Genomic DNA, 72,089 nt, shown 5'->3' with positions numbered 1-72,089 from the left:
CCTAGACAGCATATTCAAAAGCAGAGACATTACTTTGCCAACAAAAGTCCGTCTAGTCAAGGCTACGGTTTTTCCAGTGGTCATGTATAGATGGGAGAGTTGGGCTGTGAAGAAGGCTGAGTGCCGAAGAATTGATGCTTTTGAACTGTAGTGTTGGAGAAGACTCTTGAGAGTCCCTTGGACTGCAAGGAGAGCCAACCAGTCCATTCTGAAGATCAACCCTGGGATTTCTTTGGCAGGAATGATGCTAAAGCTGAAGCTCCAGTAGTTTGGCCACCTCATGCGAAGAGCTGACTCATTGGAAAAGACTCTGATGCTGGGAGGGATTGGGGGCAGGAGGAGAAGGGGACAACAGAGGATGAGATGGCTGGATGACATCACTGACTCGATGCACGTGAGTTTGAGTGAACTCTGGGAGTTGGTGATGGACAGGGAGGCCTGGCGTGCTGCGATACATAGGGTCACAAAGAGTCGGACACGACTGAGCTACTGAACTGAACTGAGGACTAGGTGACTTCCCTGGTGGCTCAGATGGTAAAGCATCTGCCTGCAATACAGGACACCCAGGTTCGATCCCTGGTTTGGGAAGATCTCCTGGAGAGGGAAATGGCAACCCACTCCAGTATTCCTTCCTGGAGAATCCCAGGGACGGAGGAGCCTGGTAGGCTACAGTCTATGGGGTCGCAGAGTTGGGCACGACTGAGCGACTTCACTTCACTTCACTTCAGGACTAGGTGAAGCGGGGCTTCCACTGTGGCTCAGCTGTAAAGAATCCACCTGCAATATAGAAGACACAAGTTCGATCCCTGGGTTGGGAAGATTCGCTGGAGGAAGAACTGGAACCCACTCCAGTGTTCTTGCCTGGAGAATCCCATGGACAGAGGAGCCAGGCAGGCTACAATCCATGGGGTCACAAAGAGCTGGACACGACTGAGCGATGAAACCACCACCACCACCAGGACTTGAGGGAGGGGTGGCTAATGGGTTGGGGGAGGACAGGACACAAGGAGGGAGGGGTGCCTGGGGAGGCAGCACAGGGCTGAAATTTAAGAGTTACTGCATGTGCAGCAGCCAAGCCTCTCAAGGAGGGGGGAAGAAAGAGGCCCCTCCGCCCGCTGTTGGAGCAGAGAGCAGATGTGGAGGATTTAATGGCTTACGAGCTGGGAGCAGCTGCCAGGTGACTTGGCTGAGTTATGGGTCCAGGCTGCTCCTTCCCCGGCCTGGCCCAGTCCTGCCAGGGAGCCAGTTTTGGAGGAGGATGTGAGCCCCTCCGGGCCTTGAAATGCAGTGGGAAAGGAGGTCAGCAGAAACTGCTGAAGGGCGGGGATGGGGCATGGGGAGCCCAGCCCTGGGCTGGTGTCAGTCCCCTGAGATTCCTGGTTCTGACCATTCACTCTGTGAGGCTGGGCAAGACTTTCCCCTTTCTGGCCTCATCCACGAACTGACCAGAGGGACTCTGCCATCATTCCCAGCACTGACCTTCCCCAAAACTCTCAAGGTGAAGCTGGAGGAAGCTGTGGGACTTCCGTCGTGGTACTTGCAGGAACAGGCAAGGGCCAGGCTCAGCAGAGAGGATGGTGAAATAGTCACTGTTGCCATCATGCATAGTTATAATTGCTAGGGTTTACTGACCACTTCCTGTGTGCCTGGCGCTGTGCCGAGGGCAGAACAGGTTTTACTTTATTTATTCTTTTCACTCTACAAGGTACTTAATGTCATATCCCTATTTTACAGATGAGAATACTGAGGCTTGGTTGGGGAGAGGCTACATGGCAGAACTCTGACTCAGACTTGACGTTGCTGGATTTTAGAGCTGAGCTCTTGGCGCCCATGGCAGTTCTTCCACGGGTCTTGCACGGTGGTTAAGAGCCCAAACTGGAGACAGTCAGCCGGGGCTCAGATTCTGGCCCTAGCACTTCCCGAAGGAACCCTGTAGATTTCAAGCAGAACTGGGAAAATGTAAATAATTGGTGCTTGATATTATTCAGTTGGTTCCAGGGAATGAAGCTGTTGCATTTGTGGCTCCCAAGCTATCCTCATCCTTGGACAGGACAATATCCAAGTGTTCACTGTATCCCCAGGGGTGGCCAGAGGCGATCCGATGGGCAGAGGAGAGGGTGGGGGGTCATTTGCCCGGCAGCTTGTGAGTCGTGAGCGGGAGGGCTGGGACCAGCGGGCCCAGGTGTGTGGAGGATGCACATGGGGTGACCGCAGGAGCACAGGAGACCTGCGCTTCTTTGTGCCCCTAAATCAGGCCCTTGCCCCGAGGGTGTCCAGGCCTGTGCTTGTTTGCTGGAGGCACATCCCGGCTTCCTGGAGGGGAGCTGTTGTGGCCCAAGAATGAGTCGATCTGGGGGCTCTGTGGTCTGCGGTTCACTAATACGAAAATAGATCTGTTTCCCAGCCCTTTTATTCCACACACAAAGGGATCACCGGCTGCTCTGGCTTTCTCTTTCCAACAACAATGATGCTATCAATACCCTCCCGGGGACATCTTTATTTGAAGGCTGGGAGGTATGAATTTTATCATTGCAGATAATCCTACCGCTTTACAAAATATTCTAAACAAAGTGAGCCACTCCAGCTGTCTGCTAAGGCTGGTTTTCTAGAATCCGATGGGCTTTTATTTGATGAGTCCTCCTCCTACCCAGCCGCCCCCCCAGCTCTTCTTCACGGGTCTGAATGGCATTTGCCAATGGAGAAAGCCTTTCTGGAAAGTTGTGAAACTTGATTTCAGCCCAGAAATGAGCCCTGTGTGGAAACGATGGTCTTTTTGAATGGCTCTTCTAGGACACAGCCTCGATTTCCGTGTGCTGGAATTTGTGACAAGTAATATCACTTGCCCTGATTGAGTTATAAAATCTGAGGCTCAGAAGGGCCAGACAAATCACCTGGAAACTAAATTCTTGTCTAACCTTGCATTTTACAGGTGGGAAAACTGAGGCCCAGAGGGGAAAAAAAAATGTGGCTTATCTGAAGTCACAAAGCTAGTGGGTGGCAGAGAAAGGTCTGTGCTCAGGCACCTTCCTCTCCAACCCCAGTGTCTCCCAGGCTTGTGACATGTTCTACTGATGGTGCCCAAAGTGGTTCCTGGTGGCATCAAATGACATTAAATCATATTGATTTATTTAGAGAGAAAATTATTCCCTTTCAGCTTTACTTTTACTCTTGATGGTAGCGGGGAGAAAAGCTTAGTTTGGTATCTTCGGCACTTCTGTGACAATATTTCTCTCTCTTCATCACAATTACAGAGCAGACCGCTGTTTGAGACTTGGTAATGATATCTGGTTTGTATTTAATAACATTGTTTTGTTTTCATCACGTTTATTTGTAATGTTACCACCTAATATGCCTCATTTCCCACTGAGGGTTTTTTTTTTTTTTTTGAATGACTGTTTTCAAACAACTGTATTTTTCATAAATTAAAAAATAATGTTGTTTAAGCTTTTTAAAGTGAATTCATGTAAGTAATTAACAATGTAGGAGGTCTGTGGTTGTGACAAAGCTCCTAAAGGCAGCAGTGTGAAAGCCTGAAGTTTGGAAACTATTGATAACTATCGCTTTGTACCTGGTACTTCCTATAAATGGCTTCAGGGCTAAAGTCCATTGGAAAGAATTTCAGAAAAGGGTGCTGAACTTGAACTCATTTCTCTTGCCTGCTTAGGTCTCAGCCTTACTGAAGTGTTCTATTGGACTTTCCCCCCACCCCTTGCTCCTGACCGTTTACCTCTAGTAGAAGCAGGATCTTGCCCACATAAATGGAGGCTTGTTGATTACAGTGCTGGCCTGAGGGTCCTAGCTCAGCCCCTCCCCTCACTACATCCAAGCCATTGCCTTCAGAAAGCTCAGAAAGCTCAGGCTGAATGACTAATCTATGCACCTTTTACATTTTTGTTTCCTTGTTTTTTAACTGCCAGGTTGTCACGGGTGTTCCAGGGTCAGGTTGCTGTTGTTCAGTCGCTCAGGCGTGTCTGACTCTTTGTAACCCAGTGGACTGCAGCGAGCCAGGCTTCGGCATCCTTCACCATCTCCTGGAGCTTGCTCAAACCCATGTCCATTGAGTCGGTGATGCCATCCAAACGTCTCATCCTCTGTCATCCCCTTCTCCTCCCACCCTCAATCTTTCCCAGCATCAGGATCTTTTCCAATGAGTTGGCTCTTCCCATCAGGTGGCCAAAGTATTGGCTCTTCAGCTTCAGCATCCGTGCTTCCAGTGAATATTCAGGGTTGATTTCCTTTAGAATTGACTGGTTTGATCTCCTTGCTGTGCAAGGGACTCTCAAGAAACAGGTTGGAAGCATTCAAATCCTCTTTCTACTCCTTTTTAGCTATGTGCCCTTGGGCAGGTTTCTTAGTTTCCCTGGGCCTTGGTGTCTATATTTCTAAATAAAGGATGAAGAGGTGAAGCTAAGACCAGGAGTGTTGTGGGCATCTCAGACTCATCCAGGAGATTCAAGTGTCCCCAGGGCACCTGATGAGCTAATCAGCCAGGTGGTGGAGAACCCTGGAAAGCTGGCTGGTTATTCACACAGTGGCTTATTTTGTCACCGCTGCTGTGAACTTCCCTGAGGGTAAGGTCCCCACAGTAGGTCACAACACTGTGAGTGTCGGGTGAAAGAATTAACTGAGTTGGGTGGGTTCAGACTGGATTGTATGGGAACAAGAGATTCTAATCATCTATCCATTCAGAATTTTCCTTTTCAGCATCTGGCAAGGCTTTCTGTGCACCAGGGCCAGCTCCAGTGACAGCTCTACCTGGAAAGGCTCTTGGATCCACTACTTACTCTGTGTGATCTTGAAGAAGTTACTGAATGCCTCTGTGTTTCAGCTTCCTCATTTATTAAAAAAAAAAGGGGGTCTAATAATGGGACTCACATGGTAGAGGGGCTGTGAGGAAAATACAGTGTGGAAAATTCCTTAGGAAAGTGTGAGCACAAAGGGTAAGTCAGTACACTCTGTGCCAGCCACTGTGACCCTGGGCTGGTGCTGGGACGGAGTAGAGTCAAAAGGATGTGGTCCTGCCCTCACGGCAATGACAGTCGAGTAGGGGAAACAGACAGAAAGCAAGTACACAAAAGCATGCAGTTAGAGCCTGTGGCAAGAGCAGTGCAGGAACCAGACAGGGTGCTGAGAGACGAGGATGCTGAGGGCTATCATTATACTCTTCGGTGTTGGCATCAAGTCAGACCTGCCTGGGAAGACTGTCTGAATGAGACCTGAAGGGTGAGACTGAACCAGCTACAAAAAGGACCGAGCAGTGATTCCGACCAAGTGAGCAGCCTATGAGGAGACCCTGGGCTGAGAGCCAGGGCAAGGGTGGTGTGCACAAGCTGGAGAGTACTAGGGCCTCTCTCCCTGGAGTGTGCAGGAAAGAACATTTTCTAAGGCCACACAAGATGCTCCTTTTTATCTGGGATTGACGCCATCACATCGACTCAGAAGCACCATAACTGCACCTCTTTGGGAAGGACGCATTCATTCTGGGCTGTTGTGACCTATCATTGTTCACCTGCTGTGAGGCTGCAGAGAAGCTTTCTCCATCAGGCAACACTCATAATCCTGCCATTTTGCTAAAGACAAAAAGCAGGCCTGGGATGTTCCTGGTGATCCAGTGGCTAAGACTCTGAGCTCCCAGTGCAGGGGGCCCCAAGTTTAATCGCTGGTCAGGAAACTAGATCCCACATGCCTATTGACTTAAAAAAGTAGTCAACAGCCTGAAAGTTGAACATTATATTTTATTTGGTGGGAATTTTTAGGATTTCAAGTCTGGGAGACAGCCTCTCAAATGATCTGAGAGAACTGCTCCAAAGGGGCAGGGGGTGGAGCCAGGTTATATAAAAGTTTGCAACAAGGGGCAAGTAGCCTGAGCATCAAAAGATTATTGCTAACATAGGAAAATCAGGTATCTCAAGAAATTTAGCACTTTTCTATGCTAAATAGCACTTTTTCTATGTTTGGGAAGATACTAGAGTCTGGGTTTACCGAAATCATTCCTCTCCTATGCATCTCAGCTATCTGGAGCCAGCATCCTATGATTTGATTTTTCATTTCCTTAGTTCCTCATTCACCATAGGGAGGGGCAGCAGACAGAACTGTGATTGTCCTTTCTGGGTGTCGCCCAGGCTCAGAAATTCACATTTGGAGGGCTGGAATAACTGATGGCTGTGACATCTTTGTCTATTGATATGGCAGGAAATGCTCCATTTCACATGCCTCAGCCAAAGATCTCCCAGGTCAAAACAGAGATTGAAGATCCCCATGTGCCTCAACTAAGACCTGGCACATCCTAATGAATAAATACGTATTAAAAAAAAAGAAGAAGAAGAAGCAGGCCCCATGGAGAGAGATGAAGTTACATGAAAAGAGCTGGTCCCCAGGGAGACCAAGGTTCTGGGGACCACACAGATGGCCAGGGACAGAGTAAAGGGACAAAACAGAAGATTAAATAGTTAAACCCTCTAGGAGATCGTCAGTAAAGAAAGACGCATGAGAGACCCCTTAAGTTAATGATCACTCCAGAAAGCAAGTTTGCTTAACCACAAAACCAAGCAGGCTTGCTTAGCAACAAAACATGCCACAGAAGCATGAGACAGGCCCCCAAACAATAAAATAATGGGGGACTAAAATCCACATCCTGCCCAGGGAGCTCGGTAGGTTAATGATTCCTAGGACATGCTCTTTTGCACACACTAAAACAAAAATATGAGGAAAACATGATTAGCATGCTGAAATCTGATATGATTTATTATATTTTAGTATATGTTACTACCTTTTTTTGCTCATATACATATAGATAGATGGATGATGAATAGATAGATACAGAGATAGATATATGCTTTATTACAGGCAGATGACTGCACCACTTCAACCCTAACAGCTTGGTGGAAGCTTGCTTGGCTTCTAGTTTGGGTTTGAGCACCACCCTGAAATTCTTGTGGATCGAGGCCAGCTGAAGCTATACCTCCACTTGTGTATGAAGTAATACTCAGGACTCATCCAGAATATGTACTTTACTGGTGTTTTCTTGGTCAGCCCTTATCACACTAAGTATTACAATAGCTCATGTTAAAAATGGGGCAACTGAGGCATAGGAAGTTTGAGTAACCTGACAGGGGTCCAACAGGCTGTCAGTGGCAGGGTCAGAAGACACATTCTGATGGGTTGGTGGGAAGTAAGCAGGAGTCAGCATCATCAGCTTTCAAGTCCAACTGGTCTGGAATCTACATGCTTGTGGGCAGCCTACCACTGTTAATCGTTAACTTCTCCCAGCCAGGAAGGGTTTCAGTATCTGAAAAACAGCTCAAAGATATTGTTGTGCATACTCATTGATGGACGGGGAAACAGGACCTTGACACAAGCTGCTCTTTTTTTTTTTTTTTTGGTAGTTTTTAAAATAAATAATTGGAGGCTAATTGCTTTTATAATGTTGTGTTGGTTTTGTTCTACAAAATTTGTATCAGTCATAACTATATATATTTGTCCCCTCCCTCTTGAGCCTTGCTCCCACCCACCCAACATAGCAGCTTCCCATTAGTTATCTGTTTTACACGTAAAAATGTATATGTAAATGTCAATGCTACTTTCTCAATTCATCCAGTCAAAACTACAATGAGATATCACCTCACACCAATCAGAATGTGGGTGTCATCAAAAAATCTACAGACAACAAAATGCTGGAGAGGGTGTGGAGAAAAGGGAACCCTCTTGCACTGTTGGTAGGAATGTAAATTGATACAGCCACTGTGGAAGACTAAACTGGGCTGGAATGGGCAAATTTAATTCAGATAAACATTATATCTACTAATGTGTGAAAGAATCTCTTAGAAGGAATGGAATAGCCCTCACAGTCAACAAAACAGTCCAGAATGCAGTACTTGGTTGAAATCTCAAAAATGACAAAATGATATCTGTTCGGTTCCAAGGCAAACTATTCAATATCACAGGAATCCAAGTCTATGCCCCAATCACTAAGGCTGAAGAAGCTGAAGTTGAAAGGTTCTATGATGGTCTATAAGACCTTCTAGAACTATCACACACACACAGAAAAAGATATCCTTTTCATCATAGGGGACTGGAATGCAAAAGTGAGAAGTCAAGAGATACCTGGAGTAACAGGCAAATTCGTCTTTGGAGTACAAAATGAAGCAGGGAAAAGGCTAACAGAGTTTTGTTAAGAGAACACATTGGTCATTGCAAACACCCACTTCGAACAACACAAGGCATGACTCTACAAATGGACATCACAGGATCGTCAATACTGAAATCAGATTCTTCACAGCCAAAGATGGAGAAGCTCTATATAGTCAGCAAAAACAAGACCGGGAGCTGACTGTGACTCAGATCATGAACTCCTTCTTGCAAAATTCAGACTTAAACTGAAGAAAGTAGGGGAAACCACTAGATCTTTCAGTTCAGTTCAGTTGCTCAGTCATGTCCAACTCTTTGTGATCCCATGAACCGCAGCACGCCGGCCTCCCTGTCCATCAGGTCCCGGAGTCCACCAAAACCCATGTCCATTGAGTCAGTGATGCCATCCAACCATCTCATCCTCTGTCGTCCCTTTTTCCTCCTGCTTTCAATCTTTCCAAGCATCAGGGTCTCTTCAAATGAGTCAGCTTTTAGCATCAGGTAGCCAAAGTATTGGAGTTCCAGCTTCAAAATCAGTCCTACCAATGAACACCCAGGACTGATCTCCTTTAGGATGGACTGGTTGGATCTCCTTGCAGTCTAAGGGACTCTCAAGAGTCTTCTCCAACACCACAGTTCAAAAGCATCAATTCTTCGGCGCTCAGCTTTCTTCACAGTCCAACTCCTCTCACATTCATACATGACCACTGGAAAAACCATAGCCTTGACTAGATGGACCTTTACTGACAAAGTAATGTCTCTGCTTTTTAATATTCTGTCTAGGTTGGTCATAACTTTCCTTCCGAGGAGTAAGCGTCTTTTAATTTCATGGCTGCAATCACCATCTGCAGTGATTTGGAGCCCAGAAAAATAAAGTCTGACACTGTTTCCACTGTTTCCCCATCTATTTGCCATGAAGTGATGGGACTGGATGCCATGATCTTAGTTTCCTGAATGTTGAGGTTTAAGCCAACTTAAGCTCAGCGCCTGTGACAGACGGCGCAGAAGTGTGGCCAAGAGGAGCTACCCCGTGTCCAAGGTAAGGAGCGGCCACTGTGCTTTGCTGGAGCAGCTGTGAAGAGATACCCCACGTCCAAGGTAAGAGAAACCCAAGTAAGATGGTAGGCACTGACAGAGGGTATCAGAGAGCAGACAGACTGAAACCACAATCACAGACAACTGGCCAATCTGATCACATGGACCACAGCCTTGTCTAACTCAATGAAACTAAGCCATGCAATGTGGGGCCACCCAAGACAGACGGGTCATGGTGGAGAGGTCTGACAGAATGTGGTCCACTGGAGAAGGAAATGGCAAACCACTTCAGTATTCTTGCCTTGAGAACCCCATGAACAGCATGAAATCAAACCGCTTACAATTATACAATGGAGATGACAAATAGATTCAAGGGAATAGATGTGATAGATAGAGTCCCTGAAGAACTATGGAAAGAGATTTGTGACATTGTACAGGAGGCAGTGATCAGGATCATTGCCAAGAAAAAGAATTGCAAAAAGGCAAAATGGTTGTCTGAGGAGGCCTTACAAATAGGAATTCCCTTGTGGCTCAGCTGATAAAGAATCCACCTGCAATGTGGGAGACCTGAATTTGATCCCTGGGTTGGGAAAATCCCCTGGAGAAGGGAAAGGCTACCCACTCCAGTATTCTGGCCTGAAGAACTCCATGGACTGTGTAGCCCATGGGGTTGCAAAGAATCAGAAATGACTGAATGACTTTCACTTCACTACAAATAGCTGAGAAAAGAGAAGTTAAAGGCAAAGGAGAAAAGGAAATATATTCCCATTTGAATGCAGTGTTCCAAAGAATAGCAAGGAGAGATAAGAAAGCCTTCCTCAGTGATCAATGCAAAGACATAGAGGAAAACAATACAATGGGAAAGATCAGAGATCTCTTCAAGAATATTAGAGATACCAACAAAATATTTCATGCAAAGATGGGCACATTAAGGACAGAAATGGTATGGACCTAACAGAAGCAGAAGATATTAAGAAGAGGTGGCAAAAAAAAAAAAACACAAAAGATCTATACAAAAAAGGTCTTTATGACTCAGATAATCATGATAGCAAGATCACTCACCTACAGCCAGACATCCTAGAATGTGAAGTCAAGTGGGCCTTAGGAAGCATCACTATGAACAAAGCTAGTGGAGGTGATAGAACTTCAGTTGAGCTATTTCAAATCCTAAAAGATGATGCTGTGAAAGTGCTGCACTCAATATGCCAGCAAATTTGGAAGACTCAACAGTGACAACAGAACTGGAAAAGGTCAGTTATCAATCCAATCCCGAAGAAAGGCAATGCCGAACTGCCGCACAACTGCACTCAATTCACACGCTAGCAAAGAAATGCTAATAATTCTCCAAGCCAGGCTTCAACAGTACATGAACCAAGAACTTCCAGATCTTCAAGCTGGATTTAGAAAAGGCAGAGGAACCAGAGATCAAATTGCCAACATCTGCTGGATCATCAAAAAAGCAAGTGAATTCCAGAAAAGCATCTATTTCTGCTTTATTGAATATGTCAAAGCCTTTGACTGTGTGGATCACAAGAAACTGGAAAATTCTGAAAGAGATGGGAATACCAGACTACCTTACCTGCCTCCTGAGAAACATGTATCCAGATCAAGAAGCAACAGTTAGAACCAGACATGGAACAACAGACTGGTTCCAAATTGGGAAAGGAGTACATCAAGGTTGTATATTGTCACACTGCTTATTCAACTTATATGCAGATGCAAAATGCTGGGCTGGATGCATCACAACCTGGAATCAAGATTGCTAGGATACATATCAATAACCTCAGATATGCAGATGACACCACCCTTATGGCAGAAAGCAAAGAGGAACTAAAGAGCCTCTTGATGAAAGTGAAAGAGGAGAGTGAAAAAGCTAGCTTAAAACTCAACATTCAAAAAACTAACATCTTGACATCCAGTCCCATCACTTCATGGAAAATAGATGGGGAAATAATGGAAACAGTGACAGACTTTTTGGGGGGGGGGCGGGCTCCAAAATCACCACAGATGGTGACTGCAGCCATGAAATTAAAAGATGCTTGCTTCTTAGAAGAAAAGCTATGACCAACCTAGACAGCATATTAAAAAGCAGAGATATTACTTTGCCAGCAAAAGTCTGTGTAATCAAAGCTATGGTTTCCCCTGTAGTCAGGTATGGACATAAGAGTTGGACCATAAAGAAAACTGAGCGCTGAAGAATTAATGCTATTGAACTGTGGTGTTGGAGAAGACTCTTGAGAGTCCTGGGACTGCAAGGAGAGCCAACCAGTCAATCTTAAAGGAAATCAATTGTGACTATTCATTGGAAGGACTGATGCTGAGGCTGAAGCTCCAAATCTTTGGCCACCTGGTATGAAGAGCTGACTCATTGGAAAAGACCCTGATGCTGAAAAAGATTGAAGGCAGGAAGAGAAGGGGACAGAGGATGACATGGTTGGATGGCATCACTGGCTCAATGGATATGAATTTGAGCAAGCTCCGGGAGTTGGTGATAGACAGGGAAGCCTGGTGTACTGCAGTCCATGGGGTCGCAAGGAGTCACATTCTTTAAAAAAAAAAAAAAAAACTAGGAATAAAACTACCATATGACCCAGCAATCCCACTACTGGTCATATGTCCTGAGAAAATCACAATTCTAAAATACGCATGGACCACCATGTTCGTTGCACCACTATTTGCAATAGCTAGAACATGGAAGCAACCTAGATGTCCATTGACATATGAATGGATAAAGAAGTTGTGATATAAACACACAATGGATTGTTACTCAGCAGTAAAAAGAAACAAATTTGAGTCAGTTGTAGTGAGGTGGATGAACCAAGGCTGCTGTTGACTTATTTCTCCCTGATCTTGCATCCCCTCTCTTTCTTGTTAGCAGCTGTTTAAATCTGCCCATTTCAACTCAAGGAAGGTCATGGAGGCTAGGGGGAAGGCTCTTTCCTATAATTAAGGAAGTAGGGAACACAGAAAGTCTTTGTGCCCAGAAGCCCAACTGGGCCCTGCAGAAAATTGTCTGGGGCAGGATAAAGCAGGAAAGTGTCTAGAGGAAGTGATGCCAAAAGAGACAGCTGAGGGAGTGGGACCTGTGTATCCACAGCAGAGGGGAGCTGGCAGGGGAGCTGGCTTGGAAGCTGTCAAGGGCAGATGAGAGGCCCCCTGTCTTTTCCTGGCCTTGTGAAAAGCCAGGAGGATTCTGATCAGAGTTCCACAGTAATGTGCTATTATAAAAAAAAGAATAAATAGTTGAATCTCTGTGAAGTGTCTGGTCATATATTTAACTTTCAATATGTTCTCACTGAAATCTTTTAGGAATTCAGCTTGCCTTCTCTGTATGTGAACCTTAGTACTGTACTTGGCTACTCAATCCTCATCTGCCCAGTGTCCACTGAAACTGTCCTTGGTGGACCCCACCTGGTGGAACCTGCTCAAGAGAAACCTGAGAGGTGCAGTTTCCCCTGACTGCCAAGCCTTTCAGTACCATGGACAGCGCCTCTCTTTGGCGGCTGGTAATTCCATCTCAGATTTTGATGGCAATGATGCTTGCCTATCTCCACAACTTTGTCAACTGTTAAATTGTGCAGAACCCGCAGGCCAGATATGTAGAGGTTCACTCTCCTTCTCCAGTGCTTTCTATGGAAATGCTGCAGGGCATGCCAGGAGCCTTCCTAGAGGTGGTTTGGAGGGAGATGACTTGTCCTCCCATTTGACAAATTATCTCAAATAAAACAGCTGGGCTGACTGACCAGATGCATAGGGAAAGAGCTTGGGAGCTGCCTCTAAGGTTTACAAAGAAATCTCTCAATGCACTCCTTGGCGTTAAAGTGCTGATGCCTCTGTCAGTGGTCAGGTTTCAATGTTGTTGTCCAGTTGCTAAGTCGTGTCCAACTCTGCAACCCCACAGACTGCAGCATGCTAGGCTTCCCTGTCCTTTACTGTCTGACAAGGGTTCATGTTCAAATTCATGTTCATTGAGTCAGTGATGCCATCCAATCATCTTATCCTCCATTGTCCCCTTCTCCTCCTGCCCTCAGTCTTTCCCAGCATCAAGGTCTTTTCTGCTGAGTTGTCTCTTTGCATCAGATGGCCAAAGTATTGGAGCTTCAGCTTCAGCATCTGCCCTTCCAATGAATATTCAGGGTTGATTTCCTTTAGGATTGACTGGTTTGATCTCCTTGCTAATTTCAATAAGCTAATATTTTTTGAGATTCTGATTTTCAGCTTTTTAATTTTCCTACCACTTTCTAGTGCAACCCCAACTCTCACCATCAGAAATTTTGGTGAACGTTGAGTGTTTCTGCATTTCTGATTGCTGGAAAAGAACCAACCCAGACTTTAGTTTATATTTGGTTGAATTTTCCAACACCAATTCCTTCTCCTGGGATGGTTGGGTATGGGAACACCTGATACTCGGAGGAGAGAAAATCAACCTACCTTTTAGATGGTTCTGTCTCATATTTTGGGTGCCTGGGACCACATCTGAGGACATATACATGTTTCACACAATCTCAAATGTTTGTCAAATAAAATAATTTATTCAACAAATATTTATTGAACACCTAATACGTGTCAAGAACTTTTCTGACCACTAAAGTGGTATATATTCTAGTGAGACATACAGGCCATAATCAAACTTTAAAACAATGAAGGGACTTCCCTAGTGGTCCAGTGTGTCCAAGACTTCACTCTCCCAATGCAGGCAGTCAAGGTTCAGTCCCTGGTTGGGGAACTAGATTCCACACGCCTCAACTAAATATCCTACAGGCTGCAAGGAAGACAGAAGATCCCACATGCTGCAACTAAGACTGAGTACACCCATACAAATAAACAAAGATTTTTTAAAAATTGAATTGATAAGATTACTTCTGAAAGTAAAAGTTGCTATGAAGAAAATGAAACAAGACAAAGTATGTGAAAGCTTCTACTAAACAGTCTGACTCACAGTAAATGCCCAGCTTGGGATGAATGAAATGAAACTTTTCAGTTCAAATGTGCATCCTTGTGGCACATGGGAAAGAGAGTGGAATTTGAAATTAAATGGCTTGAATTGGACTCTAGCTCTCTCACTTAGCTCCTATGTGCCTTTCATCAAGTTAATTAACTCCTCTGTGCCAGGTTCAAGGCTGCGACTAGGGTGTGGCAAGAGAGACAGGTAAGAAGCAAAGTTTAAGGAGGAACATGCTATCAGAGTCCTGCAAGTATAGATGGTCACTTGCACAACGCTGAGCGCAGCACTTCCTTAAACTTTGCATCCTGGGTGCCCCTCTTGCCTCACTCCTGTCCTGGCCTTGTCTCCATGTTTAATGCGGGGGAAGTAATTACACCTACTTCCTATAGTTGTTATGCAGAGGTCCCCAACCTCTGAGATCTAATGCCTGATGATCTGAGGTGAGGTTTATGTAATAATAATATAAATGAAATGCACAATGAAATTAATGTGCTTGAATCCTCTCAAAACCTTCCCCCCACCCCTGGTCCATGGAAAAATTGTCTTCCACAAAACTGGTCTTTGGTGCCAAAAAGGTTGGGACTGTTTTTATAAGAATCAACTGAGATATGAGAAGGCAAATGAGACTGTCTTGCAAACTGGCAGCTCCAGTGACTATGAGAGGAAGGGGACTGCCAGGATCAGGATGTGCCCAAGTAGCAGTTGGGACTCAAATCCAGCCACCTTGTCCCATTTCCCACTGCTGGGACCTAGGGAAAAGTGGGAGGACTTCCATTTGCTGTTTATTCTCATGAGCCCCAAGATGTGTGCTCACCATTGGACTATGTGCTGAGTAAGTTTCAACATCATGGACAGAGCAAAGCCCAGTGACCACCTCTGGAGGAGAGCATGCAGCCGAAACAGAAGGGCTAGCCAACTCAGCACCTCTCATTAGGACCAGGTTTTCAGCCTTCCTCCAAGCAGATCAAGCAAACCACAGAGGGTCGGCCTCCAGGAAGCCAGACCCCTCCCTCCCTAGACTGGGCAGTGAAATCTCCCACGAAGCCACCGTGCCATATATGGTCCAGTGTGGGGTTCCTAATGAAAAATGGCTGGACTATTAGCTCTTTGCAAATTAAGGGTCCTTTCATTTATTACTGTGCTCTGCCAAGGATGAGCATTAATTTTTTTCTCAAAGCAAATTCACTGGAAACAGACAGTTTAGAATTTATGCTTGTAATGATGGCTACATGGGCCATTAAGACCACCTCTAAGTGAGCTTAATTTGTAGCAGATAAATGTATATGTCTACATATTTTTCAACATAGTTTATGGTGCATCTTGCACAGCTGCGCCCAACTGATTAAATCCTCACAAAATTTAAATAGGAAACCCATTACGTAGACAGTATTATAGCCATTCATCATGGAGGCAGTTTCAGGTTAACTCTTTAAGTGCCAAGCTGGGAGGAGGGCCAGGAATTGGGGGGCTTCTTTGGTTGAGAATTCAGGGTCTTCTTGTTCTCCTGACCTCTGTTGCTTCTGCCTTCCTAAATTCTGGGGAAGTTTCTATCCTGCTGGGTAGACTAAAGGTGAAGTTTATAGCATGGAAGAAGAGACCCTAAGCTCACCTAGGCAGTTGGACCCTTGCTATCTGGTTGTAATAGTCTTCCCTGCCCCATGGATAGATAACATGATGATCACACAGACTTGGACAGAGCATCCAGGCCATAGCAGTCCCACCTTGGTTATCTGTACCAGCCACTGAACCTGCTCAAATCTCAGCTGGTAATACAAAAGCAGCAACGGATAGTAGGGATGCATTAATGACCAGAGCATGAGCTCTGGCCTCAGGTGAACATGGGGTTAAGTTCCAGCTGTGCTGCTGCTGGCAGTGTGCCACTCCCGGGCACCTTATTAGAGAGCTGAGTTGTGCCAAGTGCTTAGCACAGTGCCTGGGACATCATCAATGTTCAATGAACAGAACTTTGTTATTATTGTTGTTACTGTTTGTAGTAAAGACTGTCATCGCCCCCAGTGGCAGCCTCCTTGGTACCCACTATTCCAATACACACCACCTGCAGGCACCTGAAGCTTTTTACCTGAAGAAATTTACACAACAAGTAAATGGTCACTTAGCTCCTTTGTGCCTTTTGTCAAGTTACTTAACTTCTCTGTGCAAAGTCCAAGGCTGGGACTAAGGTGTGGCAAGAGAGACACCTAAGAAGCAAAGTTCCTTCCAAGGCTTGGTAGGAACCCAAGCTTCTCTAAATTCAGGCTCCTTCCATGACTGCATTTTCAGTTTTGAAAGCAGTCATATAGGAAGAATCCTTTTAAAACAATAAATATGTGCCAGAACATTTTCATTAAGATTCTTTAGGTTCTTGCTCTAAATGTATTTTCAGGATGAGGGTTGGTTGGGTGGATCGTTTATAAGAATATAAATGATCAACACTAAATAAAGATACCAGTGTTTCTTGAGCCCTTTCAAGTTGCTTAGATCTGAGTTCAAGTCTGTCCCTAATACTACCTGTGTGCTCTTGGACAGATTCCTTAATGTCTCTGAACCTCAGTTTCCTTCTCTGTAAGATGGACACAGTAGTATGCATATTCCTATAAATATTGTGATGGTAAGATGAAATGACCCATATGAAGCCTACAGGCTTTGGCATTGGGGATAAAAAGATGCAAGGACCACTGATGCTGACTTTCTGGCAGCTTGGAATAGACAACAGACTTGAATACAGGGAAGCTTGGATGCCATCAGATGCCTTCAACAATTGAAATATATTCCCATTGTTACAAAAGAGGGTAACGTACCTCTGTGTCTATGAGACTTGATTGTTGGAGAAGGCTTCACATAGGTTGTAATGTCAGAGCCAAGCTGCTTCAGAGGTGGGGAAGAAATGAAGTTTCCAGGCTAACAGAAAAAAAGGAGGGCATCCTGGGACTGGAAGTAACAGGTGCATAGCTGGGCAGAACTGGGAATCTTTTAGAGCCTTTGGTCTTGCTAAAGCATCTTGCAGGAAGAAAGGAGCATGGAGGTGGGGAGATAGGCAGCCTTGGGACCTTGAAGCTTCTTTCTTGCTGCCATTTGAAGCAGAGACTTTATCCTGAAGTTAACAGGGAGCCTTTGGAAAGTTTTAATCAGGAGTGTGATGGGACCGAATTTGCATTTTAGAAGGATCTCCTTTGCCGCCACGCGGAGAATAGCTTGAAAGGGAGTAGGAATGGTGGCAGGGGGAGCAGTTAGGGAACAATGGCAGGTGTCTCGTTAGCAGCACAGATGAGGGGCTAGGACAGGGGAATGGGAGTGAGAGACTCTTCAAAAGCAGAATCATCAGATTTGGTGATGGATTAAAGGTGGGGGTGAGAGAGGTGGCTAGGAGGATGCCGAATCTGCAGCTTGGTGCCAGACAAGGTAAGAGGGGGACCGGGCCAGCTGTGCGGGCAGGGCATGACAACAGAGCCAGTTGGGAGCATGTTTTGTTTTAGGTGCCTTCGGGGTAAATTTGAATTTCTATGTATTGATCTCACTTCTAGCAAGGATCTCTTGGCCCCAAACATACCTCCCAGAAGAAGAGAAATTGATGGATGGGTAATTTGCTCTAAAACCCCAGCTGATGACTGTTGGCACCCAGCAAATCTCCTTCCTGGAAACTGCCTTTCAATACAGTGGGCACTCTGACTGGCTGTTTATTAACTCTGGGGTCACAAGGAAGCAGCATGCTTCAAAATGTGACCAATTAAGAAATAAGCTTAGATACGGGCCTGTCTCTCTCTCTCTGTGTTTGAAAGGAATCAAGTGAAATGTTCTAAGTGTTCAATTTCACCTGTCAGAGTTACAGTTGTCATTGACAGATGCCCAGTTCTCAGGATCTGTAGTTTATTAGCACATCACCCCTCTTCTATAGAACTGTGTGATTCTCTCTCTGGACACAAGTCAGGGGGGAAAAAGGGAAGCTTTCCTTTCCCTCTCTGATGTTATATATATTTTTTCTATCTTGGATAAATGGGCCCTAGGAGCAGACTCAAGGGAAAGCGCACTAATATTTAGGTACACTGTATGTGCCAAGCATTGTGCTAATAGCTTTATTATAGTTAGGGATGATGAGAGCAACAGTAATTACCATCTTTTGTGCTTATTCTTGGCAACCCGCTCCAGTACTCTTGCCTGGAAAATCCCATGGACGGAGGAGCCTGGTAGGCTGCAGTCTACGGGGTCGCACAGAGTCGGACATGACTGAAGTGACTTAGCAGCAGCAGCAGTGCTTATTCTTGGTCAGCACTGTGCATTATCTCATTCAATACTTTCAATAACTCTTCCAAGCAGATCCTATGATTATTCCCATTTTACAGATGAGAAAACTGAGGTGGGACTGGTTAATAAACAAGTTCAGTAAGTGGCAGAGATGGGATTCAAACCTAGGACCTCTTGACACTGAAGCCATGTCTTGCTGGCTGCACCATGACCATGAGCTCTCTACAAACGTTTGGCTGCCAGAGACCCATGGGTGCCATTGCCCTCACTAGGTACTGACTGAGTGGCTGGAGGGCAGGATCTATCATGCTGCAGCAAACTGCCCAGCCTCATTAAACATGTCTGCTGGGCTGCTGTGACCCAGGCTCTCTCTGCCATTTCTCTACCTCCTACCTAAACTGCTGTTTATCTTTCCCCTTTATTCACCTTAGCCCAGTTTCACCTCCTGTCAGAAGGACTCCTGATTAATTTCTTTGCCTGGGGTCAATAAGGAGTATAAGTAACTCTATGTTGATAATAAGAAGAAACACAAGCTGGAATCAAGATTGCTGGGAGAAATATCAATAACCTCAGATATGGAGATGACACCACCCTTATGGCAGAAAGTGAAGAGGAACTAAAAAGCCTCTTGATGAAAGTGAAAGTGGAGAGTGAAAAAGTTGGCCTAAAGCTCAACATTCAGAAGATGAAGATCATGGCATCCGGTCCCATCACTTCATGGCAAATAGATGGGGAAACAGTGGAAACAGTGTCAGACTTTATTTTTTGGGGCTCCAAAATCACTGCAGATGGTGACTGCAGCCATGAAATTAAAAGACGCTTACTCCTTGGAAGAAAAGTTATGACCAACCCAGACAGCATATTAAAAGCAGAGACGTTACTTTGCTGACTAAGGTTCGTCTAGTCAAGGCTATGGTTTTTCCTGTGGTCATGTATGGATGTAAGAGTTGGACTGTGAAGAAAGCTGAGTGCCAAAGAATTGATGCTTTTGAACTGTGGTGTTGGAGAAGACTCTTGAGAGTCCCTTGGACTGCAAGGAGATCCAACCAGTCCATTCTGAAGGAGATCAGCCCTGGGATTTCTTTGGAAGGAATGATGCTAAAGCTGAAACTCCAATACTTTGGCCACCTCATGCAAAGAGTTGACTCATTGGAAAAGACTCTGATGCTGGGAGGGATTGGGGGCAGGAGGAGAAGGGGATGACAGAGGATGAGATGGCTGGATGGCATCACTGACTCGATGAATGTGAGTTTGAGTGAACTCTGGGAGTTGGTGATGGACAGGGAGGCCTGGCATGCTGCAATTCATTGGGTCACAAAGAGTCGGACACGACTGAGAGACTGAGCTGACTGAACTGACTGACTACCCCTCACAAACGCACCATAGGCAGCAGTTTTTGAAGAGGTTCTCCATTCATCGCCTTTTTTGACCCACATGACCACATGGAAGAACAGAAAGAGAGAGAGGGCAAGCTGGACAGAAGGAGAGAGGAAAGAGTTTATCACCAACTTGTGTGGTTGTCAGGGCTGGAAGGAAACTCAGGGCTCTCCTGGGGTTTATGGATGGGCTCTAGAAGATTTATGAACCTCTAAAACCAAATGTCCATTATTTATGCCTTTACATTTATGTTCTTCTCAGGAAAAGACCCCACTGCTGCATTAGATTCTCAAAGGGGCCCAGAGCTCTCCCAAAGCCTTTGAATCATTGATCTAATCCAACTGTAGGCACGCCCTAAAGCCCACGAGTGAGGCACAGTGAGGACCTAGGGTCCTGCTCTCAGGTCAAGGCTCCACGTGCCTCACAGATTCAGCCCTGCCTAGGCAGTGTCAGGGGGGGACAGCGGGACCCTTGATGAGGGCAGCTTGACTGAGGCCACCAAGGCAGCAGGAGATGAGAACCTCAGGGCAGGGGACCTAGAGCCCATTAGAATCTGCTTGTTGTGTGAGGCAGATGCTAATTGCACCACCAGGGAGTCATTGAGTGACTGCCGGGGCCACAGTGATGAGCTCACTGCAAAAACTCTGGAGCTGCAGGTGACTTTGGGAAAGAAGGGCAAGAGGGCCTGGCCTGGCTCTGGGACTGGGTTGCCAAGCAAAGGCCAGAGCAGCTTTTCTGTCATTTGTTTATCGTGTGTTTGTGTGTGTGTGTGTGTGTGTGTGTGTGTGTGTGTGTGTGTGTATTTGGGGAAAGAGAGAGGAGGCGGGTGAGTAGGAAGCATTCATTAAAGACCGCACATACACACACATGTGCACACACACTCACACACATATTCACACCGGAATTTTAATGTTAAGGAATTGAGCTTCTTTCTAAGAAGAGCCTTCTACCTGCCTCCCACCGGAAGAGTCAAGTGTGAGGGAAACCGGTTTTGGTTCCTGCAGAAAGGAGCTTCTAGGAGGCCTTGGGAGCGTTTCAAACCCCTTGGGCATTATGGTGATGACCATACAGTAAAAATAACCTTTAAATGCAGACAACCGATTCCCAATGTTCTTGCTCATATATTTTCCCACTTGAAGTCTCAACTCGTGGGGGATGGTACATGTTTAATATTTATACCACAGCCGGATACCTGATTTGTTTGCCATTTTAGTGTGATTTTTATGATTGTAAACGTGGCAACTAAAAATTAACATGGCTGCAGATTTGAGAAATTGTATTTGTGTGTAGAACACAAAGGTGTTAAAGATTTGTAACTGGCTATTATTTGGACCTCATGAAAAAGATTGTGTGTATATATTCAGAAAATTAACACACAAAAGAGTGTGGTATGTTCGTGTTTTAATGTTCACATGGCCAAAATTTTAAACAGTGAAAAAGAATGTCAAATCAAAAGTGGACAACTGTTCTCTAGCTTCCTAAGAAAGACTCATTCTCCAGAGGTTTGAGTAGCCTCACTTCATAGTCCCAGAGAGGGTAAGCAGTTACCTTAGAATCACCCCACTGGACCAAGGCACTAAAACCCCATTCCTGACCATAGGTGCAGCCTGTGGGTGCATTCACAGATTTTTGGGTTAAGTATGAACCAACTGAAACAGTGTGGTCTGGACTCACCCCCAACAAAATACAGATAAAATTCTGTGTGTGCTTGTATGCTTGCACTTTACTGAAGAAATGGCTCACATTACTTTTAAAACCAGATATTTAAGGTAAACCTTAAGCAACCAAGGCTGACAACCATAGCATTAGATGTAGTGACTTAGGAAATACAATAGTTGTCACTGTTACAGTTGTCATTCTAAAGAAGGAATTTAATGAGAAATTTTAAGCTGTTTATTATTTTAATTTTGGAGGATATTTTGATGCTTCTAGATAACTCTGGACAAGTAGTTCTTAAGTGTGATTCCTGGACCCACAGTATTAGCATCTCTTGGGAAGTCCTTAGAAATGCAAATTCTTAGGCCTAACTCCAGAACGACAGGGTGGGAAACTGCACGGGAAACCCAGTCATCTATGGTCTAATAGGCCCTCCAGGAGAATCTGGTCTTTACTAATGTTTGAAGGCTACTGTTCTAGGTCATCAGTTTTGGAAAAATCTGGTTTTCTAGTTTGAAATGATTCATCAATATTTCTAAAAAAAACCACCTAGGTATAGGATTCAGTTTGAAAAGTAAGATTTTGCATAGGATCCAACAAACCAGTGCAGGTGGCTTAAATTTGAGGTCAGTGCTCAAGCTGACTATGTTCCAGCCCTGCTTCCTTTCCAATCCCTCCTGCAATCGCCAGCTTCCCACGTGGCTCAGTGGTAAAAGAATCTGCCTGCGATGGATGTGAATTCCATCCCTGGGTTGGGAAGATTCCCCTGGAGAAGGAATTGGCAACTCACTCCAGTATTCTTGCCTGGAAAACCCTATGGGCAGAGGAGCCTGGTGGACTACAGTCCATAGGGTCGCAAAGAGTCAGACACAGCTTAGCACTCACACACTGCAGTTACAAATTACCTCTGAAACAAGTGCCCCCACCCCTCCACCCCATCAGAGCCTTGCTAGGATGTCAGCTAAAGGTGCTCTCAGAAAGCTGCAGAATATAGCCCAGGCATTCTACCAGAGCTGGAGCAGGAGAGCTCAGCAGGAACAAATGCCCTTAAACCACCTCCTAGACAGCCCTGCCTGGCTATGTTGAGTGCTGCTAGGTTATGAGCTGGTAGAGGATCTGGCAACAGGCTGAGAAGACCTCCCTCTTGCTGCATGGCTGTCATCAGCAGAGCCTTCCATGTCAATCAGGCTTCTTGCCCAGAGTCTCCTCCTCTCATGAATCTTCTCCAGCCCCATCAAGTTCTCCTCTCATTCACTCTTGTCTTCCAAACCTTCTTTGGAGAATCAGTTCAGAGTTTATCTCCTCCAGGAAGCCTTCACAGACTTCTCCAGCCCATCTCCCTTCTCTAAGTGCTTGTTCACATCACCAGTATGTCATGATTCGGGACTTCATTGCTTTCTTTTAATTGTGGATCTGGGTTCATCAGTTTCCATTGGTTGCTTTAGTTCATTCACTCATGCCAACTCAGCCATTCAATCAAACACATTTTGATTGTCTTCAGACTCTGTGCTCAAGACTAGGAATAATTCAGAACCAGCTCCATCTTCCCAGGATCTCCTAGATCAATAAAAATAACAGCAGCTACTACAATACCACAACCTCGCTACGTGCATTAAAGCGTTACCTATCTGTTCACATTCTGAAACTGTCTTATTTCCTCATTTGCTTACCTCTTTATTACCATCTCCTCCACCAGAATCCACCTGCAATGCAGGAGATGCCAGTTCAATTCCTCGGTTGGGAGGATCCACTGGAGAAGGGATAGGCTACACACTCCAGTGTTCTTGGGCTTCCCTTGTGGCTCAGCTGATAAAAAATCTGCCTACAATGCGAGAGACCTGGGTTTGATTCCTGGGTTGGGAAGATCCCCTGGAAAAGGGAAAGGCTACCCACTCCAGTGTTCTGGCCTGGAGAATTCCATGGACTGTATAGTCCATGGGGTCTCAAAGAGTTGGACATGACTGAGTGACTTTCACTTTCACCGCTAGAAATGAGGCTAACATTGGAGTAGAATTGCTTGGTCACAGAGTAGGTGTAGAGGTAATTTTATAAGAAACTACCCAAGAGTTTTCCAAAGATCTGTGACATTTTGCACACCCACCAGCAAAATATGACAGTTTCCATTGCTTCACATTATTTTCAACGTTTTGTGATGACAGGTTTTTAATGTTATAAAATAGTGAGTATGGGGTAGAATCTTATTAGAATCATAATTTGAATTTCCCTGATGACAAATGGTGTTGAACATCCTTTCATGAGCTTATTGGTCATTCTCAGGGTGTTATATTTAACTATTGAGTTCTAGGGAAAAGAACACATTTATAATACAAGTCCTTTGTCAGAAATACAAATAACTTCTCCTAGTATGTGCTTTGCTTTTTCTTTCTCTTTATGATGTCTGTAGGTAAACAGACATTTTAAATTTTGATAAGGCCCAATTTGCCAATTTTTTTAAAATCATTTGTGCTTTTAAGGCCCTCTCTGAGAAATCTTTGCCTACCTCAAGGCCTCGAAGATCTTCTCATATGTTTTCTTCTGGAAGCTTAGAGCTTTAGAGGTTGTACATTTACATTTATGCCTTTGATCAAGTATAAATTAAATTTTTGTATGGTATGAGGCATGGTTGAAGTTAAAATTTTCCCATATAGTTATCAACTTGTACCAATACCATTTGTTCAAGTCTTTCTTTTTCCTCATTGATTATTTTGATAAGTTTATGAAAAATCAGTTAACTGTAGACATGTGGTTCCATCTCTAAACTCTCAATTCTATTTCGTTGTTCCCTACTCTAGTCTACTACCAATATCGTATTGTTTCTTCCTGCAGCTTTTTAGCAATTCTTTAAATCAGGTAGTGTCAGTCCTCCAATTTTTCCTTTTTCTTATTTTAGTACTTAAGACCTTTGCATTGCACAATAATCACATTAGATTTGGTTTTCTATTTGTTTCTGTTTCCCTTCAGTTTGAAGACTTACATATAAATAAAATCTACAGTATATAGTCTTCATGTAAAACTTTTCATTCTTTTTTTTTTTCACATAGCTTAAGCTTTTTGAGAGTCATCCACACTTTTGTATGTATCAAGAGTTTGTTCATTTTTCTTGCTGTGTAGTTTTCTGCTGTGGGAGACATCACTGTATTTTCAGCCATTCTACAACAGTAAAATGGACCCCTGGGCTGTTTTCCTGTTTTTGGATATCATGAATAAAGCTGCTTTGAATTTCCTTATGCAAGTTTTTCAGTGTGTGTGTATGCGTGTGTGTGTGTATGCACGTCTCTGTGCACACTTTCTTGAGGGTAAATAACCAGAAATAGAATTGTTTGGTCATAGTGTTTGCTTAAATTTGTAAGAAGCTTCCAGCACACTTTTTAAACTGGCTGTGCATTTTATGTTCCCACCAGCAATGTCTGAGAGTCCTGATCGTGCTGCATCTTCTCCAGCACTGAATGCTGGCAACCTTTATTGTATGTATGTTTACATGTTCTGGTTTTAATTTTCATTTCCCTAATGACCAACAATCTTGAATATTTTCTGTGCTAATTAGCCAGCTATGTATCTCCTTTTGTGAAATGTCTGTTCAAATATTTTGCTTATTTAAAAAATTTTGGGTTTAAAAAATAACTGTTATACACATTCTTTTTATATTTTGGATACCAGTCCTTTGTGATATATTTTACTTGTTGGTTATTTCTTTTAAGAATGACATGCCAATTCCAAACTCTGTAAATGTTCCTCCTGACCCAGGTAACTGTAAGTTCATTCTCTAAGTCTGTCTGTTTTGCAAATAAGTTCATTTATATTATTTATTTTTAGATTCCCTATAGAAGCAAAATCATGTGATATTTGTCTTTCTCTGTCTGACTTATTTCACTCAGTATGATAATCTCTAGGCTCATCCATGTTGCTGTAAAGGGCATTATTTCATTCTTTTTAATGGCTGAGTAATAAATGTCTATCAACAGAGAAATGGATAAAGAAGATGTGGTACATATATATAATGTGAAACGCATTTATGAGAACTTTTTTCCCCAGATCTGTGGCTTACCTATTCAATTATTTAATGGTGTGTTTTGAAGACAAAATGTTTTAATTTTGATTACATCCACCTTATCATCTTTTTCTTTTCTAATTATTGTCCTCTGCTGTTGTAAACCACAAAATCTTGGCTTACTCTAAGTGTTTTATTGATAAATCTTCTTTCAGATGTTAGATTTTGCATTTAAATATGGTTCATCTCAAGTTAATTGTTATATATGATATAGGGTCCTTTTTCCCTCATATTGCTAATCCAGTTGTTTCAATACCATTTGCTGACAAGACTTTCTTTCCCATTGAGTAATCTTGACACATTTATCTCAAGGTGGTTGGCTGTATAGGTAGTGCCTGTTCATTTTGAAAAGCATTCATTTTAGTCTCTGTTCTTCATACTGAGTAATTATAATTTCTATTGATCTATCTTCATGTTCCATGACCCTTTCTTCTGTAGTTGTCAATCTGTTGTTAACCCCATCTGGGGAATTTTTTAAGACAAATACTGTAACTCTCAGTTTTATCATTTCTATCTGACGATTTTTCATAGTTTCCATTTCTCTGCTGAAATTCATTTCCTTGCTCTTTTATCCATTTGTTCTTTTGAGTGTTTGGATATATTTATAATAATGGTTTGGAGTCCTTTTTTTAATTTCAATACCTCTACCATTTAAGAGTCTGTTTCTATTGATTACCAATTTTCTCTTTCCCAGTTTTGTTGATATATAATTTATATATTACACTGTATAAGTTTAAGGTGTACAACATACTGATCTATGTATATATTGAAAAATGACTACCACAAGTTTATTTAATATCCATCGCCTCTCAGAGTTAACAAATTCTTTTTTACTTTTGATGAGAACTTTTGAGGTCTACTCTCAACTTTCAATTATACAGTATAGTATTGTTAACTATTTGCCTACCAGTTTCTTGATTATGGGTCACAATTTTCCTGCTTCACTTGCCTAGTAATATATTTTTTTAATTTTAATTTTTACTTTATTTTACTTTACAGTACTGTATTGGTTTTGCCATACATTGACATGAATCCACCACGGGTGTACATGAGTTCCCAAACATGAACCCCCCTCCCACCTCCCACCCCATATCATCTCTCTGGATCATCCCCATGCACCAGCCCCAATCATCCCGAATCCTGCATCAAACATAGACTGGCAATTCCTTTCTTACATGATAGTATACATGTTTCAGTGCCATTCTCCCAAATCATCCCACCCTCTCCCTCAGAGTCCAAAAGTCCACTCTACACATCTGTGTCTCTTTTGCTGTCTTGCATACAGGGTCATCATTGCCATCTTTCTAAATTCCAAATATATGTGTTAGTATACTGTATTGGTGTTTTTCTTTCTGGCTTACTTCACTCTGTATAATAGGCTCCAGTTTCATCCATCTCATTAGAACTGATTCAAATGTATTCTTTTTAATGGCTGAGTAATACTCCATTGTGTATATGTACCACAGCTTTCTTATCCATTCATCTGCTGATGGACATCTAGGTTGCTTCCATGTTCTGGCAATTATAAACAGTGCTGCAATGAACATTGGGGTACATGTGTCTCTTTCAGTTCTGGTTTCCTCGGTGTGTATGTCCAGCAGTGGGATTGCTGGGTCATAAGGCAGTTCTATTTCCAGTTTTTTAAGGAATCTCCACACTGTTCTCCATAGTGGCTGTACTAGTTTGCATTCCCACCAACAGTGTAAGGCGGTTCCCTTTTCTCCACACCCTCTCCAGCATTTCTTGCTTGTAGACTTTTGGATCATAGCCATTCTGACTGGTGTGAAATGGTACCTCGTTGTGGTTTTGATTTGCATTTCTCTAATAATGAGTGATGTTGAGCATCTTTTCATGTGTTTGTTAGCCACCTGTATGTCTTCTTTGGAGAAATCTCTATTTAGTTCTTTGGCCCATTTTTTGATTGGGTCATTTATTTTTCTGGAATTGAGCTGCATAAGTTGCTTGTATATTTTTGAGATTAGTTGTTTGTCAGTTGCTTTATTTGCTATTATTTTCTCCCATTCCGAAGCCTGTCTTTTCACCTTGCTTGTAGTTTCCTTTGTTATGCAGAAGCTTTTAATTTTAATTAGATCCCATTTGTTTATTTTTGCTTTTATTTCCAGAATTCTGGGAGGTGGATCATAGAGGATCCTGCTATGATTTATGTTGGAGAGGGTTTTGCCTATGTTCTCCTCTAGGAGTTTTATAGTTTCTGGTCTTAAGTTTAGATCTTTAATCCATTTTGAGTTTGTTTTTGTGTGTGGTGTTAGAAAGTGATCTAGTTTCATTCTTTTACAAGTGGTTGACCAGTTGTCCCAGCATCACTTGTTAAAGAGATTGTCTTTACTCCACTGTATATTCTTTCCTCTTTTGCCAAAGATAAGGTGTCCATATGTGTGTGGATTTATCTCTGGGCTTTCTATTTTGTTCCATCGATCTATATTTCTGTCTTTGTGCCAGTACCATACTGTCCTGATGACTGTGGCTTTGTAGTAGAGCCTGAAGTCAGGCAGGTTGATTCCTCTAGTTCCATTCTTCTTTCTCAAGATTGCTTTGGCTATTCAAGGTTTTTTGTATTTCCATACAAATCTTGAGATTATTTGTTCTAGTTTGTGAAAAATACAGCTGGTAGCTTGATAGGGATTTCATTGAATCTGTAGATTGCTTTGGGTAGTATACTCATTTTCACTATATTGATTCTTCCAATCCATGAACATATTTCTCCAACTATTAGTGTCCTCTTTGATTTCTTTCATCAGTGTTTTACAGTTTTCTATATATAGGTCTTTAGTTTCTTTAGGTAGATATACTCCTAGGTATCTTATTCTTTTCGTTGCAATGGTGAATGGAATTGTTTCCTTAATTTCTTTTTCGACTTTCTCATCATTAGTGTATAGGAATGCAAGGGATTTCTGTGTGTTGATTTTATATCCTACAACTTTACTATATTCATGGATTACCTCTAATAATTTTCTGGTGGAGTCTTTAGGGTTTTCTGTGTAGAGGATCATGTCGTCTGCAAACAGTGAAAGTTTTATTTTATTTTATGCTGGATATGTGGATAATACCTCTTAGGGAAGTTGGATTATACTGTTTTCTTTTAAAAACTTGAGTTATTAGGGCTTTCTATGTAGAGGATCATGTCATCTGCAAACAGTGAGAGTTTTACTTTTTCTTTTCCAATTTGGATTCCTTTTATTTCTTTTTCTGCTCTGATTGCTGTGGCCAAAACTCCCAAAACTATGTTGAATAGTAGTAGTGAGAGTGGGCACCCTTGTCTGGTTCCTGACTTTAGGGGAAATGCTTTCAATTTTTCACCATTGACGATAATGTTTGCTGTGGGTTTGTCATATATAGCTTTTATTATGTTGAGGTATGTTCCTTCTATTCCTGCTTTCTGGAGAGTTTTTATCATAAATGGATGATGAATTTTGTCAAAGGCTCTCTCTGCATCTATTGAGATAATCATATGGTTTTTATTTTTTTATTTGTTAATGTGGTGTATTACATTGATTGATTTGCAGATATTGAAGAATCCTTGCATCCCTGGGATAAAGCCCACTTGGTCATGATGTATGATCTTTTTAATGTGTTGTTCAATTCTGATTGCTAGAATTTTGTTAAAGATTTTTGCATTTGTTAAAGATTTTGCACTATGTTCATCAGTGATATTGGCCTGTAGTTTTCTTTTTTTGTGGCATCTTTGTCAGGTTTTGGTATTAGGGTGATGGTGGCCTCATAGAATGAGTTTGGAAGTTTACCTTCCTTTGCAATTTTCTGGAAGAGTTTGAGTAGGATAGTGTTAGTTCTTTTCTAAATTTTTGGTAGAATTCAGCTGTGAAGCTGTCTGGACCTGGGCTTTTGTTTGCTGGAAGATTTCTGATTACAGTTTCAATTTCCGTGCTTGTGATGGGTCTGTTAAGATTTTCTATTTCTTCCTGGTTCAGTTTTGGAATATTGTACTTTTCTAAGAATATGTCCATTTCTTCCAGGTTGTCCATTTTATTGGCATATAATTGCTGACAGTAGTCTCTTACGATCTTTTGTATTTCTGTGTTGTCTGTTGTGATCTCTCCATTTTCATTTCTAATTTTATTGATTTGATTTTTCTCCCTTTGTTTCTTGATGAGTCTGGCTAATGGTTTGTCAATTTTATTTATCCTCTCAAAGAACCAGCTTTTGACTTTGTTGATTTTTGCTATGGTCTCTTTTCTTTCTTTTGCATTTATCTCTGCCCTAATTTTTAAGATTTATTTCCCTCTACTAAACCTGGGGTTCTCCAATTCTTCCTTTTCTAGTTGCTTTAGATGTAGAGTTAGGTTATTTATTTGATTTTTTTCTTATTTCTTGAGGTATGCCTGTATTGCTATGAACCTTCTCATTAGCACTGCTTTTACAGTGTCCCCACAGCTTTTGGGTTGTTGTGTTTTCATTTTCATTCATTTTTATGTATTTTTTGATTTCTTCTGTGATTTGTTGGTTATTCAGCAGCGTGTTGTTCAGCCTCCATATGTTGGAATTTTTAATAGTTTTTCTCCTGTAGTTGAGATCTAATCTCACTGCATTGTGGTCAGAAAAGGTGCTTGGAATGATTTTAATTTTCTTGAATTTATCAAGGCTAGATTTATGGCCCAGAATAAAATACTTAGGCATATATCTACCTAAGGAAACAAAAGACCTATATATAAAAAAACTATAAAACACTGGTGAAAGAAATCAAAGAAGACACCAATAGGTGGAGAAATATACTGTGTTCATGAATCGGAAGAATTAATGTAGTGAAAATGAGTAAACTACCCAAAGCAATGTACAGATTCAATGCAATCCCTATCAAGCTACCAACAGTATTTTTCACAGAGCTAGAACAAATAATTTCAAGATTTGTATGGAAATACAAAAAACCTCAAATAGTGAAAGCAATCTTGAGAAAGAAGAATGGAACTAGAGGAATCAACCTGCCTGACTTCAGGCTCTACTACAAAGCCACAGTCATCAGGACAGTATGGTACTGGCACAAAGACAGAAATATAGATCGATGGAACAAAATAGAAAGCCCAGAGATAAATCCACACACATATGGACACCTTATCTTTGGCAAAAGAGGAAAGAATATACAGTGGAGTAAAGACAATCTCTTTAACAAGTGATGCTGGGACAACTGGTCAACCACTTGTAAAAGAATGAAACTAGATCACTTTCTAACACCACACACAAAAACAAACTCAAAATGGATTAAAGATCTAAACTTAAGACCAGAAACTATAAAACTCCTAGAGGAGAACATAGGCAAAACCCTCTCCAACATAAATCATAGCAGGATCCTCTATGATCCACCTCCCAGAATTCTGGAAATAAAAGCAAAAATAAACAAATGGGATCTAATTAAAATTAAAAGCTTCTGCACAACAAAGGAAACTATAAGCAAGGTGAAAAGACAGGCTTCGGAATGGGAGAAAATAATAGCAAATAAAGCAACTGACAAACAACTAATCTCAAAAATATACAAGCAACTTATGCAGCTCAATTCCAGAAAAATAAACGACCCAATCAAAAAGTGGGCCAAAGAACTAAATAGAGATTTCTCCAAAGAAGACATACAGGTGGCTAACAAACACATGAAAAGATGCTCAACATCACTCATTATTAGAGAAATGCAAATCAAAACCACAACGAGGTACCATTTCACACCAGTCAGAATGGCTATGATCCAAAAGTCTACAAGCAAGAAATGCTGGAGAGGGTGTGGAGAAAAGGGAACCGCCTTACACTGTTGGTGGGAATGCAAACTAGTACAGCCACTATGGAGAACAGTGTGGAGATTCCTTAAAAAACTGGAAATAGAACTGCCATACAACCCAGCAATCCCACCGCTGGGCACACACACCAAGGAAACCAGAATGGAAAGACCACACATGTACCCCAATGTTCATCGCAGCACTGTTTATAATTGCCAGAACATGGAAGCAACCTAGATGTCCATCAGCAGATGAATGGATAAGAAAGCTGTGGTACATATACACAATGGAGTATTACTCAGCCATTAAAAAGAATACATTTGAATCAGTTCTAATGAGGTGGATGAAACTGGAGCCGATTATACAGAGTGAAGTAAGCCAGAAAGAAAAACACCAATACAGTATACTAACACATATATTTGGAATTTAGAAAGATGGTAATGGTAACCCTGCATGCGAGACAGCAAAAGAGACACAGATGTGTAGAACAGTCTTTTGGACTCTGTGGGAGAGAGAGAGGGTGGGGCTATTTGGGAGAATGGCGTTGAAACATGTATATTATCATATGTGAAATGAATTGCCAGTCCAGGTTCAATGCATGATACAGAATGCTTGGGGCTGGTGCACTGGGACGACCCAGAGGGATGGTACAGGGAGGGAGGCGGGAGGGGGATTCAGGATGGGGAACACGTGTATATCTGTGGCGGATTCATGTCGATGTATGGCAAAACCAATACAATATTGTAAAGTAATTAGCCTCCGATTAAAATAAATAAATTTATATTTTAAAAAAAAAACAAAATAAAAAATTAAAAACTTGAGTATTGAAGACATTTAAATTACTGGCGAATCCTCTTGATCTTCTTTGGCTTTGTCTTATTTTTTGTTAGGACCACTCTATTTCAACTTCATCATTAGTCGTGAGATGGTGCCCTGACTCTAGGGCAGTGTTTCTCAACTGAGGTGCATTTTTTCCCCAAGGACATTTTGCAATGTCTAGCGACATTCTGAGTTGTCACAAGTAGTGTGGATATTATTGGCATCTAATAGGTAGAGGCCAGGATTAGTGTTAAGCATCCTACAGTGCACAGTATAGTTCCCCACAATGAAGGGTTATCTGTTCCAAATGTTGGCACAGTAGTGCCAAGGTTGAGAAACCCTGCTCTAAGGTGTGATCCTTACCCTAGTATATGCCCTTTCTGCAGTCTTAACTGAGATACACACTAGAGCTTCTAGACTTTAGCAAAACTGGAGCAGAACTGGAGCTCCCAATCCAGCAGAGCCTCTGGCATTTCCATCTAGCTCTCAGACTCTTAGCAGTTGCTCTCTAACAGGCCTCATCAACTCTTGCTCTGGACTTTGCAAGCCACATTTCAACCAGCATGCCGCAAGACATGCCCACATTGACTTCTGGCGTCTTTCCTCTCCACAGTTCTCCTCCCTTAGTGTCTGCTCCTCAAATCCCAGCCAGTTCAGCAGCCCAAACTCCAAACTCTGCTCAGCTCAATCAGATCACTTGGATCTCTTTAGGTGTCCCCTCTCTCTGATTCATTTTGGAAAGAACCACTGGTCAGAAAGTCAGAACAAACACAGTTCTCTTCTTGAATATTTCATTTCTCTTGTGAATCACAATTCTGCACTTTTGTCTGCTGCCAGGAAAGAGTTGCCTCTCTTATTTTATTCATTTCTATTCTGATGATGGTGAGAATGCTAGTAAGGAATTTTTACAAACACAGCTTCCCTGAGCCTTATACTGGGTGATTGTGACTCATTGGTCCAGGCTGAGACCTGTAAATTTCTATTTTAAAAATCCTAGGAAGATGCTGATTCAACACTTAGCTTAGGACTTATTACTCTAAGCCTCACAGGGGCCATACTAGGACAGGAAAGACATTTTTCCTCTCTCTAGGATCTCATAGCCTTCCACTTGGCTGAAAGGATTACATTATAGATTTGCTACTTTAAATGTTGCAGGGGAGTGGTCTTTCCACAAGCAATACACTGTGTACACAGCAGCCACATAACCTGAGAGGAGACTTTATCTATAGTTGAGGCATCCTCAGCCCTTCATTCCTCTGGCCCTTCCCTTTCAGGAGCAGATTCCAAGTGCTACATGCTATTTGTTCTGTGTCTGGGGACCTGGAAGTCTTTGAGGTTCTTCTCCAGATGTGGTTCCTGCAGCTATCAACACTACCCCAAGGGCTCTGGGGACCCAGATCTGAGATAGAGCAGATACTCTAGATTTACTGTTTGCTTGCTTCACAGTTAATGGTAATTTATGAGTTTTAATCATTATGCCACACAGGGGAAATACGACTGGGATTCATTTCAATAAGGAAATCCATCTATTTTTATACCTTGGCCCTTATCTCTGTAGCTTCCTCTCCAAATGATCTGTTCCAGAAGCCTCATTAAATGTTTAGAGAGGAGAAGTTCTCAGACAACCTTTTCTCTTTACCTCAGAGAGGTACCCCTAAGAGCTGAGCTCCAAACTATCCATAAATTCCAACCATAGTGGCTTTCTGTAGCCCTGTATGCCAGAGAACTTTGCAGGATTAATTTGGATTAATGCACTCAATACCAATGCATTACATGAGGACAGTTCAGGATTTTATAAACATATTTTAATCACTATTCATGTTCAGTCCTTGTTTTCTTCACTCATTCATCAATCTATTAATTTACTTTTATGTTAAGCCATGTGCACAACCACAAAACAAATATTCATCCTCACTGTATGCTAGGCACTGTGCCTGACTCCAAGAACCTGGAGACTGACAAGCATTCATTTATCCACTCATTTATGCCATAAATGTTTATTGAGCATCTACTATGTGCCAGGTAGCTTGCTTGGCATCAGGGACTCAAATGATAAAGAAGGTTATTGTCTTCATAGTTCATTTTGTAAATTGGAGAGGATGAAAATAAGATAATAAGAAAATAAGATCATATTAAATATACCGAGTGCTATGAAGGAAGTAAGACAAGTCAAAGGAAAAGGGTAATAAAGGAAGACTTCTCTGTGGAGGTTACAGTTGAGTTGAGACCTAGATGACAAGAACCAGCTGTGTGAAGAATTAGATGTAGAATGTTTCAGGAAAAGGAAATTTCAGATGCAAAGCCCCAGATAAGTACAGTGCAGCTAAAACACTATGGATGTGGGAGAATAACGGCAGGAGATGAAGTTGGGGAGGTTGGCCAGGGTTAGATCACATGGGGCCTTGTACATTTGAGAAGAGTTTTGAACTTTCCAAACAGGAAATTTATCTTTTCTCCCATGTGTTTGTATGTATGTAGTTTTATCATGATGAACTTATGGGTATTTATTTTATACCAAGAGATATAATCCAGTATTACTTTATTTTGTTGCTAAAGTTTGGCCTTTGGGAGCTCTTTCAGTTGGCTTCTAAGTCTGTTTGACATACTCTTTATTATTGTGGGTTTTTTAAGTACCTTCTTACTTTTCAGGATGCTCCAGGCTAGATTCTTTATCCCAAGAACAAAGGAGGGTCATTGGATTTATCCCATCTATCTACATCTGGCTGCCTTATATGATAAGCTTTCTGTGACCGATCCCTTTGAGTCTTTCTTTTCATGATGGCCCCTTCCTCTTCAGTCCAACCAGTCTAATCTTATAACAGCTGCCGTACATTTGTTCACAGGGCAGGCTTTTCCCTAGTCTCTCGCCCTTGAGAAGACTGCATCATTGTCCTCATGTCTTCAACTCACCCTGTATCCATTCCTTTTGCCACATGAAAGTGCCAGCTCCTTTCAATAAACAGGTGGAGTATATTTCCACCTTGATGTTGGGCTAAACCATGAGACTTATTTTGGCTAAGAGAATGAGGCAGAAGTGACTGCTAGTTCCAAGCCTAAGTCTTAAGAGGCCTTTTGTTCCGTTGAACTTGTGCCATCACTTGGAGAAGGACATGTGTGGGTTAACTATTTATCCCATCCTACAGCTTAGAGTAACCCATTCAAGCTAGCAGAGACCTCAGCTGACCTGTGAACTAAATAAACACTTACTGTTTTGTACCCTAAGAATTGATGATTGTGTGCTACCGAGGTTATTGTTAACCAGCAGGCTGATAATCCTTCAAAGCTTGGGCTTAGTGCCACCACCTCCAAAAAGCCTTCCCTCACATCTCGGAGCTCTACTCATCTTTGCTTTTTTAGTTGTTGTCATGCCTTGTAGACCACTTGAGATATAATTTGTGGAATAAAGATAACAGTAATAGTAATACTAGTGGTAGTAGTAATAATGGTAAGTACTAAGCACGTGCTAGGCACTAGATGTTTGAACTAGTATATAAACTTGCTCATTTAAATCTCAGAATAATCCTAAGAGATCAGTACTATTATCCAGATTTTACAAATGAGGAAAATGAAACATGGTTACATTAAAAGATTAACACAATTTATCCAAGGCTATGCAGTTAGCAAGCAATCACAATAAACTATGGAAAATTCTGAAAGAGATGGGAATACCAGACCACCTGACCTGCCTCTTGAGAAATCTGTATGCAGGTCAGGAAGCAGCAGTTAGAACTGGACATGGAACAACAGACTGGTTCCAAATAGGAAAAGCAGTATGTCAAGGCTGTATATTGTCACCCTGCTTCTTTAACTTATATGCAGAGTACATCATGAGAAACGCTGGACTGGAAGAAACACAAGCTGGAATCAAGATTTCTGGGAGAAATATCAATAACCTCAGATATGCAGATGACACCACCCTTATGGCAGAAAGTGAAGAGGAACTAAAAAGCCTCTTGATGAAAGTGAAAGCAGAGAGTGAAAAAGTTGGCCTAAAGCTCAACATTCAGAAAACGAAGATCATGGCAAGTGGTCCCATCACTTCATGGGAAATAGATGGGGAAACAGTAGAAACAGTGTCAGACTTTATTTTTTTGGGCTCCAAAATCACTGCAGATGGTGATTGCAGCCATGAAATTAAAAAATGCTTACTCCTTGGAAGAAAAGTTATGACCAACCTAAATAGTATATTCAAAAGCAGAGACATTACTTTGCCAACTAAGGTCCATCTAGTCAAGGCTATGGTTTTTCCTGTGGTCATGTATGGATGTGAGAGTTGGACTGTGAAGAAGGCTGAGCACTGAAGAATTGATGCTTTTGAACTGTGGTGTTGGAGAAGACTCTTGAGAGTCCCTTGGACTGCAAAGAGATCCAACCAGTCCATTCTGAAGGAGATCAACCCTGGGATTTCTTTGGAAGGAATGATGCTAAAGCTGAAACTCCAGTACTTTGGCCACCTCATGCGAAGAGTTGACTCATTGGAAAAGACTCTGATGCTGGGAAGGATTGGGGGCAGGAGGAGAAGGGGATGACAGAGGATGAGATGGCTGGATGGCATCACTGACTCGATGGACGTGACTCTGAGTGAACTCCGGGAGGTGGTGATGGACAGGGAGGCCTGGCGTGCTGCGATTCATGGGGTCGCAAAGAGTTGGACACGACTAAGCAACTGAACGGAACTGAACTAAAGGCTAGATTTGAACACTGCTTCCTGACTTCAGAGCTTGCCCTCCCCACTTGACCACTGTGCTACCTCTTGATTTGTTTTAGTGCTTAGGACCTTTAGATTTGAGTTTCTATTTGTTTCTATTTCTCTTCAGTGTGAAGAATTACATATAAATAACATCTATAGTACACAGTCTTCGTGTAAGACTTTGTTTTTGCTTAGCTTCAGCTTTTTGAGAGTCATCTATGTTTTTGTATGTATCAGGAGTTTGTTCCTTTTCATTGCTGTGTAGTGTTCTATTTTTGGAGATGCCACTGTATTTTTAGCCATTCTACAGTAGCAGAATGGATGGTAGAATGGACACCTGAGTTGCTTTTCATTTTTTGGATATTATGAATACAGTTGCTATGAATTTCCTGTGAACTCTAGCCACAAGCTCCCATGACTAGCATTGCTATAACCACAGGATTACAAGGGAAAGAGCCCCATGATTGGCACTCCATTATGTCCCTGTACTTGGAGCCAGATCATCTATATCACAGTCTGGAGTGGGGTAGTGGTGGTTCAAGTGGTAGGGAGAAAGGCAATTAAGAGATGCTTATTCACAGAGCACCCATGTGGGGAGAGAAAGTCTGAGGAGATCTAAGGAATTTGGAAGGCATCTACATCCATGTGCCTACTGTCATGCCTTAAAGAGCTGAGGATAAAGACGGAATGAGTAGGATTTCCCTAGTGGCTCAGATAGCAAAGAATCTGCCTGCAATGCAGGAGACCGGAGTTTGATCCCTGGGCTGGGAAGTTCCGCTGGAGAAGGGAATTGCTACCCACTCCAGTATTCTTGCCTTGAGAATTCCATGGACAAAGGAGCCTGGCAGGCTATGGTCCATGGGGTCACAGACAGTCAGACAAGACTGATCAAATTTCACTCACTCACTCTCACAGAATGTGTAAAAGACAAGGAAATAGCCTCATAATTGTGCCAACAGGTGAAGAGAAAGAGACTCAGATGATCAAGCAACTCTCCACAGATTCTTTGAAAGATGTTTCATGATCCACACCCATGTCTGTATCTCCACTTTTTCTGGTGGCTTCACCTTTACTCCTGGAGGAGGGACCGCAGGAAGGGGGAAGAAGGCAGATTGCTCTGAGAAGCTCTTTGTGTATGCTGCAGAGATGACTGACCGTACGCGCATGCGCTTGAATGCACATGCACTCCTCCCCCACTCCCGCACCTTGACACACAGCATTGTGCACAGATGCCTGCAGCATCCATGGGAATTCCGAAAGTCATGATGAAGCCATGCCAGCATCTCATCACATCTTAGTTATTGGCAAGGAATCCCAACAGGACAATTAGGATTAATTGAAATCGGCCTGATTGATTGGTCTGTATGAACTTTCATCAGAGCAGCCCTGTGCTGTGGGCAGAGGTAAACAGCTGATTTGGCTCTAATGGATCCAGGTCTGGAAGAAGAAATGCAAACAGAGGTCAGTTCTCTCAAGTGGGACAGATGTCAGGGTCAAAGTACCAGTACCCTTCACTTGACCATGGTTTGAGTCTCAGCTGCTATTGGACAGGCCTGGGAGTTCCAAGTAAAGAGCCTTGAGTTTAGAAGTGCCTCGCCTTCCATGCAGGTGTGATATTGGTGTGGGATCTGTCTCTCTAGTTCCATTTGCCTCTGCCCCTGGCTGGTTCTTGGTCCACTCCCCCACTCCAGACTTGGTTCTTGGTCCTTGAGCAAGTCCAAATTTCTAATTTTTTTTTCCTTTGCTCTGACTGTGTAGTCCTCCTGTACCAGTGCTCTCAGAGGTTAAGATGCCCACAAAAAACAATGGGATCATGTTAAAAACCAGATTCTTATTCAGCAGATCTGGGATGGGTCTTGAAATCATGCATGTGATTATGAGATGCTGGTGTTTGAACAACACTCTGAGAAGCAAAATCCTCAAGCACTTCTCCCCTTTGATTCACACTGATACCCCAATTTCCACCTAGCAAACTCCTATTCAGTCTCAGAAACCCAGCTTCAACATCACATCTCCCAGGAGATTATTCTGACACCTCTTCCTACTCCAGTGTGCAGATGCCTCACATGGTGGTTACTTTCATTGTGATACTCATCCTGCTCTATGGTCCTTATACTTACTGGCTATATTTTTGTCTCCCCCACTTGACTTGTGTCCCTAAGCCACTGGCAGGATTTTATTCACCCCCAGTGCCCAGCAGAGGGTCTGGAATGCAATAGGCATCAATATGCGTTTGCAGAATTAATTTGTATACAGTGGTCAACTTGTCTACACTCTTTCTTCTTTATTGTCTCTGCATCAGTCTTTCATATCATTAAAGATGGGTTGGGACAGGGGTCACTGAGTCCAAACTACATTCAGAGTTTCACTATTAATGGAATTATGCACAATTAAGTTTTACTTATGCTTAATGCCTTCTAATTAATAATAGCAAATAATAAGTGGTATTTTTTGAACATTTAGTGAAAATCTTGTACCACCAAGCTAAATGTCATATGCATATGATTACGAATCACCTGTGAGGTAAGTATTATCCTTGCCTTACACCCATGGAAACTGGGACTTAAGGAGGCTTTAGATAAGTTGTGCAAGGTCAAACAGCTAGTAAATGGCAGAGTTAGAATTCTATCCCAGACATTCTGAGGCCAGTCTTGACTCTCTTAACTGCTGTATGGTTTTGCCCAGGGCTCCTGGGACAGCTAGAATATGTCCACAATATACCTCTGGAATGTGCCTTAATGTTTTCTCTCTCTTAAAGCAAGAAGGTATATGGAAGGGAATGTGACCTTCCTGAACTACTGGAGTTCCCAGAAAATCATCACTATCACTGTGGATATTTTGATCCTTTTACCGGATTATCAACACATTTGGGCCATCTCTTTAATGGCCTTGTCAAGACTGTCTTTTGAGTTATGACATTCTCCCTTAGAGATGTTAGTAAAACAAGATTATATATTCTTCAGCTAATATGAATACAAATGGATTATTTTGTCAAACACTATTGCATGTATTTACACTAATATATGTAAACATTTAACATGTTTTTATTCATTCAATCCTCACAACAATCAAAAAGTAAGCATTAATATCCCCCATTTATTCTTATCCCCATAAGAATATCAAGGTGCAAAGTGATTATATACTTTTCCTGCTTTGGCTAAACTGGTGTTTATTAAATAGCCCCTTTGCTTAATCTTCTTTTCATTTCCTTATCAAAAATGATCAATGACTTCTGAAACTCCTTAGCTTTTCTCTGATCTGCACCTAAATTAAAATTTCATACTTATTTCCTGCCACTTGCCCCCTTCACATGTCCTTGTTACAGTGTTCTCTCACTATTACCAAGACACACCTCGTGGTTTCTGGCCTCTACAGCTTTGTCTTCCTATTCTCTCTGCCTATACCGCAATTTAAAAGGCTGAGAGATTTGTAGCACCTAGTTGATAATTCTCATTATGTACTAGTCATAGACAGTTGTTTTGGTGGCTCAGTGGTAGAGAATCAATCATAGCCAGACTTACAGCATAATTATGCATGATCTTTTTTTTCTGATCAGACTGTGAAATGAAGCATAGGTCCATGTCTTAGTCCCCTCTGTATCCCTCTCATTATGCACAGCACTGACATATAACTTTATGGCAGAGAGTATGGATGCTCATCTCTGTCTGTGGGCTTTGCTACACTGCAGACTCCCTTGCAGCTTGCCAGGGTCATGTGACTGCATCTGGGCTAGTAGAATGTGGGTAAAAGTGATGCAAGTCACTCCCTAGGTGAGCCCTTAAAGTTAGTCCACACAATCCTTCAGTCCTTGCTTTCCCTGCCACCATGGTCTGAGGATCCCTTGTTCTGAAGGCATAGCTACAAGATAGGAATTGCCTGGATCCCAGTGTCACCACCTGGAATGGAGCTGAGAAGCAAAGCCACCCAACCCACACCGGACTTTGAGTGAGAACTAACCCTCTATTGTTTCAAGCCACTGAGATGGGAGAGGCTTCTGCTGCAGAAGGCAGCAGCAACTACTTTACTAATAGAGGTGGTGTGTCATACCAGCCTGTTGAGCGAATTAATGCCCAAGAGACAGACAGGCGTATCAGACACGTATTTGGCTAAGTGGTATTACTTTTGATAACATATTTTACTTCTACTCACATATCTGCAGAAAGAGAAGAAAATGCAATATGAAAGCAAAGCACAGAACAAACATAAGGTGATCTGCTTTATGTTGATATAGGCAGTGTTTACAGTCATTATTTACAAATACATCTCTCTCTTCCTTTTAAAAAATACGCTTTACTTATAATCAAGAAAACTAAAAGCAACAGTGAGAAAATATTCAACCATTAAATTGGCAAGATGGCCATTAAATTGGCAAAACTACAAAGTCTTAGACTAAGGATAATGAAAATATATCCTACCTTTTCAAGTATGAGGATTCCAGGTTTGGGCGATTGCCTAATAATTTCATCCTAACTTGAATGTTGCTTGGACCCATTAGCCATGAATTACTTTATGCCTCTGGCATGTCTGTATTGGTTTGTTTCCTTGTATATATTCATAGGGTGATTCTAGATTTGAGGCTGCAAACCAATGTGGGGCTGTGCAAATCCTCTGCTATAAAGTCTGTAAGTCTGTAAATTCTCTGTTCTGCATTTTCCCTTTGGTGCTGGAGAAGAGTATTTAATGTCATTTCTTCCCAGGCTCCACTAAATCCCAATTGGAAATCTCTGGATGATTAGAAATGAGCCTTTCTCTCTGGAATTGCTCCAAGCCTATCTTCAAAGTAGTCATGGCTCATCTTGCAATGCCCCATTACACATCTCTCCATACCCAGGGAGCAGGTCTTCTTTTAATGTCTTGTTAGTTTGGAAGGAATCAGGAGGAGGGATTCCTGGGGACTGCCTTATTCTGGGCTTCTCCCACCTGATCGGTTCTTAGTTCATGAGTCCTCAGAGGACAGTGCTAGTCCATTAACAATCTGTCTGGAATCCAGGAAATGATGAGAATTATTTTGAATCTGAGCTCCTTGAATAAAGCGCATTGAACATGGATCAGCACAAGGGTGAGGGTGGGGAGAGTGTTGAATGAATGAATGACTACAATGGCATGTCATATCACTTTAATATTTTGCAGCTTATAAGCCAGTTTGGACCTATCCTTTTATTTAATTCTCATGGCCACCACATTCACAGCTAGACTCAAACTTCTTGCCACCATCCAGAAGACCCACCATCGTCTCACCCTGCCCACCTCTTCGACTTTTCTCCTACAACTCTCCTCCTGGCCCACAACTTGACAGCCACCCTGAGAAATTTCCTGATTCAGCACCTCTGCCTGGAATGCTCTCTCTTAGATGATTTCAGGGTTCACTTCTTGGTTCAACTATTTCTTGTTCAGTGATGCCTCTCCTGTCTATTTTTCTAAAAGAGCACTCTCAACTCTTTTACACACATCACTCCAGCCTACATTTGCTCATCTGTAAAATAGGGCTTATATGAATACATAACTGTTCTAAGAATCAAATGAAATAATTGACGTAAAATGTTTAACCCAGGGACAATCCATAATGAGTGTTCAGTAAATATTTGATACTGTGGATATTATTGATATTCTCTTTCCTTCCAACTCTCCTGCTTTGACAGCTTCTACTTTAGTTAAATTAACTCCACAGGAGCCAGTGTCAACTTCCAGGTGAGAAGAACGTCCTCTTCCCCCGGTGTTATAAAATGAGAATCTTGAAAGAGGCAAGGAGGCAACCAGGATTGGGAAGACCATCTCCCATATGTTGAAGATACTGTGATTTCCAAAACTGTTCCAATTTTGTCCTCAGTTCCTTACAGCAACGCTTAGAGGACGATTCATATGGGGGAAATTATTCTGTCTTAGGGAGAAGGCAATGGCACCCCACTCCAGTACTCTTGCCTGGAAAACCCCTGGATGGAGGAGCCTGGAAGGCTGCAGTCCATGGGGTTGCTGAGGGTCAGACAAGACTGAGCGACTTCACTTTCACTTTTCACTTTCATGCATTGGAGAAGGAAATGGCAACCCACTCCAGTGTTCTTGCCTGGAGAATCCCAGGGACAGGGGAGCCTGGTGGGCTGCCGTCAATGGGGTCGCACAGAGTCGGACACGACTGAAGTGACTTAGCAGGAGCAGCAGATGACACAAATGAAATCCAGAGAAGGAAAACAGTTGGCAAAATTCTCCACAGCCCAAGGAAAGAACAACAGGGAACTCAAACCTCCAAAAGAGATCTGAGTCCCTGAAGAATATTTTCCTAAAAGTCTAATTTTCCTTGGTGTGATTCTCACTCTGCTTTCCCCAGAGCCTACATCTGGGGCAGAGGAAAAGGTGTGCGCTCAGCCAGGTTGGGACACTGGGAGATGCACAGCTCCAAGTTATTTCCAAAGGACCAAGCACACACTCACACATGCTGCAGACCAACCTGGCTTCATGTCAATATAAACGTATTTAATGTTAATATTTTCTTTTCTTTGGAAAACCATGTGTGGTTTTTTTTGTTGCTGTTGTTTGTTTGTTTGTTTGTTTTACTAACTGTATTGATTGCAGTCATGTTTATCTTGGTGGAAAAGTAATTATCTCATTGGAGTCGTCTGTGTAGAGGTAGTGAAGGGCTGGGGGAAGCCAAGATATTAGCTAGTTTAGGAGCAGGTTTGTCTTTAGGAGCAGCAACATCTCTCACCAAAAGTCCTATTTCTGAGCAATGTTAGTTATAAGGCTGGTACTGACATCCTGCGGCTTGTTGACCATGCAGAGACCAGCCAGAAGGGTCTGAAGGCACAGCCCAAACCTTTTCCAAAATGCATCCTGCTCAAGGAGCAGAAAGGAAGCATGGAGATGGAAGCTCACCAGCATGCCATCTTAGATAAGAGGGTAAGGTAGAAATTCCTCATCAGGAGGACTGTTCCTGCCTATCACCACTGCTTGAGGGTCAAGCTACAGGGAGGAGAAGGGTAGGAAGTTAGACCTCTATGATGCTCCTTAGCCCTGCAATTCTATAAAACTAAGACCCATGATTGTGATTCAGGATTGGCGCATACAGCCAAAGACCCAGAGGACCCATTCAGACTGTCCTTATGGAAACTTTAATAAATAAAGAACACTTTACACAATCTGTCTTTAGAATTCCCGGTGTAGCTCTTAGCTTGTCCTTTCTCATACAGAGTCAGCACCCACCTCCTTAGTACTACCCCCATTGTCTACAGACCCATTACATAGAGAAGTAGAAGCAAGATTCTTCCCTCCATCTGAATATTCTCCTTTGAATATACGATGACAGTGCTCCCACTCTCTCAAGTCCCATTTCTTCCTATTGAGACTTAAAGGATGAAACAGCCACTGCTTCGTCTTTTCAGGCATAAATCTGATGGGTCAGTGTCTTTCCTACCATGTGGTGTCCATAGAAGCATAAGCAGCAATTTCCCTCGTACATTTATTTAGCAAAGATTTGTTGAGCACATACTATGTGCCGGGCACTATGTTGGGACCTACTGCAGAGCAAAGCAGACAGAATCACTGCTGTGGTGGGGTTGCCAGGCAGAAAGAGAACACCCAGAGAATTACCAAATGAATGCACTGTTACAACTGCACAGTGTGCTCTGAAGGAAGGCTGAACGGTGTGTGCAGCGTACAACAGAGGGCCTGCCTTGGTCTGGTGGGCAAGGTTCAGAGATTAAATAGAAGATATCCAGGGGAAATGGCAGTGGACGAGGACAGTCTCAGGAAAGTTTCCTTCAAGAGAGAAGACTGGATCCATCATGGAAGAGAAAATAAAGCCTTCGTGGTTGCAGCAGACATAGGGCCCTCTCTGTGCAGCTCAGAGGGGTAGTGGCTGCGGAAGCAAGAGACAGAACCCAGTTAAATCTGGCTTAAGAATAAAAGAGACAGTAGCAACTCACACAACTGAGAGTCAGGGGATCTAACTGAGGCTGAACTTGACCAGGCTGTACAGACCAAGCCTGTTGAATGCCTGTCTCTCCAAGCCCTGCTTTCCTTGTCACTGGCTTTGTTCTCATATAGGCTATCCCCAATTGGTAGCAATCTGGAAACTGGCACCTCCATGCCAACTTCCACTAGCTCACCCACCCCCAAGGAAAGGGCACTTTTTTCATTTTAAATTTCAGGAGTGATTCTCATTAACCTAAATTGGTTCTAGTTGCAACAGTCTAACTGGTCAGTTCCAGCACTAGGGGCATAGGCTTGACCACCCTGAGAGCACAGGCATTGAGAGTGGAGGGATTGGTTCTCCAAGAGGAAGAGATGGCTGCTGAGTCCACAGAGACGGGAAAGAGGAAGCAAGAATGCTGATGTCCTCTGTCACCTGCTTCTGTGTGCTAAGTGTGATGCTGCTATAGTCAGAGTGGAGATTGGGCAAATCCACATGGCAGCCCTTTTTCCTTTTTTGGAAACCTGAGTCCTTATTGTCCCTGCCCCGACATGGTCCTCCATCCCATTTCTTCTGGACGGCAGCGCATGCCTTCTCCCCTTCAAAGGGTTCATTCTGAAGAGTTCTCATCAGAATATCTTCTCACACCAAAGGAACTGTCCATCATGATGGAGTCCCTTGTCACAGGGCAATGGAACGTGGGAGTGCCCACTCTAATAGCCAGTCCCTTGTTCAAGGATATGAGTGGATCCTAATGAGCAATCTTTCTCAAGGGAAAGTTTCTCAAGGGAACTGCAGTGAGAAGACAGATAACAGGCAATAAGGGTGATGACAGAGAATGAATTGCTGGTTTGGAACAAGTGGAAATATTGTTCCAGGTCAAGGTGAAATGGAAGTGTGTGTTATTTTAAAACCAGGTTTTCCCCCTCTGTCTTGCAAATGAGTCAGAGAATGAATTAATACATATAGAAGCAAAGGCTCATAGAAAGTGAAATTTCTTTATGGAGAAAATCTCCTTAAGATGCAGCAGAAAGGGAAGGGTTTTTTTTTAATTTTAATTTTTAAACTTTTTTTGTATTGCATTATAGTCAGTTAACAATTTTATGATAGTTTCAGGTGAACAGCAAAGGGACTCAGCCATATATATACATATGTCCATTCTCTCCCAAACCCTCCTCCCATCCAAACTGCCACATAATATTAAGCAGAGTTTACTGTGCTATACAATAGATCCTTGTTGATTATCCATTTTAAATATAGCAATGTGTACATGTCCATCCAAAATTCCCTAACTATCTCTTCCCTCCATGGAAAAGGAAGGTGTTTTTTGTTTTTGTTTTTTAAAGGAACCTCCATACTATTCTTCAGGGCTTCCCACGTAGCTCAGTGAAGGAAGAACCTGCCTGCAATTCAGGAGACATAGGTTGGGAAGATCCCCTGGAGGAGGAAATGGCAACCTACTCCAGTATTCTTGCCTATGAAATTCCCTGGGCAGAGGAACCTGGTGGGCTACAGTCCATGGAGTCACAAAGAACTGAACACTACTGAAGCAACTCAGCATGCACGCACGCACGCATACTTTTCTCTACAGTGGCTGTATAAACCTGGAGATTGTCATACAGAGTGAAGTGAGTCAGAAGGAGAAAAGCAAATATCATATAATAACACGTATATGTGGAATCTAGAAAAATGGTACAGATAAACTTATTTTTAAAGCAGAAATAGAGACAGAGACATAGAGAATGTTATGGTTACCAAGTGAGGGAAAGGGAGGGTAGGACAAATTGAGAGATGGGAATTGACATGTGTCAACTACTATGTGTAAAATAGATACCTTATGAGATCCTACTGTATAGCACAGGAAATTCTACTCAATGCCATATGGTGACCTAAATGGAAAGGAAGTCCATAAAAGAGGGGATAAATATATACATATAACTGATTCACTTTGCTGTGCAGCAGAAAATAACACAATTGTGTAAAACAAGACTACTCCAATATAAGTTTTGAAAATAAGATGTAACACAAAAGAAAGTTGATTTAGTAGGGAAGGAGCAGAAGATGTCTCTTTGGGATTCTGTTAGTTTTTGTATTCTCTCTGGTTTGAAGTTCTCAGCATCCTCTTTGAGTCCCCTTATGTCTGGAACAGGGGACAGATGTTTTAAGATCAGACAAATTGAGAGCTAAGTCTGGAAGCTGCCATCTACTAGCTGGGTGACCAACCAAACGGCTCAAATCTGTTGATTCTCAGTCTTATCTGTAAAGTAGGGGTAGTAACTCCTAGTTTTTACCATCACAACACTAATGATTGAGTGAAATTATCTGTGTAAAATATAAGGCACAAAGTTGGTGACTCTCAGTGTATATTACTGAATGGATGGGGGACAATAACTTACATTTTTTCAGCATTAACATTATGCAAAGAGCTTTCACTTATTGCTTTAAAATATAGTGTATTGATAGAAAATTTGGGATATGATAAGTTCAACAGATCAAGAGATGATGGTTGTTGAAAAGATAGTTTGTACTCACAGTTCGTAAGAAATGGGGGCACACCACACCACAGGGGCCACACAAGAAAGCACCAGGACCGGTTAGGAGGTAGAGGGGGAGGGGGACCCTGTGACCAGAGCCTTCACTGTGGTTTTTTTCAAAAAGGAAAGAGAAAGTCAGGACAAGCAGGTTTAGGATCTGAATGACTTCAGTGGACCCTGGAATATAGGGGCTGTTCTAGTGGTCTGTTGCCTGGCCTTCGATGATTAGGGCAGGAGTTTAGCCTGGAGTATGAGAGCTTGGTGAAGGAGCAGATTGAGGGTGTGGTCTCTGGGTAGGTTGGTTTTTATTTGAACAGCACACCCCCAAGAGAGTCGTTTACTACCTCTAGGTATCGGCTGATCCTGGGTGGGGCAGTTCCACGAAAGTCAGCAAGGCTCCTTGTGTCAAAGCATCAGAATATAGCAAATAAAAGACCAGGTCTATGAGGGGTGCATTGTGTTATTTAGATTATTTTACTATTAATTATTATCATTTGACAATTTTATCATAGAAAGTAAAAGCCAGTTCTAGAGCCAGACTGGATTTGAGTTCGGTCATCTTGGCCCACTTACTTTGCCTGTACTCTACTCTATTTCCTCATCTTTGGCTTGGAGATAAAGGCAAAACCTCACAGAACTGTTACAAGGCTTAAAGGAGTTCATAACATAAAGCGATGAGGCAATGCCTGACACATAAGAGTGATTATTTGTACACACTTTGCAGATGGATAAAGTGAGGTTTGGAGGTGATGCGATTTGCTCTGATGGTGTTGGGATTAGAAGGCTGTTATCCTGCCTTCTGAGCCAGAGGCCACAAGCCCCTACATCTCATCTCTAGGAATTTTGTCTCCAAGATACCCTGTGTGAACAGGGGGGTCTCCCCACCCACTGGGTGGCCCAGCTGTCATGCGCTAGGAAAGCAGACATCCTGTATGGTGAGTAGCTGTGTCTGTGGTCATTTTTAACCATTCTGTCACTCTGGTAGCTTAAGTAACACAAGACCTTGGCTCTAATCCAGGATCACTCAGCTGCTAACTCATTGGACCCCCGTTGGGGAAGATTCTAACCCTCTCTAGGCCTCAGTTTCCCCAGTAGGACTAGCAGCCTCCAAATGGCCCTTCTGGCTCTCAGTATGAGACGCTGTAAACTAGTTATTCACACCCTCTTTGTCTGTCTAAGGTAATAGAGTTGGGTATTTTCCTTTTCTCATAATGGTGGCTCACTTTGTCAGGAGGGTTGAGAGCTGGGCTTACAGGCTCACAGCTGCCTCAAGGCAGCTGGTCCATTTCTGGGCACCAAGCACTCTGAATTCATCCAGTTAAGCTGCAAAAGCCAAAACACAGACATGACTCTCGGGGGCCCCTTACAAATGGCTGAGCTGTGTAGCTTAATGGAAGGCTTTCCAGGCATCACAAGAATGACTGTGAAAGGCAAAAGCTCTGAGCTATCACAGACCCCTCCCCTTTGACCCATTAGCGAGCCAAATGGGTGTTTTTGGCAATGATTAGACTTAGCTTTGTTAGGTTTTATTGGTTCTCTTTGCTGTTTCTCCCCAAATGGGTCATAATATTGGGTTCTCAGGAGTTTGCATCTCAGGCAAAAATGGATACATGTCAAGTGCAAGAGGGAGACCTAATAAATACTAAATTCATAAAAGGGCTTTACATAAACCCTCAGAAGATGTCTCAGAGAGAAACTGAGAAAGAAATTGCTGAACAGGAAGATGTGAGCTCTCGTTGGCTATAAGCTCAAACAATAGACAGGACAATACAGCGGCTACGGAGAGGTGACAAGTTTAGGCAACATCAAATGGGGTACAGTAACCTGTTCAAGGGAGGTCATGGCTCTGCTCTTTTCTGCTTGTCTGTCAGTTAAGAGTCTTTGAAAGCAGGTGTACGAAAACTTGACCCAACTGGCTTAAGTAGAGAAAGGGAAAAATGCATTGATGAACTTGTGGCTAAGTCACTTCAGTCGTGTCTGACTCTGTGCAACCCCATAGACGGCAGCCCACCAGGCTCCCCCATCCCTGGGATTCTCCAGGCAAGAATACCGGAGTGGGTTGCCATTTCCTTCTCCAATGCATGAAAGGGAAAAGTGAAAGCGAGGTCGCTCAGTCGTGTCCGACTCTCAGAGACCCCATGAACTGCAACCTACCAGGCTCCTCCTTCCATGAGATTTTCCAGGCAAGAGTACAGGAGTGGGGTGCCATTGCCTTCTCCATTGATGAACTTAATTATCCAGAATTAGACTTCAGAAGTTTCTTGATTCAGGGTGCCAATGCCAGACCTTAATCTTCCATTCTACCTCCCTACCCCCACCCTACTTCACTCGGCTTACTGGAAAGGAGGTCTATTCTCAGGCAAACTCTCCTTCTGTGGTCTTTAGCCACCTGATGGAAACTCTCAAGTATGAGCTTCTCTGTTTCCAGTTGAATTCAGTGGTAAAGAATGAGAATCTTAACCCAGCATCCCAACCAGAGCCCATCTGCCTCTCATTCAGACTGGATCATGTGATCATGTCTGGACAAATCACAGTGGGGAGACGGGACTCACTGACTGACTTAAACCTCACTGGTCCAGTGATCTGCCTCTCAGTTAGAGGTAGAATCCAGATACTGAAGCACAGTGCAGAGGTCAGATGCAAAATGATATTCCACAAATAAGATATTTTGGTCCATGTTGGGCTCTATATTTGGGCTTCCCAGGTGGTGCTAGTGGTAAAGAACCTGCCTCCCAATGCAGGAAATGTAAGAGATGAGAATTTGATCCCTGGGTGGGGAAGATCCCTTGGTGGAGGGCATGGCAACCAACTCCAGTATTCTTGCCTGGAGAATCCCATGGTTAGAGGAGCCTGGTGGGCTACAGTCCATGGGGTCACAAAGGTCACATGCAACTTAGCATGCACACACACATGGGCTTTATGTTTAATGGGAGACATGAAGGAAATGAAGCAGATCCAGGAAAAGAGTGAAAAGGGTGATGAAGGAGATTTAAAATCTTGTCACATAGAAGAGAACTGGGAGAAATGGGATTTCTTTCCCCAGAGAAGATAAGGTAATAGGGAATCGTAAACACTGCCACCAAGGGCTTGAAGTGACAGGGAAGACCTTGAGTCACTCTGCTTCCATGGCTGGGGCTGGGGGTGAGGAAAGACCTTATTCACACATACAGATTTTGGCTCCATTCATCGCAGGAATCAGGTCACTATAACATCTTGCTCAAACTGCTTCAACAGCCACACAGGGGTTTCTGTTATTACCAACCTGTTCTCCTCCAATTCAGCATCCACTCTACTATCAGAGTAACCCTTAAAGGTCTAAATCAACTGTCAATTAAATCTGATGTGGTATATTTATACAGTGGAGTATTACACAGTCATATAAAAGAATGAAATAATGTCATTTGGAGCAACTCCGATGGACCTAGAGATTATCGTATTAAATGAAGTCAGACAAAGTAAGATGCATATAATATGATATGGTTTATGTGTAGAATCTAAAAGAAATGATACAAATATACTTAAATGCAAAACAGAGATGGACCCAAAGGCATAGAAAACAAATGTATGGTTTCCAAAGGGGAAAAGGGAGGAGGGATAAGTTAGGAAGGATTAACATATAGTACATGGGGTCACAAAGAGTTGGACATGACTGAGTGACTAAGCACAACAACAAAGGGTAAAATAGATAACCAAAAGGACCTGCTGTACAGCACAATATTTTGTGATAATCTATAAGGCAGCAGTCCCCAACACTTTTGGCATCAGGGAACAGTTTTGTGGAAGACAATTTTTCCATGGATCGGAGTGGGAGATGATTTTAGGATGATTCAAGAGCATTACATTTGTTGTGCATTTTATTTCTGTTATTATTACATTGTGATGTATAATGAACCGATTATGCAACTCACGATCACTTGCCACTTGATAGGGTTTTCATATTAGTCTGCAAGTGATTGATTTATTGTAGTCTCTGCGCAGTTAAACCTCTCTGCTAATGATAATTTATATTTGCAGCCACTCCCCAAGGCTAGCATCATCACCCCAACTCCCCACCTCAGATCATCAGGCATTAGATTCACTTAAGGAGCTCACAACCTAGATCCCTCGCTAATGAACCAAAGTGGAGTTCTCAGTAGGGTTCACGCGCCTATGAGAATCTAATGCTGCTGTTGTTCTGATAGGAGGTGGAGCTCAGATGGGAATGTGAGCAATGGGGAGTGGCTATAAACACAGATGAAGCTTCACCCACTCACTTGTCTGCTGCTCATCTGCTATGTGGCCTAGTTTCTAGCTGGCCGTGGATTGGTACCAGTCCATGGCCCGGGAGTAAGGGAAAAGAATCTGAAAGAAAATAGATACGCATGTATAACTGAATCACTTTGTTGTACATCTGAAACTAATAGAACATTGTAAATCAACTATATTTCAATAAGAAAAAGTCTAAACCAATTGCTGTCACTCCCCTGCTTAAAACTTCCAGTAACTCCCTGGTCACAATCAATTAAATCTCCTAAGGTGGGCTTACTTAATCACTCTCTGTTAACCTCTTGGTCTTATCTCAGAGCCTGTTCTTCCTCACTCCTAAAACTCCAAGCACACTCCACGCTAGATATTTCTGCCAGACCTTTTCCACCACAGGGCCTTTGCTCTTGTGGTGTGCTCTACCTGCAACAATCTCCTGTCCGGCTCCCACATCACTAGCCATCTCATTAATCATGTCTCAGCTCAAATGCTCACTCTCTACCTTAGGAGGGTTCCCCTGAGCAATCTGTGCTAATTCATCACCCCTCCTCACCGCAGCCAGTCTGTTACCTTTCTCTATTGTACACAATAACAGACACCCCTCACTTTCTACGACTATCCTATTTATACTGTTTTAAAAAATTAAATTATAGACTACCTTCTTCCATAAGATTGAAACACTCCAAAAGCAGGGCTCTCTTGTTCACTGCTATATCCCAGACGCCTAGAAGAATAACTGGACTCAGACTTTATCACACAAATGCAAATTTGGCCTGTTGAAGTGGTGGGTTTCTAACACTTGAGCATATCGGAGCAGACTGAGCGAGTTTGTATCAGAGATGGATTTCTGCATTGCGTGGGGAGCACTTCCCAGAGCTCCCTGATGTAAGGAACCTGTGAGGTGCCCACAACAAGTAAATGACAGCAACCTTGGATGTGAGTCCTCTGCTTTAGCCACTTGCCAAAAGGAAATTTCTTCCAGTTTCATACCTTTGGCTCTCGGTGTTTTTTAATTAAAGACACTCTTTGAGGAAATGCGCTAATCCCACTAGCACCTGACTTTGTAATTCTCTCTTTCTCACCGTGAAAGGAAGACATATTGGCCGCTCTGGCCCCAACTGAGTTGTTTTCCCAGAGAACTTTCAATCCTTCTATGCACAATAATGAAATATGATACCAAACAGGCCTGTGTCAATAAATCTACAGGAGAAAGGTCAGGTTTACATCACTAGATGGGATTGGCAAATACATTTGTTCCTGCAACGTCTGTGTTTTAAATGCCACCCTCCGATGAACCTGGTGCTGAAACACACTTTGGAGTTTGATGAGATGTCAGTTTTGCTCAGCCCTGATCAAATAAGATGAATGAAAGTGAACCAAGAACAAAAATATTACTTCTGTCATTTTTATAATGCATTACAGGAATTGGGTCAGTTGGGGAGATTTCTCTTAAACAAATACCAATCCCTGCACAATGTCACCCATGGATCTGGTAGCAAGTGGACAATGATCGCTTTTGCATTGAAAAGGGCACACATTTGGATGAGCAGAGACCAGGGCAGCACCCCTGTAATACCACCTTCTCCTTCAGATCTTCAAAACCCACCCATCCTCCTCCATTCCTGCTTCAAATAATGCCATATGAGAATATGGATTTCTTCCTGTACTGAGCAAACATGGTTAAAGAACAGGATGGAATTTCTCCTGCAAGGAAGAATTAAAATCATTAATTGTTCATTTGTTCAACTTAAAACGTGTGAACCAAGTTAAACAGAGACTCGGAGACCTGTCTGACCCAGTCTGAGAGCCACGAGGTAAGAGAACAAGACAAATTATGAGATCTGGGATGGGAAATCACAAAATAGCAGTTAGTCAAAAGGAGCCAAATGCCAGGAACCAGGAAAAGTAGATGAAGCCACAAGAGACAATGAATAGCTGTAGGCACCATGGATGATGGAGACTAGGGGTTGCTGGGGGCCATCTTTGCCTCCCTGTAGGGTAGCCTCCATGAGGCCAGCACAGAGCAAACCAAAGCCAAGAGAGGAATGGAGGTGAAGTCCTACTGACTTCAGCACCTGGATCCAGCCTTGACTGTAGCCCTATGCTCCAGACTTTTCATTTATATGAGGCAATACTTTCCCCTTCATGTTAAAAATTTAAGTTAAAAAAATAAAATGAAGACATGGGTATTCATCTGCCTGATTATGCTGCAAAGGATCCTGGAGCACTACACAGGACCTCACACCACCTGTGCTGGAAAGGGAGCTGACTCTCCCTAACCGACATCCCTGGATTGTGCAAAAGTACCCAGGAGAGCCCTACACCTCTGCTTCCATAGGTACTGTGCGCTCCTAGGCTAGACCAACACAGAACCTGGAGGCGACTGCTAACAGCTGGGCCCCAAAGGGACTATTGGGCTGCTCTTATCATCTATATTCAGCTCTTTCCAACTTTTGAAATTCACCAAGAATTACTGTTGAAAGAAAATGATTCCCATGCCTTGTGAGCAGAAAGATCCCCAAACTCTCCCAGGACATACCTCTCTGAATGATAATACACAATTGATTGTTTTTCTTCACTATTTGCCTTTCACCTTTCCCAAGTTGATGTTAGATTTATGGAATTTTCTCTTATTTCATTCAACTGATATTAGACCTGAAGGGAAGGGACCATGTGATGCCTTTGATGCTAAGATGTTCAGGAACGCCTGCATCTTCTGAGCTGGTGGGTGGAATAACATGAGATGTTCCAAAATCAAAGAGAGAACAGAAGGGGCCATGAACAAAGGTGAGGGGAAAATGTGTTGACTCCCCTGATAATGTTACTCCCACTGCCCAACTTATACAGTGGCTTTCACAGAACTGGCTGAGACTGGGAGGTCTGGTTCCTGGACACATGCAGGAAGCTGACTGAGGAGTACCCTCAAAGAGCAACACATACTGGGGAGTGAAGGCAATAGGAACAGGTAGAGAATGGAGCTGAATTTCTGTACAGAGCTTTGGAGCTGAGTTGGCTCTTCAGAGTTGTCTCAAGATAAGAGGACTAGGCTGTTAGAGCTGTATCAGAAAGTCATTGGATATAGGCCACACATCCCTTCTCCAGATGGTGTGTGATATTGGGTGAGGGCAACTCCTGGAGAGAAACTCAGCTGATACCATTGGTCTCCAAAATTCCCAGTAGTTGGAGAATGAGAGCCCCAGTCCTAAAGGGAAACTCGGGTAGTACACCAAAAACCCACTAAAGACCATTATTCTAGGACCATTGTAACATTTAGATATACTTTATTTACGTAACAAGTTCCTGGGACAGTTTCTCCAAGATTCTGATGGGTCTGTTTTTCTGGGGAAATTCACAAGAGGAGGGTTAGTGGCAAGAACTACAATCCTGCAGTTAGAGCTGATTCCAAGGCATGGCTGATCCTCACTCCTTCTCCTCTCCACCCCATCCCAGATTCCCCTCATCCTTGGATTAGCACATCTGCTGGCCTGGTGGCTCACTTGGGTGACCCAGGCCCTCGTTCCTGAGGAGTCCCCTATCTTAACCAGGTTAAGGAAGCTGTAGTTCTTCATTTTCCACCAAAACTGAGAAAAAAAGTACTGAGACACTCCGATAGATCACCGGGATACCATACAAATTCTTTTCTGCTGCCATTTTCTAATGCCAATGTGACCTCCATCAGAGGATCAGGGTCAATATTCCTGCTAGAATGGCCTCCCTTATGTGATTCGTTCTCTCTTTGCTTTGGGCTTCCCTTGTGTCTCAGTTGGTGAAGAATCCAACTGCAATGCAGGAGACCTGGGTTCAATCCCTGGGTTGGGAAGATATGCTGGAGAAGGGATAGACTACTCACCCCAGTATTCTCGGGCTTCCCTTGTGGCTCAGCTGGTAAAGAATCCACCTGCAATGCAGGAGACCTGGATTTGATCCTTGGGTTGGAAAGATCCCCTGGAGAAGGGAAAGGCTACCCACTCCAGTATTCTGGCCTGGAGAATTCCATGGACTGTATAGTCTTGGGGACGCAAAGAGTCGGACAGGACTGAGAGACTTGTACTTTTTTGAGTCCAAAGTTACTAAACACCAGTCATACCTTTAGGTTGAGTGAGCCTCATGCTGTATCATTTACTGAAAACATTCATTCCCCTTCTCACAACTAGGACCACTAGCCTCACAGAGTGCAGAATCATGGGGATAAGAATACAAATTCCCCCTATGGGTTCAGTTGTGAGGGCATGACAAGTAGGAAAATTCCTGCTTCCACACCTTGGTTCCCAGACCCACTGGAAATATAACATCATAGAAAAATGGCCATTGATTCAGGGTGTCTGGTGTGACCTAGAGGATGATGCCTCCATCCTCCCAGGGTAACATCATCAAACTGGTGCCTCAGCTATACCTTCAAAAAGCCTTCCCATGTCTTTCAGATGGTTGCAGTTTTGAAAGGACCAGAAGATCACATGGTCATGGGCTCATACCCATACCTCTTTCGCTATAAAGTGAGTCCTTTATAGGGGTGGTGTTTTGGGGAGTAGTGTTATTGGGGATAGTATTATTGGGAGCCCATGTCAATGAGGGCTTCCCAGGAGGCACTAGTGGTAAAGAACCTGCCTGCCAATGCAGGAGACGCAAGAGACGCAGGGTTTGATCCCTGGGTCAGGAAGATCCCCTGGAGAAGGGAGCAGATATCCACTCCAGTATTCCTCCCTGGAGAATCCCATGGACATAGTATCTTGGTGGGCTATGGTCCATGGGGTCACAAAGAGTTGGACACAACTGAAGTGACTTAACACACACACACGCACGTCAATGAACTAGGCACTCAGCCTCAGATAGAGGTACTGCCTGAGGTCTCAACAGCAGAAATGGCAAACTTCTACCCAGAATATGTGTGAATTCCAGCCAAGAGGAATCAATGTCTCTTCTGGGTAGAAGGGGTCCAAGGAATCATCTTCCCACTGTTGAAAGGTTGTTTTTCTTAAGGGAGGGTGCCATATTAGGAACTCAGTGTTGGTCTGGTTGTTAGCAGGTTGACATTTGGCAGCGGCAGCAGATAGATCAGCCTTGGTGAACGGGAGCCAGGTTGCTGGGTTCACGCATCCCCTCAGTTCACGCACCGCCATTATGCCTACTCCACCTGTGCGCCCACTGTGCAGCACTCGACCAGCTAGCGGCAGGGGCTGAATAATGTCATTGGTTGAGGACAAGACTTTCTGTTTAGTTGATTGTTTAATAGCTTGTCCGTGATGAATCTCTCTAAGGAGTGTTAATATGAGATAGAAAACCCTGACTCTTTATATTTGCATGTTTATATCCACATGCCTCCTTCTCCAACCAACCTGATCCTGATCTTTCCATTTTTCTCCTTTTAGATGCCTGACCTAGCTCTTTCCCACTGTCCAGCAGCCCACACAATTCATGCCACTTTTCACTCAAAGTGGATAATCCAGTGCAATGTCCAATATTCCACAAATTGGGAGGATTTCTGTCTCATTTCTGTTTCATGTGAACACCACTAAATGGGGGTGTTGCTTATCAGCAATCCATTTTCAGCTCACACTGTCAGCCCAGGCTAGTGCATCTATGGGCCGAGCTTTCTTCCTCTGTCAGCTGGGCATGAGGAATTCCCATGTGGCCATATGCATATGAACTGAGGGAGTGATGCCTGCAATAGGTACCATGATGTGGGAGTTCTGGGTCACACGCTTATGCAGCCTGCTTGTGCCTCTGTCCCCGATCATGGCTGGATGTACTTCTTCAGTGAAACAATGGATTGCTCTTAGTTGGATGGATGTGACAGAATCCAGGTCACAAAGCTCGTGCCTAGCTCTGTGATCACTTTATATCCCATGGCCATGCTGTCTGCCAGAGGCCTGCAGCATGCCAGAAGTATTCCTTGCATGGTGTATAATTCTCTGCTGCACATGTCGTGGCTTTTCTCTTGAAGCTAAGGTTCTACAGACTTGACATGGATTCCAGATGAAATCCTGGGAACCACTACAGACACCTCTGATAACTCAGGGTCTGCTGGGTCATATGGCTGTTTGCACCACAGCCTGAACCCACAAAAGAGCCCTTTCCTGCTCTTGGGCCTACTCAGAATTGGCAGCTTTTCATGTAACCTGATAAATAGATCATAGCGATATTCCTAAGTATAGAATATGTGGCCTCCAGGACCCAAAATGATCAATCAGGATTTGTACTTTCTTGGTGAAAGGAAGTAGGAGATGCAATTTTTTTCTCTTGGGATTGGATGGGATAGGTCAGCATTCTTCCAACCTCTGGATGCCTAAAAAACATCTTCCCTAATATGGTAGGTCTTAAATATTTGTAGGGTTTGTTTTCCACCCTCTTGAGAAGGATGGAGGCATGAACTCATCTGGTATGATTAACATGATGTCACCAATAAAGTGACTGATACAATATCCTGCTGAATGTCTGGATGGTCCATATCCTTTTGAGCTCCATTATAACACAAGATGGGCACATCTTGCCCCAAGCAAGTCTTGCCCCAGGCAAGACTGTAAATGTAAGCTACTTCCTGTCTCAAGAGAATGTCAACTGTTTCTTACACTTTACTCACAGGAATGGAAAAGAATACCTTCTTTCACCAAACACATAGCACCATACCTTGTAACTGAGACTGAGTTACTCTGCTTTGGCAAAGATCCCACAGTTAGCACAACAACTTTAATTAGGATTACTACGTACTTGAGTTTACCATTATACGTCTTCATCCTCCTAAGTTTTGTCTGGTCTTTATAGGGGCCAAGCCTGTGAATCAAGAGTATGATGGGGATGAGTTTTTTAGGCTGTCACTGATTTCTGCCATTCACCTGGCTTCTGACATTTTTTAAAAAATTAATTTATGTTTTATTGAAGGATAATTGCTTTACAGAATTTTGCTGTTTTCTGTCAAACCTCAACACGAATCAGCCATAGGTATACATATTTCTCATCATTTCTGAACCTCCCTCCCATCTCCCTCCCCATCCCACCCCTCTAGGTTGATACAGAGCCCCTGTTTGAGTTTCCTGAGCCAAATAGCAAATTCCGTTTGGCTGTCTATTTTACATATGGTAATGTAAGTTTCCGTGTTACTCTTTCCACACACCTCACCCTCTCCTCCCCTGTCCCCATGCCCATAAGTCTATTCTTTATGTCTGTTTGATTTACCATCCTGGGGAATGGGATGGGGGGCAGTGTCAGGCGCTTCCACCTGGCCTTTCCACTGTGAGGGCTCTTACTGACCATTACCTAACATAACAGCTCTCATTACACATTTGGGAACTGGGGAAATGACTCCTGGATGGGACTGTGGACCTGGTGGATCCAATATAGCCTAAACCTGGGTCACGACTCCAGTGAACTCCAGGTGTCCCACTTTAATAAGACAGTGTGATGGTGCTATGAATCCCTGTAGAAGTAATGCTAAAGTGGGTAGCCATTCCCTTCTCCAGGTAATCTTTCTGACCCAGAGATCAAACTCAGGTCCCCTTCATTTCAGGCAGACTCTACCATCTCAGCCACCAGGGAAGACTTTTAATTGTATAGGTTGAGCAATATAGTTGTTGACTGTCCATCTGCCTCACCCGTAGGAATGCTGAGTTCTATTAGCAATGCCCATAGCTCTCTGAGAATCAAGTCTCTCAGCTGTCACTCTATTTGACTGTACCTGCCTTGAATCTTACAGGTGAACACTGCCACACCACAGCAGACACTGCCTTCTCTGGTGTCTGAAGATTCTACCACCCCCATTGCTATCAGGGAGCCCAGTTCTGATACAGCATTTTCCATCACTACGCTGGACTACAGAGGTTAGCCATCACTGTACTACTTAGCAATGTGCATACCAGCACAAGCCTTATCATTTTGGCAAACAGTGTTGTCTGCTCTCACCTACCAAACAGAGCTGGCTAAAGGAATATTTTGGCTTTATCTAATATAGCCACTGTAGGTTGACCGCTTCCCTAAGCCTTTTGATCCCTTCATTCTGAATTGCCTTAGAAATTCTGGCATTTTTATTTATTTTTTATCTTTATACTATCCAGGGCTTCCCAGGTGGCACAATGGTAAAGAATCACCTGCCAATGTAGGAGATGCAAGAAATACAGATTTGCTCCCTGGGTCAGGGAGTTCCCTAGAGTAGGCAATGAAAACCCACTCCAGTATTATTGCCTGGAAAATTCATGGACAGAGGAGCCTGGTGGGCTACAGATCATGAGGTTGCAAAGTCAGGCATGACTGAGCAACTGAGCATGCATGTTTATTCTATCCATGTTTCCATTCTAACACTGTGTTGCTCTCTTTAATGTGCCCATATTGATAAGTTCTCCCTTATCCAATTGCCTCCTCCATCTAGGATCCTCAGTGTCAGATAGCACTCTTACTATCCTATCTCCTGCCAGGAAATGTTTACTAGGTCCTGCAGCTCCTTCCGGTTATAGGTCTGTGCTCTCTTTGTAAGCCCAGTGGTTCCTTTGCTGAGTTAGGTTGTAGCTCAGCCCTGGTAATTTGTCTCTTGGCAAGGAGATGAGGTGAAGGTCGATCCTGAGGGGGCATGTTTTCTTGTGAGGCAGAATCCTCTACATCATCATCAAGCAAGTCAGACCTGCTACACTTTGCCAGGGGCTGAGGGTGAGGTAAGGGAGAAAGGACAACTTCTTTCATCACAGAATGTTCTAAGGGATCTACGGATTCCAACCTTTGAATATCAGATGTTACCACTTCCCACATCTCAGGGTCCCACTCCCTCCTAAGCCTGCCTCTTGCAGAGCTCTTTTGCCTAAATTCAGATACCTGTGAATCTTGATGTTTTGGTAATTAAACGTGTGGCTTGGTCCTTAACTTTTATAGCCTTTGGCTGCAAAGGATGAGAAACTTTCTCAGAAGACACTGTCTGGTTTTCAGTTTAGCCTTTAGTTGGTAATCAGACAGCCTCAGCCATTCGTTGTATTCTTTTTCCAGTGCATAGATTATCACAACAGCTATCGAATCCCAGTCCTTACAGTTAGTACTTCCCTTCCAGTTCTCACAAGTCTGAGATACCGATGCTTCTAGCAGTTTCTCTTCCACCATCATCTTATCCTATAAATGCACCAGCATTCATAAATGCTGTAGCATTCAGTGGGTTATCCATGCTCTGCCCACAAGCAGAGGGGCTTGTATCATTGTCAGCCAGTTAGCAGGCTGACAGACCCCTCAAACCCAGCTCTGCTTCTTCACACGGCTCTTGGCACCAACTACCTTCGGTTGGGCTTCCAGGGACACAGACTGAAATGGAAATGTGCCCACAAGTAGTTCATTCAGGAGTATCTTGAGGACCATATCTGCTGGAGAATGACGAATAGGATTGGGTGAAAGGATGGGCTTAAAATGAAAGATCTCACATGTACATTACCATATGTAAAACGGATGACGAGTACCAGTTTGACGCATGAACCAGGGCACCCAAAGCTGGTGCTCTGGGACAACCCAGAGGGATGGGGTGGGGAGGGAGGTGGGAGGGCAGTTCAGGATGGGGGGACACATGTATATTTGTGGCCAATTCTTGCTGATGTATGGCAAAAACCATCACAATATTTTAAAGTAATTATCCTCCAATTAAACTAATTTTAAAAATAAAATGAAAGATTTCAGCTAAATCCTAGAGGACTTTGGAACTGGGGTCACCCCCCTGTCCCACACTGAGGTACATTTTCTAGGCTACGACCTTGGGTTCAATGGCTCTTTTCATCTGAGGGCAATCCTATAAAAACAACTCAGCTGAGATCTGCCTGCCAACAACTCTGCCAACAGCTTGGGCGAATGAGTGCCTTAGTCCTAAGGAAGCAATTTGGGTGACACACCACATCATCCGCTACTGACAGGATTGTCAGATGTTTCATTGAGATGTTGTCTTGTTTTCCTTTCTTGCATACATTAAGTCTTATTCAAAGTATCAGTTTGAGGACTGGGCTGAAGACATCCTTGTTCCAGGGCAGTTCACATAGGCCACACAAACTTGATAAGATCTCCTAAGAGTCTGTAAACCAAAACAGTCTGGTTGGTTTTTTTTTTAATTATAAATTTATTTATTTTAATTGGAGGTTAATTACTTTACAATATTGTATTGGTTTTGCTATACTTCTACATGAACAAAACCCATTTCTTTCTGGGACACAGTTGGATTACGTGCACCATCTCTGTGCCTGTCAGGCATGGTCTTGCACCAGGCCAATAAGATGTACACAATGTGAAGCTGGCTACTTGTCTTGGTCCACAAAAACCATTGCAGATACAAGTCTCTCTCTCTTTGTCTTTCAGGACCACAGAGGACAGTAAAGCTATAAGGTAGAAACATTCTGTGCCCCTGGTGACTTTATGAAAGGTCACCAACCAAATACTCATAGTGTGTTATATGATTGAGATATAAAATTCTGTGTTTGGTCACTGAGGTTTTAAAGTTGTTTATTACAACGACTCTCATGACTGGACTAACACAATAAGTTATCCCAGGAAGCCAAAGCTTTTTAATTAGGATTGTTGTGCTAATAACATAAAACCTAATGGAAAAATAGAAAAAGTTAATCCATGTAGAGCTTTATTCTGAACGTTTGGATCTCATTGCCCACCTCTTCAGAGTCTCTTGGTCTCCTTGACTACATTAGGCAACAAAGTGGTGTGTAGTCCTGAGTCACACAGTGAGTTCAAATGCCCCTGGGAAAATCACTTCGCTTCTTTGTGCCTTAGTTTTCTCATCAGTACAATGTACGTAATATTAGTACCTCCCTCCTAGGGATCCTGTGGCATTTCAGTTGAAGACAGGTAGGCAAAGTGCTGAACACTGTGACGGACACATCAGTAAACACAAAATGCAACTTTCACTGCTATTGACAACCACCTTCTCCAGCCTTGGGAAAGGCTTTGAGGTCAGAGTGGATCTTTATATCCATGTCACAGGTTGGGAATTCGGGTCTGTAAAGTTTTCAAAGACCCCTCTAAGAAAAAAAAAGCCCAAGCTGGACCTCAGATCTTGCAATTCCTGGTTCCTTAATATTCTCTGCATCATAGTCACCATCCCTCTACTCCTCGGCCAGTTGTTTTCATTCACGATGCTCGCAGTCCCCCAGAGGCAGAATCGCTGCTTTGTGGTAACATGTCTTTTTGGAGGAAGGTTGCCGTGGCAGAGCTGACACTGAGCTGAGAGCTTTTACCGCTCAGGTGCTACGTCAACATGAAGCCTGCAGAAGAAGTGTGCTCATCGCTGACAGCACCTCCCTTACCCCACTCCCCATCATTCCTCCTCCTCCTAGAAGCCAGTTCTGCACAGAAGCCAGGGCACCTCCTTAGTACCTGTTCCAGGAACCAGTGCTGGATTCACAGAGGAAGACTCTCCCTGAGATCACACTCAAACCATAGTGCTTACTGTACCATAATATCTCCCCAGACGACAACATTAGAGACAGGGTGGTATAGCAGGAGGGGAATGGATATTCAGGTTTTTTCAGGTGCAAATCACATAAACCCAACTCAGATTAATGTAAATGTGATCCCTCTCGATGGATAGATAGATAGATATAGACATAGATATATAGACATAGACATAGATACATACACTCACTGGTGGTATGGTTTAAATGTCTGTGTTCCTCTCCTCTTCTGAATTCTTACACTGAGCATCTAATGCCCCATATGATGGTATTAGCTCCTAGGGCTTCAGTCATGAAAGGGATCAGTGCTTTATAAAAGAGGCTTCAGAAAGAGCCCTAGCCCCTTCCCCCATGTGAGGACACAGTGAGGAGGCACAAGCTATGAATCAGGAAGTGGGCTAGACAGTGAATTTGTTGGCACTTTGATCTTGGACTTCCAGCCTCCAGAACTGTGAGATATAAATATCTGTTGTCTATGAGCCACCCAGTCTCTGGTATTTCGCTATAACAGCATGAGCAGGTAACTGGTTGAAATCTCTGCTGGATCCCGGGAGCTCAAATGGTTCCTCCTCTGCTTCTTCCTTTAGAAGGGGAGGTTGTCTGTTTTCAGTAATTTCAATCAAAGTCCCATAACTGAATCTTACTGCCTCCAATCAGATCATGTGGTCTTCCCGGAGCCAATCACCGCAGTTAGGTGTGTGGTGTTTCCATTGGCCGGGCCTGGGTCACAAGCTCCCCTCTGGGACTGGAGTAAAGTTAGATACATTCTGAAGCAGATGGACTGACAATGGGAGAGGTGTGGTTCTGTAAAGGAGGGCTAGGAGGAGTGTTGCTGGAAGGAAGAGAAGAAACTGGCCAGGCATGAAAAAATAGATGTTCATTACACCTGGGGTTTGTCCATTATGTCTGGAGTCTGGTATTCAGTCCTACCTTTAATCACTTCTAGGGACTCAAGCAAGTTTTTTGTTTTGTTTTGTTTTTTGCTGCTTATTGAAGGCTGAACTTTAGCTTCTAAATCATAAGCTTCTGTACTTTTAGTTACTTCCTAGCCTTGTATTACCCATTGCAAAGTTCAGAAGTAACTGAACTTTGCAATGGGGTGCAATTGTTGTGTTCTTACTGTAGGGTGGAAAATAGAGGAATCAAGTTTTTAAACTACCTCACATCAGGTGATATCATGTAACTTTTTCTATTTCTCTTTCATCTTAGGAAATACCTCCTCTTTAAATATCAGAGCTGGTGTTGGTTTTATATTTGCTTTGGGTAACTGTCCCCATGGGGCTTCAGTTGGGTTTCTGTTTTAGAACTAGCAGTACTGCCTCAGAAAGCATGATCTTTATGACAAAAAATATTCTGTATGCTTCTAAAATTCAGGAAAGCTGTTTAGATAAGAGAAGATTATTAAAAGGTATGGATCTTTATTGTTAATATTTTTTAACACATAATAAAAATGATAGTAAGAATAATGACTTATCATTTCTTGAGCATTTCCTAGGTGCCAAATATTATACTGAACATTTTACATGCATGATCTCATTTTATTCTTTCAAGTCCAGGCTCTTGTCTCTTCCTCCCTTCCCCTCTCCCCATCAAAACCATTCAATTCTTTTCTACCAGCAACTCTATCTTTTCCAACATATAACCCACTCTCTTCTTTGTCTTCTCTATTTTTCTTTCAGATTTATCCATTGCTTCCAGTAAGCTCACAACAAACCCCAATTGATACCTGGATAACACATACTTTTTCTTTTGAAAACCGGAGGTCCGGGGAATAAACCAAATCCATTGCTCCTTGGGCCACTGGTAACTCTCCTCAGACACCAAAAAACTGTGCTTATTTGCAGGGACAGGGCAGAAAAATCCAGCACATGGTCATGTCAGTACCCTTGAATAAAGACAGCAGGGCTGCGGAAGTGTGAGGCTCTGCCAACCTCTGGGAGTAACCCTTTCCATGCTGTGTGTCCATGAAACTGGGCAGGGCCAGTAGTCAAATGAGATCCCTGTCCATAGGAGAGCAGACTCTCCAAGGAATGCCAGAGGGATCTTCTGGGCTTAAAACTAACAAACAAGTTTGAAGAAAATAATTTAGCCAGATGTCCTCAGTGCCCGACATTAATATGTTTGTATTTGTATGCCAGCAGGCCCTTAATAAACACATTCTCTTTTGTCCCTGGAAATATTCTGTAAATAAATAACAAGATATCCCACTTTTGCTGACTAATCATTTTCCCCTTCTTTCTCGGTGCCAGTTGCACTTTATAAATGACTTTCATTTATAGTGCATTATGTTTCCTCGTATTGCTTGCCTCTAAATCCCCATGCAATATTTTGTGTCTTTTCCCATGATACTTTAAGGGTCTTTAACCTTTTCAGAGGAGTGTGTACGTGTGCAAATGTGTGTTTGTATGGTGAGTATATGTGTGGGTTTCATAACATCACCTACTTATCCTATTCTATAATTTCTAAATGGATCGACTGAAGTATGTAATTTTTGCTAAGTGTCTTATAATTGTTATGTTTCCATTAATATCAGTTATATTTGCTTTGTGTAAATTGACCTCTGGATGACTGAGACTAGAGCAAATTGATCCCTTTGGTGTGAATGTGGAAGCAGAGACTGAGGTGGGGCTGGGAAAAATCCACGGCTGAAGCCAAAGCAGACGTTGTTGATAAGATTTGTCATTCATGTCAGGGTAATTCTCTTTGAAAACTCAATTGAAGTTTTCCCCAGAAAACACCAAAGTGCACTATTTGACATAAGGCAAAACAAGAACTGCTGTTTGTTGAGCACATACTGTATGCAAAGTCCTCTGCTAGCACAGTATCATTAATCCCCACAAAGACACTCTAGCAGGCAGCTATTATTGTTATTCCCGTTTGATAGACGGGAAAACTGAAGTCTAGAGAAGTGGAATCTTTTCCCAAGATAACACAAATAGTTTTAAAAGCCTTTCAATCTGATGCCAAAACTTGCTTCTGAAGCAAGTCTGGCCAGTATAGCCAGAATCTGATTTCTAGACTGTGGGAGAGTAAGAATTTTGTAAACAGTTCCAGCAACATAGGCTCTTTACTTCTGGCTTGGTGCTAGGCTGCCCACAAATTCACCAGTGGGGTACTGGTGCTTCTTCTGTGGTGGGTCTGAGCAGGGCAGTGAGGCCATGGAGCTAAATGCAACTGGCCGTGGCTTCCAAGAGCTTCACAGTGAACTTCTAGATAAGCCAACAAATACCCCCTCCACATTGCAAGGTGGGGGTCCATTCATTCATTCATGCAGCAAATATATATTAAACTCTGTGCAGGCACTATTGTGAACACTGAGACTACAAGACAGACAATAGCTCTGAGTGGATGCTAAAGAAACGTTGTGACCCATGGACTCTAGCCCGCCAGACTCCTCTGTCCATGAGATTTCCCAGGCAAGAATACTGGAGTGAGTTGCCATCTCCTTCTCCAGGGGATCTTGCCAACCCAGGGATCAAACCTGTCTCCTGCATCTCCTGCACTGGCAGCTGGATTCTTTACTGCTGAGCCACCAGGGAAGCCCTATCCAATAATAAAGGAACTTTGCTTTACTTTTCTATCATGGATGTAACCCATTACCACAAATGTAGGGGCCTAAAACAACATTCATTTGTTATCCCACAGAACTGTAGGTCAGAAGTGTAAGTAAAAATCAAGGTATCACAAAGTCAAAATCAAGGTGTCAGCTAGCTAGGTTCTTACCCAGAGGCTCTGGTAAGAACCTTCTTGCAAACTCACTGAGGTTGTTGACATAATCCCATTCCTTATGGTTGCAGGACTGCAGTGTCTGTGTCCTTGCTGGGGACCACACTGTTAGTTTCTCAAGTCTGCCCACATTTCTTCTCTCAGGCTTTCTCTCAGATTCTTGAGCTTTGAATCTCTTTGACTGGCTCTTCTGCCCTTACTCTCTGCTATTACAGGCTCATGTGATTATATTGAGTCCATGTGGAAAATCCAAGGTAACCTCTTTATTTTAAGGCCTAGTGGCTCAGATGGCAAAGAATCTGCCTACGATGCAGGAGACCGGAGCTTGATCCCTTCATTGGGAAGATCCCCTGGAGAAAGGATTGGCTAGCCACTCCAGTATTCTTGCCTGGAGAATTTCAGGGCCCAAAGAGCCCAGAGGACTATAGTCCATAGGGTTGCAAAGAGTCGGACACAACTGAGTGACTAACACTTGTATTATAAGCACGATGTTTATAAGCATGATACCAGGGCACAAAAGTCACGTGAGCCAAAATCCTGCCTGATACAGACTCTTACAGAAGAGATAATATCACAGTCATGCATCCAGCAAATGCTATGTACCCATTATATTCCAGGTACTGACCTCAACGCTGATTATATAACAGGGAGCAAATAGATAGTAACCTCTGAGCTCCAATCTCGTAAAGCTTACATTTGAATAGGAAAAGATGCCAACAAATAGGATAAATAATAAAATATGTACTATGTGAGCCATGTGCTATCAGGTCAGTTCAGTCATTCAGTTGTGTCCAATGCTTTGCAACTCCGTGGACTTCAGGCTTCCCTGTCCATCACCAACTCTTAGATCTTGTTCAAATTCATGTCCATCAAGTTGATGATGCCATCTAACCATTTCATCCTCTGTCACCCCCTTCTCCTCCTGCCCTCAATCTTCCCCAGGATCAGAGTCTTTTCTAGTCAGTCAATTCTTCGCATCAGGTGGTCAAAGAATTGAAGTTTCACCTTCAGCATTAGTCCTTCCAATAAATATTCAGGACTGATTTCCTTTAGGACTGAGTGGTTGGATCTCCTTGCAGTCCAAGAGACTCTCAAGAGTCTTCTCCAACACCACAGTTCAAAAGCATCAATTCTTTGACACTCAGCTTTCTTTATAGTCCAACTCTCTCATCCATACATGACTACTGGAAAAACCATAGCTTTGACTAGATGGACCTTTGTTGGCAAAGTAATGTCTCTGCTTTTTACTTTGCTGTCTAGGTTGGTCATTGCTTTTCTTCCAAGAGGTAAGTGTCTTTTTATTTCATGACTGCAGTCATCATCTGCAGTGACTTTGGAGCCCAGGAAAATAAAGTCTGTCACTGTTTCCACTGTTTCCCCATCTATTTGCCATGAACTGATGGAACCAGATGCCATGATCTTAGTTTTCTGAATGATGAGTTTTAAGCTAGCTTTTTCACTCTTCTCTTTCACTTTCATCAAGAGGCTCTTTCGTTCTTCCTCACTTTCTGCCATAAGGGTGGTGTCATCTGCATATCTGAGGTTATTGATATTCCCCCCAGCAATCCTGACTCTAGCCTGTGCTTCCTCTAGCCTGCATTTCTCATGATGTACTCTGCATACAAGTTAAATAAGCAGGGTGAAAATAAACAGCCTGACGTACTCCTTTCCCGACTTGGAACCAGTCTGTTGTTCCATGTCCGGTTCTAACTGCTGTTTCTTGACCAACATACAGATTTCTTAGTATGCAGGTAAGGTGGTGTGGTATTCCCATCTCTTGAAGAATTTTCCAGTTTGTTGTGATCCACACAGTCAAAGGCTTTGGCATAGTAGTAAAGCAGAAATAGATGTTTTTCGATGATTTAAAAGATGTTGGCAATTTGATCTCTGGTTCCTCTGCCTTTTTTAAATCCAGCTTGAACATCTGGAAGTTCACGGTTCATGTACGGTTAAAGCCTGGCTTGGAGAATTTTGAACATTACTTTGCTAGCGTGTGAGATGAGTGCGATTGTGTGGTAGTTTGAGCATTCTTTGGCATTGCCTCTCTTTGGGACTGGAATGAAAACTAACCTTTTCTAGCTCTGTGGCCACTGCTGAGTTTTCCAAATTTGCTGGCACATTGAGTGCAGCACTTTCACAGCATCATCTTTTAGGATTTGAAATAGCTCAACTGGAACTCCATCACCTCCACTAGCTTTGTTTGCAGTGATGCTTCCTAAGGCCCACTTAACTTCACATTCCAGAATGTCTGGCTCTAGGTGAGTGATCACACCATCATGGTTATGTGGGTCAAAATAATCTTTCTTGTATAGTTCTTCTGTATATTCTTGCCACCTCTTCTTAATATCTTCTGCTTCTGTTAGGTCCATACCATTTCTGTCCTTTCATGGAGACACCATGAACAGTATGAAAAGGCTATATCCTATGAACAAAAGCAAATCAGAGAGGAGGCTAGGATGGCATTGGTGAGATGTGGTTGCAGTTTGAATAAGATGGTCAGGGAAGGATCATGCAGAAACTGTCTTGTGGGCAGAGAACTGAAAGAAGGAAGAGAGCAAACTAAGCACATAACTGAGAAAGACGTTTCTAGAAATAAATACCAGTAAATACAATCATGCTGAAATGGGTGTGTGTGTTCACGGAATAGCAAGGAAGGAAGCAAGCTTGGACACACACAAGTACACCACACACACACACACACCGTCTCACCTTATTCTATTCTTTAAATACAAGGCACCAAGTCCAGACCCCACTCACTCAATGGAAAGGGACTACGTTGTAAATACCAAGAGGAGGATATCATTGGGGCAAATCTTGGAGGCTGGGTACCAGAGATGGCTTGTCAAAAAAAATAATAATGATATTTGATCTGAGAGCTCAGTGATGGGAGCAGATGAGGGAGAAAGGGCCTCAGCAGACTTTGGTTCTGCTGATTCTAACAAATCCCAGACTGGCGATGCATCTTCTGCCTCTTCTGACGTTTCCCTTCTTATTCCCCCACTTTGTTTCCAGTCAGGCCACTGATGCTCAGACTTGGAGTCACATGCCCCAGGGTATTTCTGACCCCTGTTCTTTACTTAGTCTGTTCTTCCACTCAGTGGGCCACTGCCCTCTTCCCCACTTCCCAAAACACTGACCACACTTCAAGGCCTACTTGAGTCACTGCCTTCTCTCAAAAGCTTCCTCTGATGCTCTAGTCCATTCTGTCCCCTTTCTCTGATCACATAAATGCCTTGCGAATGTCACATAGAAGATACAGCTGAATAGCAATGTCTGTTCCCTTTCTGTTTGCTGCTTACATCTCCAATTCCATTGTAAATGCTCAGAGGGCAGGGGAACTTTTTTTTTTTTTTTTGCCTGCTATTTCTAAAGCCTCTTGACCCAGTCAGAGTTCTGGTAGTAAAGATCGGAGTCAGTAACTTGAGGGGTATTAATAAAAGGACTAGTTTACAAGGTTTAGAGAAAGTACCATGGGGTAGCAGAGTATCTAAAGCCAGGCTCAGCAGGGAACTGTCCACTTGGCCTGGATCTGAAGGAGGAAGGGGAGAAATGGTGTCCCAAACTAGAGAGAGGAGCACAGGGAAAGAACCACTTGGCAGGAACTCTGATCTGAAGAGCCTAGCCCACAGTGACCTGATGGGGAGAGAAGTGAGGGAGTGGGGAAGATAGTATACCACCTTCTTCCTCCATCTACCCCAGCATCTCCACTGGCAGCCCCTATCAGCCAAAGAATATGAAGACAAGAAATGCAGTTCTTACAGGTCACATGAGACATGGAACAGAGCAGGGAAGGGAGGGAGGAATCTCAAGAAACTAATTGGACTTCATTCTGCTTCTACTGCAGAACCAGAGATTTCTGCAAGCTTCGAAGTATGGCTGGAAAAAAAAAAAAAAAGCAAATTTCTCTGGCTGCCTAGTGGTTAAGATTATGGGCTTTGTCTGCTGTGGTCCAGCTTGGAACCCAGAGAGATCCTCAGAGAAGTGAGATCCTGCAAGCTTCACAGTGAGGCCAACAAAGATAACAACATAGAGAAGAGAGTGGGCGCCCCCTGGCACAAAGCCCCAGAGCCAGGTCCAGATCTGGGCTGGCAAATACAGTCTAACCTTCCAGGGCTTTGCCTGATGACCTTCTGGAAACTGCTTGTTTCCCCACTGCCTCCTCCCAGCCACACCCCCCTCCAGAGGACATCTGCCTCATCTGTAACCCCCTTCCTCCATGCTGGTTCCCTTTCTGCCAAGAGGTGCACATCTGAACCACTGACTTTCTGATGGAAATACCCTAGGAAAGCAAACTGTATTAGTGGTGAAGTAGACCTTTCCCGTGTTCATGGGGCGGTAACAGTGGAAGTACCATCCTCAACTCCCCATCCGCGAGGAGAGTAGGTGACTCCATGACTGCGGAATCCTTTGGAAGGGGAGGAGCACTGGCCTTCATGATAATAGATCTGCTCTTCCATCTGGTCTGCTTACAATGCTGAGGATTCACGAAGCCACTGTTGAAGTTTAAGCAAAACTACAATAAGATGTCACCTCACAGCAGACAGAATGGCCATCATCAAAAAGTCTTGGACATAATCACGCTGCTATGTTTATAATGGATAGCAAACAAAGACCTATTGTGTAGCGCATGGAACTTTGCTCAGTGTTATGTGGCAGTCTGGACGGGAGGACAGTTTGGAGGAGAATGGATACATGTATATATGTGGCCTCCCTTCACTGTACACCTGAAACTAACATAACATTGTTAATTGGCTATATTCCAACACAAAATAAAAAAAATTTTTAAGTCTACAAATAATGAATGCTGGAGAGTATGTGGAGAAAAGGAACCCTCCTACACTATTAGTGGGGATGTAAATTGGTAAAGCCACTATGGAGAATAGTATGGAGGTTCCTTAAGATTCTAAAAATAGAGCTACCAAGTGATCCAACAATCCCACCTCTGGGCATATATCCAGAGAAAACCACGTTTCAAAAGGATACATGCACCTTAGTGTTCATTGCAGTACTCTCTACAATAACCTAACCAGGGAAGCAACCTAAATATCCATCGACAGATGAATGGATGAAGAGGTTGCGGTACGTGCATGCAATGGAATACTATTCAGTCATTAAAAAGAATGAAATAATGCCATTTGCAGTAATATGGTGGACCTGGAAATTATCATCCTAAGTGAAGTAAGTCAGACAGAGAAAGACAAATATCAAATGATACTGCTTATATGTGGAATCTGAAAATAATGATACAAATGAACTTATTTACAAAACTGGAACAGACTTACAGACTTAGAAAACAAACTTATGGTTACCAAAGGAGAAAGGTTGGGGAAGGATAAATTGGGAGTTTGGGATTAACATATACATACTACTATATATATAATAGATAACCAGAAGGACCTAATGTATAGGACGGGAAATTCTGCTCAGTATTCTGTAACAACCTAAATGGGAAAAGAATTTGGAAAATGATGGACAGATGTATATGTATAACTAAAGGCTCTTGCTTTTAATCAGGCAGCCTTGTTTCCCTTCCTATAGTGACTGGGTTGAATCTGTCAGTGGGGACTGATGTGGCGAGTAAAAGAGCCTCCAGACACAGTGGAAATGC

This window comes from Capra hircus, chromosome 18 (genome assembly GCF_001704415.2).
Source record: "Capra hircus breed San Clemente chromosome 18, ASM170441v1, whole genome shotgun sequence".
Lineage (NCBI taxonomy): Eukaryota > Metazoa > Chordata > Mammalia > Artiodactyla > Bovidae > Capra > Capra hircus.
This window is presented reverse-complemented; position numbering follows the sequence as displayed.